Source organism: Thalassophryne amazonica, chromosome 16 (assembly GCF_902500255.1).
Source record: "Thalassophryne amazonica chromosome 16, fThaAma1.1, whole genome shotgun sequence".
Classification (NCBI taxonomy): domain Eukaryota; kingdom Metazoa; phylum Chordata; class Actinopteri; order Batrachoidiformes; family Batrachoididae; genus Thalassophryne; species Thalassophryne amazonica.
In genome coordinates this window covers 16915424-16987512 of record NC_047118.1, presented here as the reverse complement: position 1 = coordinate 16987512, position 72089 = coordinate 16915424, and the positions used below count along the sequence as shown (strand labels likewise).

The 72089-nt window shown below is 41.5% G+C and overlaps 1 protein-coding gene across 2 annotated transcripts; it reads left to right on the top strand.

Moving 5' to 3' along the window:
* Window positions 1–23947: 23947 nt before the first annotated feature.
* On the top strand, window positions 23948–69934 carry shisa9b (shisa family member 9b). Of its 2 annotated transcripts, none has more exons than XM_034190996.1 (4): window positions 23948–24610; window positions 25624–25733; window positions 59337–59447; window positions 69544–69934. In XM_034190996.1, the coding sequence occupies exons 1-4, from the start codon at window positions 24105–24107 to the stop codon at window positions 69930–69932; spliced, it is 1116 nt and encodes a 371-aa protein (XP_034046887.1). In that variant the 5' UTR covers window positions 23948–24104; the 3' UTR covers window positions 69933–69934. The 2 variants fall into 2 exon arrangements, with proteins under 2 accessions (XP_034046887.1, XP_034046886.1); XM_034190995.1 differs by having other exon boundaries at window positions 23950–24610; window positions 59337–59474.
* Window positions 69935–72089: the final 2155 nt, after the last annotated feature.

Genomic DNA, 72089 nt, shown 5'->3' with positions numbered 1-72089 from the left:
GCAAATGAACGGACAATGGAGTAAGCCAAAATAACAACGCTTTACTGTTGTGAATGTGCACAACGAATACAACCAATTACAGAAATGGACAACAGTCAATTCACAAAAGTGTCGTGTGGGCAGGCTCGAAGATAGGAGACGCCTCTCCAAGGTAAGACCGGAACCACACGGCTTCCTCCGCCACAGGACCCCGGGAATACTGGAGCCGCCAAGTCCCGAACTCCCAGGTGGCCACTGCCTCCGCGTGTCGGACCTGGTACTGCTGGCGAGGAACAAAGAACAGTTAGATGGGGGCGCGTTTGCACCCAGAACTCCGAACGGCAGGAAAGGTACCTCCACCTCTCGTTGGAACAGTAATCCAATAAACTAGCTCAGTCAAACAATATGTACTCTGTTTGCTTCGATATGTTACCTCTCCGGTAGAAACGATATCTCGGCGATGAGGTGGAGATGCCGTCCTGCTGATATACCCACTGATGATTGCTGTCAGCTGTCTCAGGTGATGGGTGACAGCTGTCACCTTGGCTGCTCCTGTGAGGCGGCGGCGCCCTCTGGTGCCTGGAGCCCGCACTCCAGGCAGGGCTCCCTCTGGTGGTGGTGGGCCAGCAGTACCTCCTCTTCAGCGGCCCACACAACAAAGTCTTCTATTTCCATACCATAAGTCAGAACAAGATCTAAGATATGATTAAAGTGGTGGGTGGACTCATTTACTTTTTGAGCAAAGCCAATAGAGTCTAATAATAGATTAAATGCAGTGTTAAGGCTGTCATTCTCAGCATCTGTGTGGATGTTAAAATCGCCCACTATAATTATCTTATCTGAGCTAAGCACTAAGTCAGACAAAAGGTCTGAAAATTCACAGAGAAACTCACAGTAACGACCAGGTGGACGATAGATAATAACAAATAAAACTGGTTTTTGGGACTTCCAATTTGGATGGACAAGACTAAGAGACAAGCTTTCAAATGAATTAAAGCTCTGTCTGGGTTTTTGATTAATTAATAAGCTGGAATGGAAGATTGCTGCTAATCCTCCGCCCCGGCCCGTGCTACGAGCATTCTGACAGTTAGTGTGACTCGGGGGTGTTGACTCATTTAAACTAACATATTCATCCTGCTGTAACCAGGTTTCTGTTAGGCAGAATAAATCAATATGTTGATCAATTATTATATCATTTACCAACAGGGACTTAGAAGAGAGAGACCTAATGTTTAATAGACCACATTTAACTGTTTTAGTCTGTGGTGCAGTTGAAGGTGCTATATTATTTTTTCTTTTTGAATTTTTATGCTTAAATAGATTTTTGCTGGTTATTGGTAGTCTGGGAGCAGGCACCGTCTCTACGGGGATGGGGTAATGAGGGGATGGCAGGGGGAGAGAAGCTGCAGAGAGGTGTGTAAGACTACAACTCTGCTTCCTGGTCCCAACCCTGGATAGTCACGGTTTGGAGGATTTAAGAAAATTGGCCAGATTTCTAGAAATGAGAGCTGCTCCATCCAAAGTGGGATGGATGCCGTCTCTCCTAACAAGACCAGGTTTTCCCCTGAAGCTTTGCCAATTATCTATGAAGCCCACCTCATTTTTTGGACACCACTCAGACAGCCAGCAATTCAAGGAGAACATGCGGCTAAACATGTCACTCCCGGTCTGATTGGGGAGGGGCCCAGAGAAAACTACAGAGTCCGACATTGTTTTTGCAAAGTTACACACCGATTTAATGTTAATTTTAGTGACCTCCGATTGGCGTAACCGGGTGTCATTACTGCCGACGTGAATTACAATCTTACCAAATTTACGCTTAGCCTTAGCCAGCAGTTTCAAATTTCTTTCAATGTCGCCTGCTGTGGCCCCCAGAAGACAATTGACTATGGTTGCTGGTGTCGCTAACTTCACATTTCTCAAAACAGAGTCGCCAATAACCAGAGTTTGATCCTCGGCGGGTGTGTCGTCGAGTGGAGAAAAACGGTTAGAGATGTGAACGGGTTGGCGGTATACACGGGGCTTCTGTTTAGGGCTACGCTTCCTCCTCACAGTCACCCAGTCGGCCTGCTTTCCCGGCTGCTCGGGATCTGCCAGGGGGTAACTAACGGCGGCTAAGCTACCTTGGTCCGCACCGACTACAGGGGCCTGGCTAGCTGTAGAATTTTCCACGGTGCGGAGCCGAGTCTCCAATTCGCCCAGCCTGGCCTCCAAACTACGAATAAGCTACACTTATTACAAGTACCATTACTGCTAAAGGAGGCCGAGGAATAACTAAACATTTCACACCCAGAGCAGAAAAGTGCGGGAGAGACAGGAGAAGCCGCCATGTTAAATCGGCTAAGAGCTAGTAGCTACGCTAAGCTAGCGGATTCCTAAAAACATGCAAAGTGAATAATGTGTAAATAATTTAGAGGTGATTCAGCAGAAGGAGTGCTTTAGTTAAGGCACGTAAAGATTACACTGGGAAACAAATCGTAATCTAGATAACTAGATCAATCTAACTGCGCAGATTAAACAGCTAACAGATACAGAAAAACACCGCTGTGCTCCGGAACAGGAAGTGATACAATACCGCAGTGAGAGGCCTTGTGACCAGAGAATTCTTTTGAGCTGTTGGGCGTGAGGTTTACTAACTACATATGCACAGCGACACCTGCTGGCCTCCGTTACATAAACTCAATTAAAATGAGTGAATGGAATGCACTGGAAATACATCACCAACACTTAAATGTCCCAAAACTTTAAATGCACTTAAAGGAACTGAGTTGTTATGACAACAATTCATTTTGAGTTAGTTTAATTAACGGAAATAAGTGACTATAACTTTTTTCAAAGTTTGAGTTACGTTAACTTAATTATTGTATTAAAATGGAGTGTTCGGTTTAACAGTGTACTGCTGTTACCCTATCAACTACACGTATAGTTGATGTTACAAGTGCAGTGGCTTGAAATAATAGAATAAAATGCGCTTTACTGTCATTATACAAAATGTACGAGATCGTAGAGAGCTTCTCCTTTTTTAGTTTCTCAGTTTTCGTTGTTTTCCATGTCTGGAAATCACTGACAAAATTTAATATATTGTATGCCTCACCCTCACCCAATACATTGACAACCTACTACATTTGAGGTTTTACTCCATATATTATAAAACAAATATACTCCATTCAAATATACTTTCTTTTTGGGACTATAACTTTTAAAATCATGAACAAATAACATTACGCACAATTTATATCCAGTGAATTCATGAGTTTACATGAATCATACGGTATAGGGATACATATGAGGAAGAAAACAGACCTGCCTGTGACACACAGACAAACTGGAGCAGCCAGACAAATGTTTACTCCCAGTGGTCAGCAGGCTCATTATCTCCTGTGAAGCTCACATCGTTAGAGGTGAAGTGAACTCTCATCCTGTGATAATGAGCCTGGCAGCCCACTCGAGACACTGGCATGGAGCCGCTGCAGCCATCCTGTTGCTCTGCAGCAGACACTTTGATGGAATCCTGAATGGACCATGAGGACCTCGTTCTCTGACCTCACTTAAACCTCACATAGTGTCTCTTCGAGGGGCGTTTTCTCATTTTGACAGATGTAGAGTCATTATTCAATCACGGCATTTGTTAGAACAAAATGAGACGGCTGTTAGAATTTGCTTTGCTTCTTCTTTGTCCTTCTCACCCTTCAGATACATTCATCATTAATACATTTAAGTGTTACTTCAAATGGATCTTTAGACCAGATCAAATCAGATTCACATTGTTGTGGAGACTATTTTTAATCTCTTTTTTATGTTGGAGAAGGAACCATACAATAACTGTTAAATCTTTGCGAATACTTATTGTAGTATTGTATTATTATTAATATTGGCCTCAGAGCCTCTCCATTGTGGATTGTGGATTGAGCTTTCTACTACATCTTTTATTCAAATCCGTTATCCTTTGGTCCCATCATACGTCCCATCAAATACACCTTTATTTGTGTAGATGAACTGTTTTGGTCATTTTAAACGGGTTCACAAGAGTCTTTGGGTCACAAAAGTAATGTAATATATGCTTTTCTTTTGGAACAATGTATAATGAATGTCCAAAACAAAAATCTGTAATTTCATGTAAGGAGTGGAAATGCTGTTGTCACTCTAAATTGTCAAATGCTTGAGTGATTTAGATAAAATTACACTAAATAAAGAGTGCAAACTACATATCAAGTTACACTGGAAGTGGAAAAAATGAAAAATGAGCATTGCAACATTACAAAATTACTACAACTACTTTACATGTTTGGGAAGAACAGCTTGTAGCCAGAAGATGACTATTTATATTCATCGCCAATGTTCACTTTTATATGAGGCTGGAACTAATGTCTTCAAACCACGCCCTGAGAGAGGTATAACTCCATGTTGGGTGGAAAATGTCAGAAAGAAAATTATTTATAGCAGCTGAACATTCTGGAATTCCGCAACTTAATGCCAAAATCCTTCTCTTTGGCAAAGTCAGCAAAAGATAGGCACGTGGTGAAGATAGTGTGGACTGGCCTTCAGGACCCGTATTTATTGCTGATATTTTTGGGGCTGCTGGGATACAAATCTGTCCCTGATATCCAGTAACTGGACAACTACAACTATCTTGTCAGGCATGCAAATATTGCGAGGTCCGTGAATGAGGCTAACTAAACAGCCTTACAAAGCTTCGACGGGCTTAAAGCAAACGGTTTCATTCACGATGTTTATCTATTTGAGTCTAAAACCGTTTGATTCGTGTTGTCACAGTGTGGACTGTCCCGTCATCCACCTTGTGACATCTGACAATGCAGTTTACGGACAAGCGAACGTGGTTAGCTGTTGCTTTTTTTACCATCCAGCATGGCGGTGTACTGGTGGCTTCTGGGTTTGATGACATCACGTGCATACCCTCTATATCGGAAAGAAGTAATGGACAGGGATTTATGTCATTTGGAAATAGTAAAAGTAATGTACAGTCAGTTTTGTCAAACAAACAAACAAATACTGATAAATAGATCTGTTGTTCCATGTGAGCGCTCACATTATGTCCATTTGGATCAGGGTGTATATTACAAAGGAACATGTTTGTATTAAAAAAAAACACTTACCATAGTCAGTCGGATGTCTTCTATTTTCATGTAACTCCTTATTGTATGAATAAAACCTCGTATAGTCTGAAACTCCATCGTCCACATTGAAAAAAAATGAAAGTGTCTTCAAGTTGGTGTGTCGGTTCTTTTTGATTTTCTGAGTGTTTATTGATGTGTTCCACTGTGAATCCCAGACTGACACATCCTTCAGCCACTTGTAGACACAGAGTGACACTGATATTGCACGACCATGTGAGATTCTTGGGTTTCTAGGATTCACCCGATTGACATATCTCATAATCCCCTGTGCGCCAGAGAAGCACTGCAATCAAAACAACATGGACAAAACCACATGACGACAATTGCAAATGAACATTATATGACCAAAATGTAAATTTTGTTTGCCTTACATAACATTTATAAGAGAGTGTATGGATAAGTCCCCTGAATACTTGCTAAAACTTGAGTTATACATCGTTTATGCCTGAAAGTTGTTCATTTTAAAATATGTAAGATGTACAGTTGTTTACAATGCTTGTTTTTTCACTTTCAGGTGAAGAAAAGGTACAGTGGTGCATTTTGCACTGCTCAAGGATGTAAAGGACAAGAGTGAAGAGGAACTTCACTTTCCCTCACAATGACAAGAACTGGATGAGATCATGGCTTAAGGCAATTTCCATTGTAAATAACGGTGAAATCGCTTGAGAATCCCATATGTTTTCGTAATACAAACACAATAATAATGTCTAAAAACCTAGAAAATATGTTCACAAGAGTTTTAGGCACAATATGAAGAGAATTACTTTGCGATGTTGATGCCATTGCCCACGTGCAGCGAGTTATCAAAGCATCCTGTAGCAGTTACCCATGTTGACATCTCACAGGGCTGCCACCTCTCTGGGATTTTGCAAGATTAGCATGAGAATTTAAATGTCAATAGGGCGAATTGGCCGTTAGCAATGGATCATCTCGAGATAAGAAGAGTGACATTGTATTGTTGAGTTAACAAAAAAATAATCAAGAGTTGATATGGATGCACCATCTACCCCAGACGGTACTTTCCCCAATTTAATTTTTGCCTTCTTTTGAGATAATTATGATGTATTACCCTCACAAAAAACAACTCTTGTGATTTGAGAAAACATTTAAGAAAGTTACTGTCTTTCATGATTTAATATGTAAAAATGTAAAGTATTTTGGCTTCTCCCTTTTGCTAGGAGTCGCCACAGCACATCCAGATTTTGTTTCCAATGCAACCCCTACATTACATGCAGAACGGAACCCGGAACTTTTCATTTTGGAATGAAGTGCACAGACCACTTGGCCACCACCTGATCTCTAACGTGTATTTTGCTAATTACTAACTAATAACTTGGAGGCTAGTTAATAGTAATTAATTAATTAATTAATTGGCTAATTAATAACTTGGTGTCAAATAAAGTAGTAGATAAGGTACGGTCAAACAAGGAACCTGTTCAACACAATGCCCAAGTAATCACATTTCTTGAAATACTTGGCGAGTGGTTTAATCAGGTGAAATTGCAAAAATATGAAGCACTTGACAGTATATTATGCCTTGACCTATGACCCAGAAGTGTTTGGAAGCACTAGTGACATGAACACAATGACAAAACACCCCAAGTCTGGGGAGCAATGTGAGCGGATGCAGTGAGTTCGCCTCACGCTCAGGTGATTCCTCCGCCATCCCCAAAGAACTGGATCATCTGCTTACATTGCTCCCCAGACAAGGGGTGTTATGTTTTTATACCTCAGCCGTGACTGTGTTTTTACCAAAGCGATACGTTAAACAAGATTATTAGTTTTCGAAAAGCCGGAGGCTAAGGTGATCCGTCCGTATCTGTCCAACGTCCACATCCATCCTTTATCCCCAACAAAGTAGATTGGGTCATATTGTGCATTTTGTCTTTTAATACTTCAGAAATGATATATAAAACAAGATTAGAAATCATCATTTTCATGCGGTGTCTCGGAGGTTGACAAGTCTGACATTTTGTTTGTTTTGGTGTGAATAGACGACATATTCATATTACGCACCAACCGAAACAAAGATGGTAGAAAGAAAATAGTTCCACTATATCTGTTCTGGGGGGTCTGGATCTACTCGTAAACCCAAGGATCCACATCCGGCTGAGGTATAATAAAAAGGGGAAAGGGAACTGTTGTGCATTTCTTCAAGTAGATGATGCCTAATAAAGTGCTGACCTCGAGGCTCACACTCCTGCCGTACAGCTTCTTTTCCTCTAAATCTAACATCCTGCAGCTGTAGTATCAGGTCATAAAATACTTTGCACAGCCATCAAGACTTTCTCACACATGCGGTCATCGAAGCTTTTTTTGTCGGTTGCCATGACAACTTTTCTCTGCACTCCTCTGCCTCTTGATTGTGTCGAAATGAACCAAAAGACAAAAGGAAAAATGTCAGTCTTAATAGAGCAGCAGCAGTGAAACACAGCTGAACAGTTCCCGCTGACTGGCCTATAAATTATTTAACGTCTCACGATGTGTATTAGCACACTAAACGGGTCAAGTCAAAAAACAGTAGTTACTTAGGATGAATAAATGAGGAGTGGGACAGAACCAACCCTTACAGTACACTGTGTTTCACTGCTGTCGATTTTCTCTTATTTTCATACTGTATGTTCTGTTAACACTGATTTGATCATAAATGCTACCTGTTAACCAGACAAACAAAAGTGGAATTGATGTGGCGCTTCAGCCAGTCACATAACCATTTTGGCACCATGAGCTCATCGGAGAAAATAAATTGGATCACAAGCACAGTCATACCGTTGCACTTTATGATGATGAGCGGTCACACAAGAATACAGCAGATGAGATGAAATGTCTCTTCTTAATTTTAATGCCCCATGTTTGTGACAAGAAAGGTCTTGTCTCAGAGTGATGCTGAAAAACTAATTCATGCATTTGTTTCCTCTAGGCTGGACTATTGTAATTCATTATTATCAGGTTGTCCTAAAAGTTCCCTAAAAAGCCTTCAGTTGGTTCAGAATGCTGCAGCTAGAGTACTGACGGGGACTAGCAGGAGAGAGCATATCTCACCCGTGTTGGCCTCCCTTCATTGGCTTCCTGTTAATGCTAGAATAGAATTTTAAATTCTATTCTTACTTATAAGGTTTTGAATAATCAGGTCCCATCTTATCTTAGGGACCTCGTAGTACCATATTACCCCATTAGAGCGCTTCGCTCTCAGACTGCGGGCTTACTTGTAGTTCCTAGGGTTTGTAAGAGTAGAATGGGAGGCAGAGCCTTCAGCTTTCAGGCTCCTCTCCTGTGGAACCAGCTCCCAATTCAGATCAGGGAGACAGATACCCTCTCTACTTTTAAGATTAGGCTTAAACTTTCCTTTTCGCTAAGGCTTATAGTTAGGGCTGGATCGGGTGACCCTGGACCATCCCTTGGTTATGTTGCTTTAGAGCTTAGACTGTGTTTCATAATTATTGTATGGCCTTGCCTTGCAATGTGGAGCGCCTTGGGGCAACTGTTTGTTGTGATTTGGCGCTATACAAGAAAAAGTTGATTGATTGACTATAACAAACATTTAGCAAAACAAACATTTAGCCAAAGATGGGGTGAATGACTGATTCCTTTATTCCAAAATGCCCAGCTGCTGTTTTACATGCTTTTCTTTTCTGGACAGCATTCTCCAAAATCTCAGTTTTGGCCTATTTAATGTGGAGATTAATGTGACTGATTGGAGTAAATCAATGCCAAGTGTCAAGTCACCTTCAGGATGAAATAGGAACATCCAAGAGTACATCAAGAAACTGGCCCCCAAGGCAACAAATCATTAAGTAGTTTTGACAGCAGAGGACAGAGGTGAGGAGAAAGATGAGAGATCGTGGTAGACCAACCCCTCCATGAGACGTACCACTGGCACATGGAAGGGGTGGCTGCCATCAACAAATCCTACCAATGGCAAGCAAAAACTAGGGTGATGGATAGCTCCCAAATTCTGACCACAGCAGCACAAGATTACACCCTGAGCATTGGGTCCATCGATGCAGGGGTCTACAATACCACACAGGTCCTAAGGTGCCTTCTCTACAAGGATGCCCATGAGACATTCCAGCACACAATGGCAGGGTGAGAGAAGCAAACTTGCACAGAGTACTCTGAGAAGTACAAAACAAGAAGCTAGAAGAGTCTACAAAATATAAAAGCTTAAGTGGGGAACACCACCAAAGGTGGTTGAAGGCAGCAGAGCAAATTCCAGACAGACAAACAGGTGCTGACCAACCAATCAGACATCATGTTGACAATTAATAGAAATGGGCAGTAGTAGATGTGGCAATTTATAAAGATCTTAAGGAAAGAGCCTAAGAAGGTGGACAAGTACTTGGGGCTAATAGAAGAAGGAAGGTGAAGACCACAGTGGTCATAGACATAATCCCCGGAGACAATCCCAGAGAACACCTGGAGCTGCAACTCCCCAACTGGAAGAATGGCAGATTCCACCTGCAACATCAGACGTCTCTGTTCAGAATGTGCAGTCGTAGGAAGATATGGCAAAGAACACTCAAATTCCAGGCCTCTGGAAAGAGGGTCTGAGTTTGCAAAAACGCACACACCAACACAATGTCAGAAAGGAGAATGTGACTGAGAAAGGGATGCACACACACGCACGCACACGCACACGAGTACCCATCCATTCCTTTCTATACTTGTTTACGCCATTCAAGGGTCACGGGGGGCTGGAGCCTATGCCAGCAGTCATAGGGCATAAGGCAGGGTCCACGCTGGACTCAAAAGTGCAACCTGCAACTTTTGTCTGTTGCATCACCACCCACAGTGTTGGAGTGGAGCAGAGAAGGATTTTCATACAACCAAACTTGCATCTATGTCTTCAGGGTTGTCTGACAGCTTTCCTCACTAGTCTTGTTCTTGCATGGTTGCTCAGTTTTTGAGAACTGCCTCCTTCAGACAGATTTACCATACGGTACAATACATCTGAAAGAATGCAAATTAAAGTGTAAATGAAGGCTCAGACATATTCAGTGACTTAGAAATGTTCGTGTTTCCATCCTCTGACTTGTATGAAGAAAACTGGCTGGAAAACTGATGCTTAAAAGTGTATAGTGCATTATTTAGAAGTTAAATATAATAATTGTTTTTATATTTGATGTCATTACAAATTTCAGATGTGTAACAGTTCAAGTTTCAAGCACCACTGTAGTTATACAATAGTGTGAAAAGGTTTAGGTACAAGTAAAATGACAAAAAGCTGTGAATAGATAAAACATAAAAAAAAACAATAAATAAAATATGTGACCACGTTTCACCTTTTAAAAAAAATTGCTTTCAGGTGGACTCTTGCAATTTCTAACATCAAATTCTCTTTAATTAGATTTCTGCAATAATTTCATTGTTGCATAATACAGCTACAATTAATTTTTACTTTTTTCTAGAAAATCAACTGTTTCGCTTAATTTGTCTTTAATGAAGTAGCGATCAATCAAGGTAGATATATGCACATCACCAGGTGCAAGGCTAGTGCAGTGAACATAGAACAAAATAATAAAAACAGGCTGCTCTTACAAAGAAAGCGCTTCCACATTTACACATTACAAACTTTGCCTTATGGCCTTAACCAGGATTATGATATTAAGCACTTTCTGTAATTGTACTGTATACTATCTTTTATGTTTTTAATTGTCCTATTTGTTTTTTTTTGTTTTTTTTGTGGAGATAAGATGTATAAAACATTTTATAATGGTCAGGTTTGACCATTGATATGTGTATTTATGTGTGACAAACTCCTTGTGCCACCTGGGGGATGGGCCAACTAATCACGAAGCAGATGTTATATATGGGAGGGGCATAGTCAGTGAAAGTTTGACCAGAGGAAGATCCAGTGGGATCGAAACATTGCCACATTAAAGGAAGTAACCAAGGAGTAAGTGTGCAGGCTTTTTATTATTTTGTTCTTTAATGAAGTAGGGAAAAACAGAAAAGTGATTTTTGTTGCAATAGGAATGTACAAATTTCAAATTTGATTTTCCGCTTCTGTTCTTTGTTGAAGTTAAAATAAACTAACCAGTGGGGATCCATGGGGTCTAGATTGGGTAGTGTTTACACAATCGGTAGCTGACATTATTTCAAGAGTGGTAATAAATTATGCAAAGTTTCCGTAATGATTTGGAATGGTGTGTGAGTCCAGAATGTAATTATCAACATCCATTGTTCACTGTTATTAGCTAAAATCTGTAGTTTCTCCAAAAATATTAGCCCTATCAACATTTCGTTTTGGCGGCATTCATCCTTGACCCAAATTACATAAGCATACTGTTAGATATATTTCTGTGTTCAATTATGGTTTTCTTTATTTGTTTTCTGTACTTGTTTTGGTATTAAGGTAGTTATTTCATTTAGGGTTATACTTTTATTTCATTCTTAGTCTCATTTCCCTTTCTTCTCTCTTGGTATGTGCATGTAGAACTGGATTTAACCAATTTGTACCACTTAGGATAAAGAGGGTTAGGTTACAATTATAAATCATATGTCTCCCATTATTGCGCAGGCCTGGGGCAGGGGGATGGACCTCCCTTGAATGCCCACGGGGGCCAGTAAGAGAAGGACTTTGCGAAATAAGGTCTGCCTCTGTCACGCATATGTAATCCTGTATAAAAACTGCTTGTATCCATTGTTCTGGGTTCTGTAAGAGCAGATCTTGTTTGTAAGAGAAGTTCTTGCAGGGCCCAGGCCTGATTATTTTTGCTGTGACTTTGATTACATTTAAAAATGTGGAATAGTTTGAGTTTGTACTTTGTAAGGGGCAGTGTTACAGAAAGAACTGGGGGAAGAAATAACAATACCAAATGGCAAATGTCAGTTCTCCTCAGTTTCACTGTGATCAAAGCAATACACACACACACACCCATGCACGCATACACAGACACAGAGGCCACTTGGCTTTATATATATATATATATATATATATATATATATATATATATATATATATAAACTAAATAAATATTTATTACAACACTACTGTTATGCAAACTATAGCATGACTAAATTGTTGTGCACAGTACAGTATATAAACACAATTTAAAAAAGGTCCCAATTTTAAAATGTCATTTCACATGTAAATTTGAAGCAGTAATTTGCTTCAGTGTACTGACCTGTAGTCTACAACAGAACAATTATGGATTTCTAAAATCACATGCAAACAAAATCTTTTCAAATGTCATTTTTTCCCCCCAGATTTACAATAAAAAAAGATAACTTAAATTTAAATTTACAAGAATTAAATAATCTATTGCCTTGAATTTACATTACGAGTCATGATAACTGTAAGTGTCCTCATGATCGAACAAAGACCAGCTCGTGCCATCAGAACATAAGGATGAAAAGTAACCATCAGAAGGTCGTGCACACGTGACTGTGTGCGTGAGGCTTTGAAACAAAAGCTTCAGGCTGTGGCATCATGAATAACTCACAGAGCTGTGAACAGAACAACGCTTTGGTCACGAGACATCACGCTGCATCACACCTACTGATCTGTAGCGGCTCCATTTATTCAAGCTGTCAGTTCATGCAGGAAATGCAGAATTTGTGTTAAAGTTTAGCGAACGTGCAAGAGAAGCAAACCAGAGCACAAAACTCTCCTTTGTCATCAAGTGCTCTCCACACAGCTTTCCAAAACCAGGGACAATGGAACATGATGCAGCAAAGAAGAGCGATGTCGCAAAGAGAAAGTTCACCAAACATGTGGTGCACACGACGATTGGTTAAATTTAAAGTGGAGACTTTTTTATTGTTGCTGTTAAACAGTACTGCATTGCTGACACAAACCTCAAACTTGTGAAAGACCCCAGCAAGGTTTAAATGGCAGCAGCAAGCTTCATCACAGTTCACGAAGCCCTTGGGAGTTATTGTGATTCTTCAGAGACTTGACCCCCTGGTGACCACAGTTCAAAAATAAAATACACCCAATCTCAAACTTCTCCAAGGTCTTACAGAAAGGTGATCTTGTGTACCAGGTTTTCCATTGATACACAGTTTTTTCCAAGATATTGCATGCACAGGTTTCAGATACTCTTAATTAAAATTGAAACATACCCAATATTGATTGCCAGGTGATCTTATGTGCCGTGTTTCAACTTAAAACACAAATTTTGTCAAGATACAGCTTAATTCTCAAAAATGTACTAAGATGAAACGCACTCATTTTCCTTTTTTTTTTTTTAAAGGGAAACATTAAAAACACAGAAAGTACAGCTGAATAAAAACTATTTGATTGCAAACAACAATTGCAAGAATTTATTTTAGCTCTCAGTTCGAAAGATGAAGGGTTACTGGGATTTCACTGGAGTGTACCACTATTTATACCAGACATGATGTTCACATGCTACATTTGATGACTGACGGGCTGTAACCTGTTCAAGAAAATGCTAATTGCCTTTAGCATTCGTATATGCTTTCACAAAGTTATTATTAGTAACTGCAGCTACACTAACAAGCAATTTGGAATAAGTATTCGAAACACTACCCTGTAACATTACTTAAAACAATTAGGTTTTTTTCCTTTCTAGTATCTACCAATATGCTAGCAGTTAATGCTAACTATGATAGATGAGGTTAGATATATGTGTGTTTACTTTTTATTATGTTTTATGTTTTACTATATCAAGTATTTGCTATGCTTAAATGGTTATATATATTTTTAGTGAGTTTTAGTTATTTGTTTGAGTATGCATGTCAAGTGGCACTGGTTTCATCTGATCAGAAAGTTCAGCATACAAAGGAGTTAAGGTTCCACTGGGGACCAGACAACTGCGGGCTGAAGACAAAGGGCGGGGTTTCCCCTCTGTCTGCGTGAGCCAATAAGGTTAGGTGTTGCGGGAATAAAACCCACCCACTGTACCGCCTACATTGCCTTTTATAAAAATAGCCCGACAATCAGTCCGCGAATTTGCGAAACGTAGGATGGTAGGAGAAGGTTCCACCCTTTTCGCCTCTGATTAGCTAGAAGGTGAGCAGCAGTAGAAGTCTGTATTTACTTCCATATTTTGAAGTAAATATGGAGAACTGATCAAGGACAAACTATTCAAAACATCTGTGGTTGAAATATGTTAAAATACCGAGGACTACACAGAGAAATGTGTCAACTGCCCATGGAAAACCCTGATAATACATTATTCCACTGGTCACTATTGCCTCTGCACGTCCAGACTGCTTGGGGTTTTTAATGGAAATACATTGTGATCGGACGGGACATTTATCTGATGTGAACGAGATATATGTAACGGATTAGTTACAGGAAGCACCTAACATCTATGGGAATCCTGCATCGGGACATGCGCCTCATTAATGACAAGATCAAAATTTCCTCTCAATTTCAATTTATTTTTCAATTTATTTTCCTTTATATAGTGCCAAATCACAACAGAGTTGCCTCAATGCGTTTTACACAGGTAAGGTCTAACCTTACCAACCCCCAGAGCAACAGTGGTAAGGAAAAACTCCCTCTGAGGAAGAAACCTCAAGCAGACCAGACTCAAAGGGGTGACCCTCTGCTTGGGCCATGCTACAAACACAAAATTACAGAAATAATTCACAGACGAATATACAAGAATTGCTGTTGGTACACAGGACAGGAGGGTCGCCAACACAAACACAACTCCCATCTCTGGATGGAGCTGCACCTTAAACAGAGAAAAAACAGAATCAGGCATCAGAAAGAAAAAATACTGTATAATTTGCCAGCATTATCAACAAGAAAACAGAAGAAATACTAAGGTGATCGCTGGCCGCTAGCCCTAAGCATCACTAAAAGACCCAGAATTTAGGTGAAGTTGAGGCTGCGGCCTGAATTAAAAGAGTAAAAAGCATAAAACAAAACTGTACTAGTATGCTAGCCATATGAAAGGATTATTTACATAAGTGCGTCTTAAGTCTGGACTTGAAAGTCTCCACAGAATCTGATTGTTTTATTGATGCAGGGAGACCATTCCACAGAACAGGGGCACAATAAGAGAAAGCTCTGTGACCCGCAGACTTCTTATTCTCCCTAGGGACACAAAGTAGTCCTGCACCCTGAGAATGTAAAGCCCGGGCCGGTACGTAAGGTTTAATTAGGTCAGCTAGGTAGGGAGGTGCTAGTCCATGAATAATTTTATAGGTTAGTACCAGAACCTTAAAATCTGATCTCACTGGGACAGGAAGCCAGTGAAGAGACACCAAAATGGGTGTAATGTGGTCGAACTTTCTGCTTTGTGTCAAAAGTCTGGCTGCAGCATTTTGAACCAACTGGAGAGCCCTAATGCTAGACTGTGGTAAACCAGAAAATAGAACATTGCAGCAGTCCAATATAGAAGAGATGAATGCATGGATCAGGGTCTCAGCATCAGCCATAGACAGGATGGGATGAATCTTCGCTATATTTCGCAGGTGGAAGAAAGCAGGCCTCATAATATTTCTAATGTGAAGGTCAAAGGACAATGTAGGGTCAGAAATTACCCCAGGGTTCCTCACTTTGTCAGTGTGATGTATGACACACAAACCTAGGCTGAGTGTTAACTGGTCAAATTGATGTCGATGTCTCACTGGACCAAGAACCATCATTTCAGTCTTTTCAGAGTTTAAAAGTAGGAAGTTTCTAGACATCCAACTTCTCACTGCTGCAAGGCAATCTTCTAAGGATTTTATGTGAACGAGATTACCAGCAGTTATCAGCATGTATAACTGAGTATCATCTGCATAGCAGTGAAAGGTAATCCCAAAACGCCGCAATATGTGCCCAAGTGGTGCTATATAAAGGGAGAAAAGCAGGGGGCCTAAGACAGACCCCTGAGGAACCCAAAATTTCATGTCACTAAGGTTAGAGGTAGTGCTACTGTACAAAACACAGTGAGAACGACTGGTCAAGTATGACATCAGCCATGCAAGGGCACTCCCAGTAATCCCAAAATGATTTTCCAGCCTATCAAGTAGAATATGATGATCCACAGTATCAAATGCAGCACTGAGATCTAACAGCAACAGAACCATAGTGATGTCCGAATCCATTGTAAGCAGAAGATCATTCACCACTTTAGTGAGAGTCGTCTCTGTTGGAATGATATTTCTGAAAGCAGACTGCAGTGGCTCAAAGAGATTATTCTCAATAAGTAAGATAGTCTACGAGCTGCTGTGACACCATTTTTTCCAGAATTTTAGAGCAAAATGACAGATTTGATATCGGCCGATAGTTTGTCAATACACTAGGGTCAAGATTAGGTTTCTTAAGTAATGGTTTAATCACTGCAGATTTGAAACATTTAGGAACAGATCCAGAAGTTAAAGAAAGATTACGTAATAATTTCCATCACAGTCGGCCAAAGAGTGGGCCACAGGTCCCTAAACAGTTTTGTTGGTATAGGATCAAATAAACAGGTTGTCCTCTGAATTTTTTTTTCTGCCAAATGTATTATCAAAATGTTATCTGCGTGCGCACTGTAAAAACTATTAAAATATGATGAGAGACAAAGGATTGAAAGCAGCAAAGTGTCAAATCACAGCCTTTTGCTGTGTGTGAGGATTTAACAGGTGCACGTCAGGCTGCAGCTACGAATGTGGAAAAAAATAAACGGTCAGACTTTTAGTAACGTAAATGTCTCCCATCCCACATGTGAGGGGTTTAATGGAAATACATTGCGATCGGACGTGACATTTTATTGAATGTGAGCAAAAAATTTGCTGTACAAAATCAGTTATATACGATGTTCATTACATGGATAACAACATCTATCCAACTACACGTTTGTGTAAACATTGTGTGTGTTGAGTGACATACACTCGTTCACATAGCGCATATTTGAATCTGTATTGTTTCTATGCATTCTTCAAAACAACGTGGTCATTAATCATTCATCCACACAGTTTATCATGGAGGTGTTACACTGTGGACATACCACTAAGAAGGACTAATAAGAAAACAAAAATGGCACAAAGTTTTTTTAATTTTCCTAAGAGAAACTCCTTGCGTTTGTTCACATTCATGTCATCATACATCTCTGCTGGGACTAACATTGTATGTCAGATAAGATAAAGTGAGATCCAAACAGGCAAAGAAGATACTCTTCTGTCAACCACAGATGATTCAGTGATAATCTGCTCCATGGTATATGCATTTTTAAAAATCCATATACTCATGCAATAACAAAATATACAGAGTCATCTGTCTTTTGTAAAAATGTTATTTCTTCAGGGGATTAACATAGATTGTTTTTATTGCAGTAATACACTGGTGTTTCATTTTGTATTTGAATATTTTATGGCCCTCTTCAGTAAACAAGTTTATTACGGTAATCGTGCTCACACAGATGGTGTATGGGTTGCATTAAGAGAGGATGGATGCACATCTGGAACTGCAAACTGGCCTTTCTGTTTACAATTTCAGGACTGGTCCAACTTGATGAGAGTATATTTCCTCACTCTGTGAAAGAAGCAGCATTACAGCACACTCATCTGCCCATCCCCCCCCCCATGAATGATTTCAACCACTATTGCTTTTTCTTTCTTTTTGCAAGATATAATAAAAACCACAAGGAAAGAATAAATATTGAAATGTATGTTTGTGCACACTTTGTGACAGTTGTGGAAACAGGTTTACTGCACAAATATGTCACCTGCTCATGACATACCCCACTGTAGCAACATGACTCATACATCTTTCATTATGCTATTTCTATTGGTGCAGCATCCAACTTTGCACATTTTTTTAATACTCAAATATATGTATGTTTGCAAGGTTAAACTTTGCACTATAATTCTACAGACACTACAAATGCATTCCACAGTTTTATTTAAATATATACATTGACCCTCCCAAAACACCATCCAAACAAACTTAATGCTGCATTCACATGTCGGTGTCAGAAAAACCATCACAGCGGTTGTTATACCAGAATTTCTGTTATTTGCAGGGCCACACTGCAGGTGACTACATGAGGGAGGGATTTTTTTTTATGATAACAACACAGACAATAATTTACTTAATTAAAAGCCACAACAGAGTTTTAAGCCCCTGTCACACATTGCAAGAATGTGCAGGAACCATGCCCGACACGGCAAATATTGCCATAATCCGATGCATTCGGGAGGAAAAGAGGCGTAGTCAGCCGCGTCAGAACGCATCCAGATTACCCCATCCACACCTGCATGATGGCATTCAAAGCGCATGTAGACAACAGGTAGATGACACAAACTGCTGTCAGACAGCCATAAAAGGTGCTGCAGACTGCCCAATGTCCAATGTCTACTGTATATAATGTGTCTGTTCAAGTCTTACTCTTTTCTGTCAGGTGACATTAGGTTTCCCAGTGTTTCAAAGCACCCATTCCCACTGTTTTAAGGCACCCGCCTACATGGAAATTAACACTTGGGGCGGACCTACCATCATTTCACGGAAGATACACCGACAAGCCCACTTGGTAAAAGGTAACAAATAAATAAAATAACTGACCACAAGTGCAGATTCCTCAAAATTAGTTTAACTGGTCCGATTAACCAGCCACCTTATTAACTGCTCCACAACTTACAGCTTTTGATTTTGTATTATGTAGGTTGACTGTATGAAATTTTCCAAATGTGACATTATCAAGTTTAATTTAACTTCTCGACATGATGCCTGATAATATAGAGGAGAGTGAATCATCACTCACATATGCAGGGTGTCAGCGACACCAAACAGCTCCGCAGTGAGAAAACCAACTGGTGTAGATATAAACAGCAACAACACTGCAATGTGTTGTTCCAGTTTAATTAGGCATTTGTTGTTTTACATCTTGCAATTGATCTTTTAAATTAGATTTTAAGCCGCTGGATCCCAAAGAAGCTGCAGTGTTTTTCTTTAAAGAAACCTTGAAGCATCATCCTTGGGGATTATGAAAAGTATTTACAGAGAACTTTAAAGCTGCAAAGAGATGCATAGGTCAGACAGGTAGAAAGTCCACTGACAATCAGTTGTACACAGGCGAAGATGAATTAATATCAAACAAACAAAAAAGACTGAGATTCTTGATCGGCAGACAGTAAGCATCCTTTCACGAATCAAAACAGCAGACAAACAGGTTTTCCACCTATTGTAGGTTTCAGGAACATATCTCAGCAAGTAAAAAAAAAATATAATAATGCTAAAATACCCTTGGGCATATGAGAATTGTGTTCTTCATAATTTGCAGTTGTTTAATTAATTATTAAGATCCTATTGTTTTATGTAAAGCCCCTCTATCACTCAATCAATCAATTAAAAGCAATATTTAAGTAAGTAAGTAAGTAAGTAAGTAAGCTTTATTTATAAAGCGCCTTTCACAGACCAGGGTCACAAAGCGCTGCACATGGCATACAAAAATAATCTAAAAATAACATACGAAAACAATAAAATACAATATTAGGCTAAAAAGCTAACTTAAAGAAATGCGTCTTTAGTTGCCTTCTAAAAGTATCTATACAATCCAGAGAACAAAGGGCACAGGGAAGCTCATTCCAGAGGCTAGGCGCCACCGCTTTAAAAGATCTGTCCCCGCGAGTTTTAAAACGGGTCTGAGGAACCATCAACAGATTCTGATTGGACGACCTGAGGCTCCTGGAGGAAGCATAAGGCTCGATCAGGTCCCTGATGTACTCCGGTGCCTGTCCATGCAGAGCTCTAAAAGTCAATACCAGGATTTTGTAATGAATCCTGTAGGAGACAGGCAGCCAATGCAAAGTATTAAGAATAGGAGTAATATGGCCCTCCTGTGGGTGCGGGTAAGCAGGCGCACAGCAGAATTTTGCACAACCTGCAGGCGGGCCAACTCCTTCTTATTCAGACAGGTGAAGAGACTGTTACAATAATCCAAACGCGATGAGACGAACGCATGAACAGTCATCTCAAGCTCTTTAAAGTCACCATCTTACGGAGCTTAGAGATGTTCCGAATTTGGAAAAAACAGTTCTTAACCAGGTAATTTGTGTGCTGCTCCAAAGACATTCCTCCATCCAAAATGACACCCAGGTTATGCAGGCTGCTTTTGACCGTACAGCTTAGGCTACCGAGATGCTGCTTAATTCCAGTTACAGCACTATCTAGTGCTACAATCAGAGTCTCAGTCTTATTGGAATTTAACTGCAGACTGTTCTCAGTGAGCCATTCCTTAATTTTGGCCAAACAATTTGTGAGAGAGCAGAGTTTCTGTGGCTCAGTTGTCTTAAAAGAGCAGTACAGCTGCAGATCATCGGCATACAAATGATAGGATACATCATTGAACTGCTGGATCAGCTTGCTGAGAGGAAGGAGATACAACGAGAACAAAACATTTAAGTATTAACAGCGACTGCATGAGGCCATGTGTGTGTGTGTGTGTGTGTGTGTGTGTACGAGCTATTGACAAGCGAAAGTTGTGCAAATCAAGGAATATTTGTAGATCATCCTCTGTGCATTTTCAGGTATTGAGACAAATTTAACTCCATAGGAAGTTAGCTTTGAGCTAGCAAATGTTAGCATGCATGCTAACATCTGCAATTTTGCTACAGAGGTGTTATTAGGTTCTAGAAACAGCATTTTCAGTTTTAGAAGTGTTTATTTCTCGGTAGCATTTACATAATAAAAAAACAAAGCAGTTATATTACCCAGCTAAACCAGCCTGTGATGTCATCACGCTAATGTTGACAAAATGTCTTCTAAATCACTGAGGTGTTACTAACAGCAGCTTCAGTTTTAGAAGTGTTTTTTCACCCTGTGTTCCCAGGGTGAAGAAGAAGTCAGCAGGTCAAAGAGCCTTTTCGTATCATGCACCCACCCTGTGGAACAGTCTTCCTGCAACTGTGAGGCAGTCTGAGTCTGTGGACATTTTTAAGTCAAGACTCAAAACCTATTTTTATTCTCTTTCTTATGGATAGTTTTTATTTTTATTAGTTTTATTCTTTTACTTCTGTTTTTATTTATGTATTTGAATTTTTTATTCATTTTTAATTATTTATTCAATTTTATGTTGACTTGTTTTATGTAAGGCGCCTTGAGATGTCTTTTTGCTGTGATTTGGGGCATTATAAGCTAATTAAATTAAATTAAATTAAATTAATTAATTTATTTCTCACTAGCTTTTTCATAATATATGAAAAACATGTTATGTAAATAGATAGTGATTTGTTTGTGGGTTTTGTTGTGATTTGGCACTACAGAAATGAAATAAATTGAAATTGAAATAGATAGACCTGCCACTGGTCACGGTGCAGCTCTACTCTGATTGGCTGTCACCCCCGCTACACAAGCACAAACAAACAAACAAACAAACAAGCAAACAGACAAACAAACCAAAAACAGAACAGATTGAAAGAGAATGTGGCTTTTTAACCTCTTAAAATAGGTCAAGGTTAGCCATCTTTGAACTTGTCCAAGGTCTTTGTCCCAAGAATGTTCCAAGTGAATTTGAAGACTGTGGCAGTAATAGGACTGGACTTGTGCTGAGCACGGACGGGCGGATGCAAAGCCTTCGCAATACCCAATGGCCATATTTGATGGCCTCGGGTAATAAATAAATATGTTGAGGATGCATGTCTGCTGTATTAAATATTCATATGATTAATGTCTATTACATTACAATAACATGTCAAATGAAATTAAAATAAATGGGCTCTCACTCAACAATCTATACTGCAATCAAGAGAATCAAGAGTTTATTCACAAACTACATCAGTAAAATACTGTTTCAGTCAATGGGAAAGTTAATAGACTAGAGATACGTAAGTAAATGAAACAACAAATAACATATATATTTGACCTACACATATCAAATGAAAACAGTAACCAATGAATAAAACTGATCAAAATTCCAGGGATACGTTAAATGTTAGGCCTCACAAAGTTCAGTTCAAATATTAAAAGATAGGGTGAACATGAAAATGATATATTAGAAAACTATGAACAGTGCAACATTCAAGAGAGAATTACTTATCTTTTTATAGCTACCAATTATGTACTGGACACAGTTTTGAATTTAGTAACAGTTGGTTGAGATCTTATTTTTTTCTGGTAGATTATTCCACAGTTTAGTTCCATAGAATTTTAAAGGTTTAGCTGTGTTTTTAGTTGTTTGTTGTAAGCTTTGTAAGACACATTTGATTTGTTGTATTTAATTATGTACTAATGAGCACATGGTCATGAACGCTATTTTCCATTTCTGCGAATAGACACCCCTAAATATTACATACTGCAACTTTAATTAATTGTGGATATATTTTGGGCTGAACCCCATGCTGAGGGTCATCTATCATTGCCTTTAAGAGGTGTATGCACGTGAAACTGGTGCATTGCTATTTAGAAGGTGGACTCAGTTGGTGACAGAAGTGAGAGGTTTTCTGGGGAAGAAACAAACTGTATAACAATATGGGTGTGCAGACAGGCGCAGTTCCAGTTGCAAACAGAAGTGCTTGGAGTGTGTGGTTGAGATAATGACCACAAATGATGCACAAATTACAGCTTGACAAATAAATAAATAAATAATACATACATAAAAATAAAAACGTTTCACTACTATACATGTTGAGAAAATAGTGTCTCACTAATGTCACACTGAATTTGTATAGTATGCACAACGCTTCACTTTTCCCACATTTTATGTTAGAGCCTTATTTTTGTTTTGTAGATTTTTTTCAAATTTATTAAAAATAAAAAAAAATTAAGAAATCTCATGTACAGAATAACTCACAGTCTTTGCCATGAAGCTCAAAATTGAACTCAGGTGTTTGTTTCCACTGATCATCCTTGAGATGTTTCTACAGCTTAATTGGAGTCCACCTGGGGTAAATTCAGTTGATTGGACATGATTTGGAAAAGCACACACCTGTCTACATATAAGGTCCCACAGTTGACAGTACATGTTAGAGCGCAAACAAAGCATGAAGTCAAAGGAATTGTCTTGAGACCTCTGAGACAGGATTGTCTCGAGGCACAAATCTCCCCATCCAGGCTTATGGAGTTTTGGAGGTGCTGCAAAGAAGAATGGGCAAAACTGCCCAAAGATAAGTGTACCAAGCTTATGGCATCATATTCAAGAAGAATTGAGGCTGTAATTGCTGTCAAAGGTGCATCAACAAATTATTGAGCAAAGGGTGTGAATACTTATGTACATGTGATTTCTTTTTTAAATTTTTAATAGATTTGTCAAAAAAAAAAACTTTTTTCATGTTGTCATTATGGGGTGTTGTGAGTACAATTTAGAGGGGGAAAACTGAATTTACTCCATTTTGGAAAAAAGCTGTAACAAAAAATGTGGAAAAAGTGAAGCACAGTCAATACTTTGTGGATACACCATATGCATATTGGATGCATGCTGTAATTTTTGCTGGCTGATTCATCCTTCCTTTATTTGGGTCATGGACCGCGGCTTTAAGTAAGAAGCAAGTTCGATATCAGGTTGGATTCTGTCACGTGAAGTTGCTAATACTCTTCCTGGACAGGACACTAGAACATTAAAGGTTACTTCTCCAGGCACGGCTGGTACCCATGCAGCTGGGTGGACTGGGACGATGCTGGTCCAAGTACGCAAACAGGCAGACTTGGCCTTGCTACCAGTCAAATCCACAAGCTTTTCCCAGGAGTCTCAATGATGTCACTGCGGAGATAAATGATTCTCTCTGCAAATTCCCCACTGCCACCTCACACAGATCAACAGTCCGGAAAATCACATAAAGCCTGGATCTTAGTCTTGATCCAGGATAATCAAAAATTCAGACTCTCTCTCTCTCTCTCTCTCTCTCTCTCTCTCTCTCTCTCTCTCTCTCTCTCTCTCTCTCTCTCTCCCCCCCCCTTTGCAGGCTGCACTTTTGAACTGCACTCCCGCCCCCCAGGAAAGAAAACAAGAGGCGCAAACACGAGGCGCACTCCGCTTTTACGCGCGGATGTTGGTTCAAAGAGCCAAACCACATTTACGCATGGCGTTGTCGACGGTTTCAAGGAGGCGCGTCCTGGCCGAGGAGAGCTTGTCAGCGCGTGAAGAGCGGGATAAAAAGTGAGGAACGATGCGGGGCACGGATCTGCTGCTCGCGTACTTTCTGGTGAAAGTTCTGGTGTGCGATGCGGGAGGCGAGCCGGGCCAGCGCGTGGAAGACTTCACGGTCACCGGCTTTAACGAGTCCAAAGAAGAGCAGAGAGGAGTCACGGAGAGCCTGCACACGGAGGATAAGTGCCGTGGGTACTACGACGTGATGGGCCAGTGGGACCCGCCGTTCGTGTGCAGGACGGGCAGCTACCTGTACTGCTGCGGCACCTGTGGCTTCAGGTTCTGCTGCGCCTTCAGGAGCTCCCGGCTCGACCAGACCACCTGCAAGAACTACGACACCCCGCCGTGGATGATGACCGGCAGACCCCCACCCAAAGTGGACGTGGCTGTGGACACAGCCAAGGATAAAAGCAACCTCATCGTGTATGTCATCTGTGGGGTCGTGGCGATCATGGCACTGGTGGGGATTTTCACCAAGCTCGGTTTGGAAAAGACGCAGCGGCCGCACAGAGAGAACATGTCCAGGTAGGTGAAACTTTTCCGCAGGGGATTATTGGGAGGATTTTGGTAATTGACCATGATATCAGGCGAGTTTCTTTCTGATGTTCCACTTCAAATAGGGGAGAGTGGATTAAGTTGTAACGTACTCCAGCGCTGACGCCTCAATTTCCTTCAATCAGAGATCATTTTGAGTGATGCTGCTCAGCATCCTCACCCTGAGATTCATGCACACAAGAAATCACACATACGAACACATGCAGACAAACATTTCTTAAAACTGTATTTGTGGATCATTTTTGGGCCGCTCTTGAAGTTTTTGTCACATTAATCTGACAGCTGCTTGCCAAACAAGCCATCCTCACACTTAATTCTGGCATTTATCAGGGATGTGTTCTTGCACCTGCACTGCTCTGTTCAAAGACTGCATAGACTGGGTGTTGGGTATTTGTGGACTCCAAAACCTGGTTGCCTTTGCTAGTGAAGAAATGTCTTCCTCTGCTTCTGGATCAAGTTATTTTGAAATGTAGATTTTGGTAAATCTGCCTAGAGCAGACTGTGCACAAAAAGCCGAGGGACTATGCATGACGGATACACCACTGAAAGCATTTTGGTGGCTGTGAATGGGGAAACTTTCTTCTGTAAATTGCATGAAATCTTGGTTTTGAATTTGCTTGCAGGAGACTCAAGTTTTCTTTTTAATGATTGAAATAAACGCTCCAACAGTGTGCTGTCAAACACCTCAGCAGCAAATTGTACTGTAATCATTGATGTGTCAAAACTGGGGACAACACATAAGAGGAGCTGAAATTCCTCTGATTTGGATGAAATTACCATCAAATTAAAGCATTTCACAGTACGAGCTCATGATTATCATTTGTTTAAAACTTTTAATTGACTGTGATTGACAACGAAAATAACTTTGTCAATGTGAAAATAATTCTGAACCTTTACGCTGGCTGCAGTAGATCTCAGCACACTGTTGCATTCAGTGTTCTGCGTCTGTGCTTATTATCTGATATACATGATTGTACCATCAGGGCTATTGCACACGTGATCCGCCATCCCGCTTCGGAACACGGCGACGACATTGGACTGCGTGATCAGCACTATGAGAACATACAGAGCAGGGCAACAGCTAACAGTCTCTGTAAGTACCATCTGTCAATGTACACGGCTGTTTTGAATGCAGTTTGAAAGTTTGCCTGTAGCTTTATGACCACTGTTCAAGACTGTAAGGCAAGTCATAAAAAAGAGTCATACATTGTTGTGATTATATTTATATTCATTACAATATTTGCGTAAGCAACAAATGTTGGCTTTGTCTCTTTTTTTAAGAAAACAACACAATGAAACTATGAAAAACCAACAGTCCTGTGTTTGTCTGCATTTAACTAAGTTGCATTCTCACGTAGAGGCAGTATAAGTTATTTTTCTGCTATGAGATGCTGCATGAGCTCCACATTTTAGGACCAAAACAAAGCTTCCCTTCTTGGCCACTCCTCCCCAACCATCCCACAGCCACAGTATTTAGAAGTGTTAAATCTAGGATTTGGTTAAAGATACACATGGTTAGAATGAAACAGCCTCAAAACGTCTTAATTCCCCCTTGTACCTCGATTCCTGTGTTTAACCCCTTAACACCTGAATTTATATAGCTGTATATATAAAAAAATGTTTTGTGTGTGTTTTTACCTTTAAGTAGATGGTAAATAATGTTGAGATTATTAATTTCACTTTTGCACAACAAATAAATAGTAATTTTGGTATTTTGGTAATGACTTTATGTTATAATGTTATAATAATAATAATAGTATGTTGCAAATTTGTGACAACAGGCATACTGGTCAATTTGGTATGTTGCATATTTGAGTCAAATATTGTAGCATATATGCGACAATAGGCGTTAAGGGGTTAAGGCCTGCAACACATTACAAAAAAAAAGTTAAGATGTTAATGCTGCTATCACAGAAGTGTAAATTACCTTTAAGGGTACAAATATAATCTATACCATGACAGGCCCTGGCTTCTGGACTTGTTGCTGATAGTAGTCTGGATGGTTCTTTTTGTCTTTGGTCCAGAAAACATGGTGCCCATTTCTTAAAAAAAAAAGAAAAAAAAGTGTAAATAGAGAGAGCAACAAAGGGTATTGATTCAGGAATGGAGCAACTATTAGTCACCTCCTCTACATGGATGACATCAAGTGGGTTAAGGACCTTGACCTCGGGACCTTAGTGGTTGTCTGGTCTGCCTGTGTTTGAACCAAGGATCCTCTGGTCTCAAGCCCAACATTTAAGCACTGGACCATCACCTCCCTGGTGATGGTTGGGAACGTGCATCAATGTGCATGCACTCTGTTAGAACTTTGTATGTTGGGAACTCACTTTGTTGAATCGTGAGGTGTCGTGGTCCGAGGTCCGTCTGTGATGAGGTGGGTGGAAATCTCATACCTTAATGGCTGATCTGGCATCGCTACACTCACTCACTTACGCGGTCTGTTTCACTGGGACTTTAACCTACAACTTGTTGCTATTTTCATTTATCCTGCCATTATGAACAATGATTTAAATTTTTTTTTTTTTTTTTTTTTGCAAATCAACAGCCCTGTTATTGACTGTTCTCTCAATCTTATATTGTCTTGATTCTGTAACAATTTCCATAGCAGATGGCACCCAGACTGTCTGGTCTGCTTGAGGTTTCATCCTATAAAATTAAAAAAGCAGAGAGAGTTCATCCTTATCATTGTTGCCAATGTGCTTGGGATGGGTGAGGTGTAGACCTTACTTGTGTACGAGGGCTGTCCGTAAAGTATAGGTCCTTTTTATTTTTTTCAAAAACTATATGGATTTCATTCATATGTTTTTACGTCAGACATGCTTGCACCCTCGTGCGCATGCGTGAGTTTTTCCATGCCTGTCGGTGACGTCATTCGCCTGTGAGCACTCCTTGTGGGAGGAGTCGTCCAGCCCCTCGTCGGAATTCCTTTGTCTGAGAAGTTGCTGAGAGACTGGCGCTTTGTTGATCAAAATTTTTTCTAAACCTGTGAGACACATCGAAGTGGACATGGTTCGAAAAATTAAGCTGGTTTTCAGTGAAAATTTTAACAGCTGATGAGAGATTTTGAGGTGATTCTGTCGCTTTAAGGACTTTTCACGGTGCGAGACGTCACGCAGCGCTCTCAGGCAGCGTCATCAGCCTGTTTCAAGCTTAAAACCTCCACATTTCAGGCTCTATTGATCCAGGACGTCGTGAGAGAACAGAGAAGTTTCAGAAGAAGTCGGTTTCAGCATTTTATCCGGATATTCCACTGTTAAAGGAGATTTTTTTAATGAAAGACGTGCGGACGGGTCCGCGCGTCGGGACGCAGCCGACGCGGCGCGGCGGCACAGGAAAAACACCTCCGTGTTGATAACCATTTGTAAAATCCAGGCGGCTTTTGATGGCTTTCAGTGGAGTGAGTATATGAGAAATTGTTTATCAGCTGGAGATGTTCCAACTTGTCCTCAAGGCTTCCAACAGAGGTGTTTTTCCTGTGGCGGAGCATCGCGGCGGCTGCGAGCCGACGCTGCAATCCGCCTGCACGTCTTTCATTAAAAAAATCTCCTTTAACAGTGGAATATCCGGATAAAATGCTGAAACCGACTTCTTCTGAACTTCTCTGTTCTCTCACGACGTCCTGGATCAATAAAGCCTGAAATGTGGAGGTTTTAAGCTTGAAACAGGCTGATGACGCCGCCTGAGAGCGCTGCGCGACGTCTCGCACCGTGAAAAGTCCTTAAAGCGACAGAATCACCTCAAAATCTCTCATCAGCTGTTAAAATTTTCACTGAAGACCAGCTTAATTTTTCGAACCATGTCCACTTCGATGTGTCTCACAGGTTTAGAAAAAATTTTGATCAAACAAAGCGCCAGTCTCTCAGCAACTTCTCAGACAAAGGAATTCCGACGAGGGGCTGGACGACTCCTCCTACAAGGAGTGCTCACAGGCGAATGACGTCACCGACAGGCGTGGAAAAACTCACGCATGCGCATGAGGGTTCAAGCATGTCTGACGTAAAAACATATGAATGAAATCCATATAGTTTTAGAAAAAAATAAAAAGGACCTATACTTTACGGACAGACCTCGTATATCACCTTGATGTAACTTACTTATCAATTGGTGCTGTATAAATAAACTGAATTCTGTGTTAACATTTTTTGCAAGTCCACCAGTCATATATTTATGATGACGTATCTATAACATAGCTTTTGCTAATGCCTCACTCAATAGGACTCTTTTCCTCATCATGGCCATACAGTAACTTTATGAATACCTACACATGTTCCTACATGCACACAGTACTTCTCAAAAACGCTGTTATGAATTGCTTCTTTTGTTTCTCATCAATGCTTGTCAAGATATTTTGGTTGCCGCGGCTGCAAATAACAATTAGGCATGACTAACCATGTGCTGGGTTCAGGTTTTAATTACTGCTGAAGACTACACCAGGTGACTTTACTGAGAAGTTTGGAAGGTTTGCTCATTAGTGAAACCACCTGGTGCAATCAAAGGTTTGGAACGAAAACATGCCAATTCAAAATGATTTCATCCTACATAGTACGTGTTATCTGCACAAATGTTTGTCATTTCAGTCGGGAAAAATGCCTGTAAATGTATCATTCATTTGCCAGTTGGAATACATGCATTTATAGCAAATCAATAAAATGACGGACATGCAGGTGTCTTCCTCGACTGAAGTGCCAAAAATGCATGAGCGCAGGCTGGTTTATAAAAATAAAGAGGAAAGAGTTAAAGCATTATATGCACTAAAGCACAACTCCAATTTAGTAACAGTCCACGTGGGGTATTGGGCTACAAACATGTAATGAGGGTTTAGTGCAGCAGATAAGATAATATTTGCAGAGGAATCCTTCAAGTGGTGATGCAAGCACCAAATTTAGCACAAATACTCCTTAGACATTACCGTTTTGAAAAAGCAGGGTCTCCACTTAAATTTTCACTAGGCGGCCAGGTAGGGGTCAATTGAAGAATTACACATGGGCCAAAATTTAAAAAATGGTCCAATCATATTGAAAGGTATTCCATATTATTTTCTGATCATAATGATTTCAAAAAGATATAGTTTGGACTATCTATGACTGAATTCTATGGAGTTATGGGGTAAAAAAATGGTAAAAATGGTGAGAAAGGTCAATTTCAGTTTGTACAGGGGTCAAAAGTTAAAGTTGGTAAAAAGTAATGCATATTATTGGTTCAGCTAACAGGATTAATAAATGGAATAGTTTTGACTGTGTTGAGTGCTTGGTCTGCAAAATAAAGGTTAAACAATGTTGACGTCCATTAGATTCTGTGACATGTTACCCGTAACATGATAACTAAGCATGGCACATGTTGCAAACTATTCCTTTTTAAAACCCTATTAACTCAACCAATAATTTGTATTTTTTTCCCCAAAATTAGAGCAGCTTTAACTTTGGCCTCCTATACAAACTGAAATTGACCTTTGTCCACATTCTTGCTGTTTTATCCCATAACATTCAGTCACAGACAGGTAAAACTATGCCTATTTGGAATCTATGCGATCAGACAAATAATGTAGTATAGCTTTCATTATGATTGGAGCATCTTTTCATTTTAACTCCTGTGTAATTCTTCGATTGACCCCTACCTGGCTACCTATTGAAAATTCAAGTGGACACCCTGCCTTTTCAAACGGGGAATGTCTAAGGAGTATTTGCTCCAAATTTGGTTCTTCCATCTTCATTTGAAGGATTTTTTTCAGTTATCCGCTGCACTAGTTGTTATGTAGACAACATTATTATTTTGGTATGCTGTATTTTCTGGAGTATACGTCACATTTTTTTAACAAGTTTGGGAGGTCCTTATACTCCGGTGCAACTTACATACCGCAAAAAAATCACACATTCCTTATTAATAAGCCTAATTATTATAATGACTTTTTATATAGACCTTTCAGAGGAATCAAAGCACATAACAAAATAGACTAATAATAAAAGAACAAATGTCAAATAAATATGACACTTGAACAATGCACACAAATCACAAATAAAAGAGTTTTTGATACAGAAAAAAGGTCTGACTTATATATGTCAGACATAAGTGTGACTTATATGTGGGGTTTTCCTCCTTGAGAGGCATTGTATAACTGGTGCGACTTATAATCTGGGAAATACAGTAAATGTTTTTCAAGTGAGAGGATGATTGTTGTTCTGTATAATTGTGTTTCTGCAACATAAAAATATTGGTATTTTTGCAGAAATAAGAATAATAAAATCATCTAATTTCTGTTGAATTTGTTTCTTGAGTTTGTATGTGCTGCACCTCTTGCTGGAGGCAGGTTATCTGTGCTGAATAAAAGCAAAGTCTTAACCAGATGAATGTGCAGGTCAGGGTGAAACAGACATGTACACGAGGTCAGACAAACGAGAAGTTTGCACACAAACCCAAGACCAACATCTGCCCCACTGACCCAACACGGTTCGCTTTATTTATGAAAATAAGCTGCACTGGCCCTTGACCTGTGCCAAAAGCAGTCATGTGATACTGTGACAGAAGCAGAAAAGACTAAAGTTCTGCTTAGGGGTCACAAAGAGAGAATACTAAAACAAAAACAGTCACTTAAGCCTGTTTCTGAACAAAACACACATTTCTGTGCACTGAGTATTAATAATAATTTATATAATATCTGACTCAGTCAACATGCATATTTACCATTTATAATAAAACAAAAGCATAAATTAAACAGTGAAATAATGATAAATGTGGTAAACGTCAGGATATGTAGTCAGATTAATGTAACATCTGCTAACCACAAAACAAACTTTAACCTTTATGTTAGATGTACAACTGTGCTAAAAAGTTTACATACCCTGGCAGAATTTTTCTTTTTTTTTTTGGCCGTTACAGAGAATATGAATGATAACACAAAGTTTTTTTTTTACTCATGGTTAGTGGTTGGGTGAAGTCATTTATTGTCAAACAACTATGTTTACACTTTTTAAATCATAATGACAACAGAAACTACCCAAATGACCATGATCAAAAGTTTACATACCCCAGTAGTTAATACAGTGTATTGCTCCCTTTAACATCAATGACAGCTTGGAGTCTTTTGTGGTAGTTGTGGATGAGGCTCTTTATTTACTCTGATGGTGAAGCTGTCCATTTTTCTTGGGAAAAAAGCCTCCAGTTCTTGCAAATTCCTGGGCTGTCTTGCATGAACTGCACGTTTGTGATCTCCCCAGAGTGGCTCAATGATACTGAGGTCAGGAGACTGAGATGGCCACTCCAGAACCTTCACTTTATTCTGCTGTAGCCAATGACAGAATGACTTGGCCTAACTTTTTGGATCCTTGTCATGTTGGAACATCCAAGTACGTCCCATGCGCAGCTTTTGGGCTGATAAATACAAATTTTCCTCCAGTGTTTTCTGATAACATGATGCATTCATCCTGTCATCAGTTTTGACCTAGTTTCCTGTGCTTTTGTAGCTCACACATCCCCAAAACATCAGCGATCCACCTCTGTGCTTAACAGTAGGAAGGATGTACTTTTCATCATAGGCTTTGTTGACTCCTCTTCAAATGTAATATTTATGGTTGTGGCCAAAAAGTTACACTTTGGTCTCATTACTCCAAATGAGTTGTTCTCTGTGCTGTTTGGCTTATTATAAGTGAGATACTTTGTGGCATTTGCATAGTAATGGGTTTCTTCTAAGGACTCAACCATGCAGCCTATTTTTTTTCAAGTGCCTCCTTATTGTGCATCTTGAAACAGCCACATCACTTTTTTCAGAGAGTCCTATATTTCAGCTGAAGTTGTTTGTGGGTTTTTCATTGCATCCTGAACAATTTTCCTGGCAGTTGTTGCTGAAATTTTTGTTGGTATCCCTGACCGTGGTTTGCTTCCAACAGAAACCCTCATTTTCCACTTCTTAATTAGAGTGTGAACACTGCTGATTGGCATTCTCAGTCTCTTGGATATCTTTTTAATATCCCTTTCCTGTTTTATATAGTTCAATTTGTTGTGTGGGCCACCAGAAGAGGAGGTACTGCTGGCCCACCACCAGAGGGCGCCCTGCCTGAAGTGCGGGCTTCATGCACGAGAGGGCGCTGCCGCCACGGACACAGCCGGGGTTGACAGCTGTCACTCATCAACTCTTGACAGCTGTCACCCATCTCCACTTCATCAATCCACTCCATAAAAGCCGGACGTCATCTCCACCTCACTGCCGAGATATCATTTACCTGTGAAGGTAATTTCTCTGCTGACTTAAAACTAAATAATAGTCTGAACTCTTTTGCAGCCGTTTTCCTGTGGTGTGCCTTATCTGCTGGATTGGCGTTTGGTGTGAACAGCGACGGCTTCGCTTCACACTCAAACCAGATAAGTGGTTTAACAGGAGCTGCACGAGTGTGTGATTAGAGGTGGAGGTGACTTTCCACCTTCTGACTGTTTTTGTTACTGGGTGTGCACACACCCACATCTCACTGTTTGTGCTCCTCGCCAGCAGTACCAGATCCGACAGTCGGGGACGGTGATCACCTGGGAATTCGGGACTTGGCGGCTCCAGTATTCACCAGGTTCTGTGGCGGTGGAAATCATGTGGTTCCGGCTCTTCTCAGGACAGACGTCTTCTATCCTCGAGCCTGCCCACACATCACCTTTGTGTATTGACTGCTATCAGATTCTGTGATTGTCTGTATAATCGTTGTGCACATTCACAACATTAAATTGTTACCTTTTGGCTCATCTATTGACCGTTCATTTGCGCCCCCTGTTGTGGGTCTGTGTCACTACACTTTCCCCAAACAGGATATCTCGGCCAATGTCATGGATCCCGAGGGGCGTCAACCACCTCCTGCCAACCCGGTGCCGAATACAGACATTCCACTGGTCATTCAACGACCCCCCCCCCCCCCCCCACCATCCCCTGAAGCATACATAAGCCCCCCAGAGCCGTACGGAGGTTGTGTGGAGACGTGCGCGGACTTTCTTATGCAGTGTTCGCTTGTCTTTGCACAGCGCCCCGTGATGTACGCGTCTGACGCCAGTAAGGTGGCTTATGTGATTAATTTGCTTCGAGGTAAGGCACGCGCTTGGGCTACAGCGCTTTGGGAACAAAGTTCACGGCTCCTTGCCTCTTATACTGGGTTTGTGAGGGAGCTCAGAACTGTTTTTGATCACCCTAACAGAGGCGAAACCGCGTCTACCGTGCTGCTGTCAATGAGACAGGGGCGCCGGAGCGCAGCCGAATATGCAGTCGACATCCGCATCACGGCTGCGAGATCCGGCTGGAATATGACTGCGCTCCGCGCCGCCTTCATAAACGGACTGTCGTCGGTCCTGAAGGAGCATCTGGTGGCTAAGGAGGAACCGCGGAATTTGGCTGAGCTTATCGATTTGGTTATACGATTGGACAGTCGGTTAGAAGAACGCTGACGGGAGCAAGGCGAAGGGCATGGTCAGGCACAAGCCGTCCCTCTTCCTCCCGGGTCCGAAAGGGAGCCTCCTTCCCCACGCTCCACAGCCACAGCGCTCCGTGTGGCTACAGCTCCCCCTGCTGACGATGCTAGGGACACGAGCAGGGCCACATTCAGACAGCGGAGGTTGGTCAGCGGGGAGTGCTTTGTCTGCGGCTCGAGTGAGCATCAGCAGAGAGACTGCCTCAAACTGTCAAAACACAAACGCCCACCCTTAGAGACTGGGCTGAGGGGGGGTCAAAACATTCACGTGGGTCATACACATCTTTCAACACGACTCCCAGTTACAATCCTGAGCGGGGATTTAACCCTTCAAGCCCCAGCACTGGTGGACACGGGGTCAGAAGGGAATCTGCTGGATAGCAGATGGGCAAGGGAGGTAGGGCTCCCTCTGGTGGCGCTTTCTTCGCCAGTGAAGGTGCGAGCACTAGATGGCACTCTTCTCCCTTTTATCACACACAAGACACTACCTGTAACCCTGGTAGTGTCTGGGAATCACTGGGAGGTGATTGAGTTTTTTATTACTCCTTCTACCTCCCGCGTGATTTTGGGCTTCCCATGGATGATTAAACACAATCCCCGGATTGACTGGCCGTCTGGGGTTGTGGCTCAGTGGAGCGAAACCTGCCACCGGAATTGTTTAGGATCCTCGGTTCCTCCCAGTGTAAATGCTAATGAGGAGGTTAAAGTCCCTCCCAATCTGACGGCGGTGCCGGTTGAGTACCACGATCTTGCTGACGTCTTCAGCAAGGATCTGGCGCTCACCCTTCCCCCGCACCGTCCGTACGATTGTGCCATTGATTTGGTCCCGGGGGTTGAGTTCCCGTCCAGCAGGCTGTACAATCTCTCACGTCCCGAGCGCGAATCAATGGAGACCTACATCTGGGACTCATTAGCTGCCGGGCTGATCCGGAATTCCACCTCCCCGATGGGTGCAGGTTTCTTTTTGTGGGCAAGAAAGATGGCGGACTCCGTCCATGCATTGATTACAGGGGGCTAAACGACATAACGGTTCGTAATCGATACCCTTTACCCCTGTTGGATTCAGTGTTCACGCCCCTGCATGGAGCCCAAATTTTCACCAAACTGGACCTTAGGAATGTGTACCACCTGGTTCGGATCTGGAAGGGAGGCGAATGGAAGACGGCATTTAACACCCCATTAGGTCATTTTGAGTACCTGGTCATGCCGTTCTGCCTCACTAATGCCCCCGTGACGTTCCAAGCATTGGTAAACGACGTCTTGCGGGACTTCCTGCACCGATTCGTCTTCGTATATCTGGATGACATACTCATCTTTTCCCCGGACCCTGAGACTCATGTCCAGCATGTACGTCAGGTCCTGCAGCGGTTGTTGGAGAACCGGCTGTTTGTGAAGGGTGAGAAGTGTGAGTTTCACCGCACCTCTTTGTCCTTCCTGGGGTTCATCATCTCCAACTCTGTCACCCCTGATCTGGCCAAAGTTGTGGCGGTGAGAGATTGGCCCAAACCAACAAGCCGTAGGAAGCTGCAACAGTTCCTCGGCTTTGCAAATTTCTACAGGAGGTTCATTAAGGGCTACAGTCAGGTAGTTAGCCCCCTGACAGCCCTGACCTCTCCAAAGGTCCCCTTCACCTGGTCGGATCGGTGCGAAGCCGCGTTCAAGGAGTTGAAATGCCGGTTCTCATCTGCACCAGTTCTGGTGCAGCCCGACCCTAGCCGCCAGTTTGTGGTTGAAGTGGACGCCTCTGACTCAGGGATAGGAGCTGTGCTATCCCAGAGCGGAGAGACCGATAAGGTTCTTCACCCGTGTGCCTACTTTTCTCGCAGGTTGACCCCAGCTGAACGGAACTATGAAGTCGGCAATCGAGAACTCCTTGCGGTGAAAGAGGCTCTGAAGGAGTGGAGACACCTGTTGGAGGGAGCGTCTGTGCCGTTCACGGTTTTCACTGACCATCGGAACCTGGAGTATATCAGGACCGCCAAGCGGCTGAACCCCAGGCAAGCCCGCTGGTCACTGTTCTTTGGGCGTTTTGACTTCCGGATCACCTATCGCCCCGGGACCAAGAACCAGAGATCGGATGCCTTGTCCCGGGTACACGAAGATGAAGTCAAGACGGAGCTGTCGGATCCACCGGAGTCCATCATTCCTGAGTCCACTATCGTGGCCACCCTCACCTGGGACGTGGAGAAGACCATCCAGGAGGCCCTGGCACGGAGCCCGGACCCAGGAACCGGTCCGAAGAACCGTTTATACGTCCTACCAGAGGCCAGAGCTGCAGTCTTGGACTTCTGTCAGGGTTCCAAGCTCTCCTGTCATCCGGGGGTGCGAAGGACCGTGGCAGTTGTCCGGCAGCGCTTCTGGTGGGCGTCTATGGAGGCTGACGTCTGGGAGTATGTCCAGGCCTGTACCACCTGTGCCAGGGGCAAGGCAGACCACACGAAGACACAAGGACTTCTGCAGCCTCTACCGGTGCCTCGTCGCCCCTGGTCCCACATTGGCCTGGACTTTGTCACGGGTCTCCCACCGTCCTAGGGCATGACGACCATCTTCACGATAGTGGACTGATTCTCCAAGGCGGCCCACTTCGTGGCCCTCCCGAAGCTCCCAACGGCCCAGGAGACAGCAGACCTCCTGGTCCGCCACGTTGTGCGTCTGCATGGGATACCAGCGGACATCGTCTCGGACCGTGGTCCTCAGTTCTCCTCCCAGGTGTGGAGGAGTTTCTACAGGGAACTGGAGGCCAGCGTGAGCCTCTCGTCTGGGTATCATCCTCAGACGAACGGACAGGCAGAGCGTGCCAACCAAGAACTTGAACAGGCTCTCCGCTGCGTCATGTCCGCGCACCCGTTGGCCTGGAGTGACCACCTGGCCTGGATCGAGTACGCCCATAACAGCCAGGTGTCCTCTGCCACTGGCCTCTCCCCGTTCGAAGTGTGTCTGGGGTATCAGCCCCCACTGTTCCCCATGGTGGAGGGAGAGGTCGGTGTGCCCTTGGTCCAGGCCCACCTGCGAAGATGCCGACGGGTGTGGCGCACCGCCCGCTCTGCCTTGTTGAAGGCCCGGACGAGGGCTAAGGCCCATGTAGACCGCCGGCATGCCCCGGCCCCTGCTTACCAGCCCGGGCAGGAGGTCCCGCTGCCTGTCATCACTCTGTCTAACGTCCGCTCGGTAAGCAATAAACTCAATAAACTTGTGCTGAGAGTAATCTTGTGTGTTTGACGGAAACATGGCTTAAAGATCATCACGATACACCGAGCCTGTCAGGCTACACCGCTGTCAGAGCGGACAGTGACGCGCGCACTGCACACAAATCCATCGGAGGGGGTCTGTGTTTGTTTGTGGATAACAGCTGGGCCACTCAATACAGCATACGAGAGCAAGTATGCACACCTGACTATGAGATACTGACTGTATCTTTTAGACCCTTTTATCTTCCGCGGGAGTTCGGACAGATCACTGTCATTCTCGTATATGTGCCCGGTCCAGATGACGACGCAGCAGGAGAGAGAATAGCAGAGCTATAATAATGCACTCACCTGCTCTGCTGACCAGCCCGTTTTCATTCTGGGTGACTTTAACTCCTGCAGTCTGTCTGACCACCTGTCCACTCTACAGCAATATGTAGACTGTCCTACATGTCTGCATCGCACGCTTGACCGTTGCTATGGCAACATCCCAGAGGCTTATAAAGTGGTATGCAGACCGCCTCTTGGAAAATCTGACCACAATGTGATTCATCTTTTGCCTAAATACAAAGCTGTGGTCAAAAGAATTAAAACAGTTAATAAGCAGATACAGGTGTGGTCCGAGGAAAGCAAAGAGCAACTCAGAGACTGTTTTGATGAAACAAACTGGGACATTTTCTTTGAATCCTGTCTGGATGGAGACGAACTCACTGACACCATCACATCTTATATTAAGTTCTGTGAGGATAACGTGTCAGAGACTAAAACTGTGAAAATATTCCCAAATAACAAACCCTGGGTGTCCAAACAATTGAAAATCTGTCTTAATGAAAAGAAGGCAGCCTTCTGCTCTGGTAATGTGCAATTAATGCAGGAAAAAAGGAGACAGCTGAGAGGGAATATATTTAAGGCAAAAATTGAGTACAAGAATAAAGTAGAAAGTACATTTTTCAGTGGCAATATAAAACAAGCCTGGGAAGGTCTAAATACACTGATGGGCAAATCCAGTAAGAAATGTGATGCTCTTACAACCATTAATCAATGTTTTGTTGATGAGTTAAACCTTTTCTTCTGTAGATTTGATAAAGTGGATGATAAACAGGAATGTGATGAGATCTGTAAAAATCTTCCAGCAGGAGCCCCCACAGCCATCACTGAGGATGACGTGGCTAAAAGTCTTTCTAAACTGAAGCCAAACAAGGCCACTGGCCCAGATGGCCTGAAAGCCCGTCTACTCAAAGACTGTGCTCCTCAATTAAAAGGAGTCTTTTCCAGATTGTTTAATTCCTTTCTTGTCACAGGAGTGCCCAAATCTTGGAAATTCTCCATAATAAGGCCTATACCAAAAAAGCCAGGGGCAAGCAAACCTGAAGATTTTCGGCCCATTGCCATAACCTCCATATTATGTAAAACTATGGAGAGAGTTTTAGTTGACGTCCTGACCACCACAGTGGTCAGTGAACTAGACCCTCTGCAGTTTGCCTATAAGAGGGACAGAGGTACTGATGATGCCGGATTGATCTTGCTGGACATGATCTCAAAGCAGCTTTCACTTGCTAAAGCATATGCTCAGGTTTTGTTTGTAGACTTCAGTGCAGCTTTTAATTCTATGAAATTACATATTCTTCTGAAAAGGCTGGCTGATTTAAATGTTGAAAAGGGCCTGATGCTCTGGATCAGAGACTTTCTGTCTTGTCGCCCTCAAAGAGTTTGTGCTAACAACATTCTGTCAGGAGAGCTCATCATAAGCACTGGCTGCCCACAGGGTAGTGTTCTTTCACCTCTGCTCTTCTCTCTTTTTACAAACGAATTTGCAGTTAATGACACAAACTTTAAACTGATTAAATACGCGGATGACATGGCCCTGGTCGGCCTGCTACAGAAGTGTGACTCCTCTGGTGAAGCCTCCTATCTCGCTCACATTAAGGCTCTTGAAGCTTGGTGTCTCGACAGCCAGCTGGAAATCAATGTGTCTAAAACAAAGGAGCTTGTTTTCACACAAAGCAAGAACTGACCGTGCAGCCAGTTTCACTCGATGGCCAGTTTGTTGAAACGGTTGAAACTTTTAAATATCTTGGTACAGTTCTTGATAGTCACTTGAGCTTCTTTGAAAACACTGATTTTATCTTTAAGAAATGTTCACAGCGACTCAGTCTTCTCAGAAGATTGAGTTGTCTTGGTGTTAATCTGCAGATTTTAGAGCTTGTGTATTCTGCACATATTGAGAGGATTTTAACATTTCATCTTTGTGTTTGGTTTGGTCACTTGAGTTGTAAATGTAAGGACAAATTAAATAGAATTGTAAAAATGGCGATGAAAATTGTGGGAAAACCCCAGAAGACTCTGGCCCACAGTTACACTGACAGGATGAGAAGGAAAGCTGAGAGAGTCCTGGCAGACAGCTCTCATCCTCTGTCCTGTCAGTTTGAGCTCTTGAAGTCTGGGAGGCGCTACAGAGCTCCTCTGGCCAAAGGTTCTTTCAAAAAATCTTTTATACCAAATGCCGTCACCATAATGAACTCAAAAAAGTGACCACTCCACAAATTACACCTGAACTGCTTTACTTCTGTTTTATTTGATTTTATTAGATCTTACTGTACGTTTTATTTATCTTACTAGGTCTTATTCTATTTCTTCTTTTACTTCCATGTATTTTATGTATCTTATTTTTGTTTCATTCGTGTGTTTGTATGAATGTTTTATGACTGTTTTTTTTGTCTTTTTTGTGCTGGTGAGCCAAAGACAATTTTCCACATCGGTGGACAATAAAGAATTATTCTATTCTATGGCTATCAACGAAGGACATCCCCTTACAAGTGGACTCCCCTAAGCTGAAGGAACGTTACATTGGACCATTCCAGATCCTCAAAGTCCTCAGTCCGGCCACAGTGAAGCTCCTGCCCGGATCATCGACGGGGAGCCTGCATGGACAGTGCACAGGCTCCTGGACGTCTGTCGTAAGGGCTGGGGGTTTCAGTATTTGGTGGACTGGGAGGGGTATGGACCAGAGGAACGCTCCTGGGTGAAGAGGAGCTTCATCCTGGACCCGGCCCTCCTGGCCAACTTCTACCAATGTCACCCGAACAAGCCTGGTCAGGCGCCAGGAGGCGCCCGTTGGGGGGGGGGTCCTGTTGTGTGGGCCACCAGAAGAGGAGGTACTGCTGGCCCACCACCAGAGGGTGCCCTGGCTGAAGTGCGGGCTTCAGGCACGAGAGGGCGCTGCCGCCACGGACACAGCCGGGGTTGACAACTGTCACCCATCTCCACTTCATCAATCCACTCCATAAAAGCCGGACGTCATCTCCACCTCGCTGCCGAGATATCATCTACCTGTGAAGGTAATTTCTCTGCTGACTTAAAACTAAATAATAGTCTGAACTCTTTTGCAGCCATTTTCCTGTGGTGTGCCTTATCTGCTGGATTGGCGTTTGTTGTGAACAGCGACGGCTTCGTTTCACACCCGAACCAGATAAGTGGTTTAACAGGAGCTGCACGAGTGTGTGATTAGAGGTGGAGGTGACTTTCCACCTTCTGACTGTTTTTGTTACTGGGTGTGCACACACCCACATCTCACTGTTTGTGCTCCTCGCCAGCAGTACCAGATCCGACAGTCGGGGACGGTGATCACCTGGGAATTCGGGACTTGGCGGCTCCAGTATTCACCAGGTTCTGTGGCGGTGGAAATCATGTGGTTCCGGCTCTTCTCAGGACAGACGTCTTCTATCCTCGAGCCTGCCCACACATCACCTTTGTGTATTGACTGCTATCAGATTCTGTGATTGTCTGTATAATCGTTGTGCACATTCACAACATTAAATTGTTACCTTTTGGCTCATCTATTGACCGTTCATTTGCGCCCCCTGTTGTGGGTCTGTGTCACTACACTTTCCCCAACACAATTACCTTTTCTTTGACAGTTTTGTTGCTTTCCCTATGAATCAGAAACCAGAAACATCAGTGCTCCATTGGATGAAAGATGCAAGGGTCTGTCAGGAGTCCAGAAACTCACTGACCTTTTATACACACACACTGATTACAAGAAAACAGATCACAGGTAAAGATGGTTACCTTTTGTAGCCACTCAAACCCATTTGTGTCAACTTGTGTGCATGTTATCAGGCCAAAATCACCAGGGTATGTAAACTTTTGATCAGAGTCATTTGGTTAGATTCTGTTGTCATTATGGTTTAAAAAGAGTAAACACAGTTGTTTGACAAGAAATGGCTTGACACAACCACTGACCATGAGTGGGAAAAAACCCAAAACAAAACGTTTTTGTGTTATCATTCATATTGTCTGAAAAAGGGACAAAAAAAAATCTAAAACTCTGCCAGCATATGTAAACATTTGAGCACAACTGTATTGCAGCATAGAAAAAGTTTGGTTGTTCGCTATGGTTAGCATCCCACATTAACATGTTCATCAGAATCTAAAAGCAGAAGTAATTCATGCTTTTAATTTGGCTTCCCACTAGATTGCTAGGTAATGCAAACTTAAAATGTATCAGGGTCGACAGTTAAAGTGGGCTGGATGCAAATGCAGGATGCAAGTACACAGCTCAGTGGAGTAAAAGCATTTACTGAGTTAACAGGCTGTGGTTGGTACAGAGAGGCAGTCAAGACAGAGCAGCATCAGAAGCATCAGGCAAAAGGCATGGTCGAGGTACACAGGCAGGTACTCAAAAAACACAAGGCAATCAGAGCAAGGCAAAAAATACAAGAACTGAGCCTGAAAGAGGTACTAAGCACATCGATCTGGCGAGGGACAAAGGCAAACTGTGAGGCTTATAAAGCACTCAGGTGATTAACTGCAAACTTCTACTTTTTTTTCCTAATAGCCCAATTTCATAGCCTTAAGAGTGTGCATATCATGAACAGTGTTGCCACAGTTACTTTGAAAAATTAATCCAATTACTGATTACTCCTTGAAAAAGTAACTTAGTTACTTTACTGATTACTCAATTGGAAAAGTAACTAAGTTAGATTACTAGTTACTTTTTTAGTTACTTTTCCCAGCTGCCGACAACAACCCTCTGCCACCTCAACATGCTCAAATGTGTGGCAAGGTGTTGAGTGTTTATATATATATATATATATATATATATATATATATATATATATATATATTTATGTGTGTGTGTGTATGTACGAGGTCTGTTAGAAAAGTATCCGACCTTTTTATTTTTTTCAAAAACCTGATGGATTTGAATCACGTGTGCTTGCATGAGCCAACCTTGAACCTTTGTGAGCATGCGTGAATTTTTTCACGCCTGTCGGTTGCGTCATTTGCTTGTAAGCAGCCTTTGTGTGAGGATGGGTGGAGTCTCTCGTCGTTTTTTTCTTTGGAAGGAAATGGCGTGGCGGAACGACTGGAGCAGCGCGACTGCATCAAATTTTGCCAGAAACGGGGCGACAGCCAGGTGGAAACCATTCGGATTATTCAGATGGCTTTCGGTGACGATGCTATGGGCATCACACAGATTAAGGAGCGGTACAACCGGTTTAAAGACGGCCGCACAACGGTGGAGAGCGCGCGCGCTCCGGGCGGCCATCAACATGCTGAAATGACCGGATCATTCCAAAGTGAACTCTGTGGTGATGTGGGACCGTTGTGTGACTATCCGAGAAATTGCGGAAGAGGTGGACATCAGCAGTTTTTTGGCACATTCCACTGTGACAGAAGATTTTGCCATGAAAAGAGGTGCAGCGAAATTCATCGGCACGAAGCTGATGGCACAGCAGAAGTGCCTCCGTGATGAAGTCTCACAGGACAGGTTGTGACATGCTCAGCTCGTCCACAATTTCTCGGATAGTCACACGACTGAAAAGCCACCGAAAGGCGTCTGAATATTCCGAATGGTGGAAGATTCAGACGCTGAATCTTCAGATTCAAAGATTCAGATTTTCTAACAGACCTTGTATACCGGCATGCAGAGCTTTGACCTCCCAGTATTAATGTGTAAAAATTTAAATTTTGAGATTTTTACCATTCTTGAGTTTTAAGATGCGCAAGCTTGCTGGAAGGACGTATGGAAGGACAGAATTTCTCCTGGCAAGCACAACTTACAGTTGTGAATATATACATCACTAACACATATATGTGAACCTAAAATGTATTATTCATTTACATGAATAAGTTATTTCAACTCTATAATGATGGTAAAGTACATAAAGGCCCTAACATCATGTCTGTTGGATCATCATTATCAGTGTAGAAGTAGGGTGCCTATAAATGAGAGTGTCCTCCTTCTTACACCATTTATTTCAGGCATACACCTCCCAAAATACTCTTTTAAATCTTTTATGAGATCTGGAGAGGTGCCTGTAGCATTAATGTGCTTATTTCCCACAACAACTGTAGAGTCTTTAACCTTACAAGTCTTCATGAAATGGCCTATTTTCTACAAGCTTCTGTTCTAAAAGCTACAATGTTGACAACAAATGGAAACAAATGACACACAATCAACACAAAGGCAGAAAAATGAAAGACGCTATTAATAAAATATTAGTCATTCAGTTTTAAAGATACAGCGTGTAGGATTTAGGGGTATTTAGGGAACCTAGGATCCGGACCCAGCACCACGAGGGGGCGTTTGGGGGCGACGCCCCCTCACGTCATCAACCTCGCCCCCTCGGATGTGAGAGTTATCAAAAATAAAAATAAAAAAGAAAGAAAAAGAAATACTGGAAAATATAGCACCTCGCAGTTTTGCGGATTTTTTTAGTCCAATTTTGCATGCTTTTTTTTTTTTTTTTTACAGCGCATTGTGCTCTGTGTCCTCATCAAGCAAGCCAGTGTTCTGTCGAGATGACGGGAAACCTGTTGCGGCACCGCAAAGGGAGAGTACGCGCATTGTGTTCTGCGTGTCTATTTATAAGAATCTTCTTGCCCATAAGAAAAAAGCATGCCAACAACTACCCATAACTGTGTTCTTCACAGAAGAACACAAAAAGACACCTGCAGTGAGGTGTGAGTGGAAAAAGGCGCGACAGCGGAGCGGCGCCACGACGAAGAGGCGCGATCAGAGGAACTGTGAAATACTGGTCAGTCACTATTAATAATTTCTTATGTGTCCAACCTCGTAGGTTGATCGTTAAAATTAAATTTGTTAGTTCTAAAAGCCATGATAATTATTTATAGGAAAACATTCTATTTTTATTTCTCAAACAAATGCTTGGGCCTGAAAACAGGTTGGTCTTATTTTTCTACTAAGGTTTGAACTTTGAGAGTGTTTACCTACAAGAGAAAAGTGAGAAAATGTTAATGCCTGTTTGAGAAAAGTGTATAAAGTGTGTAGTGAGGGGTTTTACAGCCTTAAAACGTCTATAATAATTGTAAAAAATAACGCTGACTATTTTGCGGATTTCGCCTATTGTGGGCTATTTTTAGAACATAACTCCCGTGATAAACGAGGGCCCACTGTATATCTACATGAAAGGTTTATCTTTGACCCGTTGTGTGACTGTCATGCCAATTGCGATGTGTTTGCGCTTGTGATGGAGGGCTGTATGTGGGGTTAATCTACTGTCTCGTGTTGTTTCTCAGATCAGTTGTTGGTTTGGTTTTGTGGTATGCAGGAGATCACTTGACCGAGGGTCTATACGTTCAAATAATAATTAAAAAATACTGTCATCACTCTTTACTCTCAGTCAGTCTCTTACAACGGTGTAGTCTAAATACACGAGCTTTCGAGGAGCGCACCCAATTCATTACGCACGCTCAGAGGCAGGTACCCTCCGGTGTGCACTTTTTTTGGGGGGGGGCAACCCCGCCCCCTGTGATAAACTCATCGCCCCGTTAATATTTTTTTTCTGGTGCCGGGCCTGCTAGGATCCATAACCATCTATTTATTAGTGTATAATTACCAACAACGACAAATCAGTGTGTTTTTATAAGCTTATAATGAGCCCTACATGTGAGTGCGCCCCCTCATGGAGACCTCCATGTTGCCTTACCATGTTAATACAGTGGCCCAAAAAGGACATTGTTACTCCACCTTTTGCATTTTGCAGTGCAGCCAGAAGATTGAATAAACATGGAAGAGAAATAATAATAATAATAATATAATTAAGGATTAAATGGGGTGTCCGTAAGAGCCTGCCTGCAGAATCAGTGCTTTCTGTCTTTAAGGGCAAAAAATAAATAGACGCCAAGGCAACGTGAGCAAAATTTTGGCTCGACACAAGTGAAGTTGCTCCTTAGGAACAGTCTGAAAAACTCACAGCACCATTAGAATCTATACAAAAAAAACCATACATCTATCTATTAAGCAATAATTTCACAAATGGGTTGCACTTACAAGTAAAACTATGCTTGGGCTACTCTTGGTTAAAAACACTTTCAATACACCTATAAAGTACAGATGTTCCATCCCCCATCATTTCAAAACTTCAGTGTCCCCATAAATCATCTATGGACTCAAATGACTTATTTCAATTTATCTAATTACCCCCACACAGGAAACATTAACAGGAGTGTGTTGCTGTCAAGCTGAGATATAGGAACAACTATCAACATTCATGTAACAGCATTGATAATTTCAGACTTTCCAAATTAATTAGTGCAGTAATAGAGTTTCTTAACTGACCAGTGGGGAATGACAGCCTAATTAACCTATTTCTGTATAAATTATGTTTTTTTTTTTTTTACTAGACATTCAACACCAAGGACTACTGGGGTCTCAAAAATGTTCAAAAAATTTATCTTTTGAGACTAGCAATAAAATATTATTACACACACCTTAGGCATTAGTGCTAATTCAGTATGTTATTAATACAGTATCCACACACCAGACAAATGTAAAGTTCCAACCAATGTACTGTATCTTGCACAAGCAAAGTTTTTAGATACTTACAAAAATACTTGGTAAAGTGAGAATACTTTTAGCATTGCACTGCTTTAATGATTTGATTGCATTATGTGTAATAAGACTTTGAAATTAACAATCTTGTTCTGTCTTGACAGTGATACAGAAAACCAGTATTATTGCAATTTAATCAATATTTAAATACATGTATTGTTCACAGTCTGTATTGCTTATTGTTGATCGTAACTTTGCTGGTGGTGACATTCTGCAGCGACGCTGACTGATGGCTAGGTGATAATTCAGTAATCCTGTTTACAGTTTCAGAAAAAAAAATGTATTGCTATCATATTCTAATTTACATATTACCTTGTATAAAGTGCATTTAACATTTTGCTAATTTTTGTGAACAAAAGGCAAAGTCGACTGCAGGGTTTCCCAGAATTGCCCACAATACATTGCATGACTAATGAAGTTGATACATGTGGCTGCATGCATCTCTTTCAGGATGACTCCAGTCCATATAAGTCGGCCCAGAGTATAAGTCGCACTGGAGCAGAAGTCGCACTTTTTTCTCTATTATCAGGTCATTAATTTGGGATTTTTGTGCTTTACTGTAGTGCACTACTTATTATTGGTATTATTGTTTTATTATTGGAGTTTATTTTGTTGAGTGCTTTGATTCCTGGGAAAGTCCCATACAAATAGTTACTATAATTATTATTATGAATAACAAATGCATGATTTTTCGGAATCTAAACCCTGGGGGTTGGTAAGTTTAGACCTTACTTGCGTGAAGTGCCTTGAGGCAACTTGGTTGTTATTTGGCGCTATATAAATGAAATAAATTAAATAAATTATAAGTCGTACCTGAGTATAAGTTATAAGACCTCTCAAATTAAAACAAAACAAAATGCAACTTATACTCTGGAAAATATGGCACTTCTATGTCCAAAATGTCAGTGGCTATTAGTTATATCTAAATTTATAAAATTCTGCTGAACTAAAATATGAAATATGCTTAAAAAGTGATCAATAATTAGTTATAAATTGTAAAACACTAATATCCTAAGCTCACAATCTTAATTTGTTATGGGCTACCAGGGGCGGTCCTGGAGGCGGCCGACTGGGCAGCTGCCCGGGGTGGCATCGCAGGGGGTGGGGGTGGGGGGGGGGGGGGAGAGGTGGTGGCCACGTTAGTGTGCGTGGGGGGGGGCATGCAGGGGGTTTCGCCCGGGGAGTAAATCACTCTAGGACCGCCACTGTGGGCTACTTACTGGCCACACTAGGCTGCAAGGCATCTAATTTAAATTTTAACCCCTTAACGTCTATTGTCGCATATATGCTACAATATTTGACTCAAATATGCAACATACCAAATTGACCAGTATGCCTGTTGTCGCAAATTTGCAACATACCATTATTATTATTATAACATTATAACATAAATTATTACCAAAATACCAAAATTACTATTTATTTTTTGTGCAAAAGTGAAATTAATAATCTCAACATTATTTACCATCTACTTAAAGGCAAAAACACACAAAACATTTTTTTATATACAGCTATATAAATTCAGGCGTTAAGGGGTTAAAATGTGCCTGTCTGACGTATCGTATGTCAGCATCGGTCTGTCTTGTGAGGCAGTGGAGTCAGCCCCTCGTTGTGTCTATTCATGTGTTGTACTGCAATGGCTGATTAGGCTGATTCTTCAGCGGCAGGTCATGCTGCAGGTATCGCTGCTCGCTGTCATCTGCGTGTTCTTGTTCCTGTCTGATGTACAAAAGGCTTGAAGAAAGACAGACTGCTATAACTTGCAGTGATTCTTACAAGTAACAATGCTGGACAGGACACTTCTTTAGTGTATCCAAAGGGAATAGAGTACCAAGAGACAGCACTCTGGTGCACTTTAGTCAATAGCCACTGGCAGTGCTGTGGAAGTGCTGCCGCCATCTTGGACTGCCGATGACAACAACAACATTCACGACAGTGTAATTTAACATACTTTTTTGTCTTGATGGATCATTACTGGGGCTTATTTTCATCGCAAACAGAATACTGAAGATACAATGAACAGCCGTGGTGAATTCTGAGGCCGTCATGACTCATAAAATAATTACAGAAAAGACTATCAGCTCTTAAAATAAGTGATTTATTTTCTGCTTGTTGGCGGCTGAGAAATGCACCCGGAACGCTGAAGGACTTTAAAAATACTGCGGTTACTCACACACAATTCCATGATAAGAAATTAAACCACTTCAAGCTATATTATGTGGATAGGTTTTCAACAAATTTCATTTTTGTTCATTTAAAAAAAAAAATACAGGATCCAGCAGCAACTCTCCGTTTACTGGCCGTGGATTTGTTCAGAATGGAACTAGAGACATTAACAGTGTTATGTCCGAACAGAAATATGAACTGCAGTTAAAAAAACCCGCACTCTAATAACCGAAGTGAAGATAAGAGTAAAACTAATCCAACATCAGCTTTGATTTCTGAGGAAGAGTCACAATGCTGTCAATACATCAGCTCATCGTTTTATGGATGTGTACAGTTTGCATGAACAATTTGGTTTGATTGTGGTGTATTTTCAGTTATCTGTAATATGCTTTATATTGGTGATGTCAAACAGTGGATCTGGAAAGTATTCACAGCGCTTCACTTTTTCCACATTTTGTTATGTTACAGCCACATCCCAAAATAGATGAAATTTCTTTTTTCTTCAAAATTCTACACACAATACCCCATAATGACAATGGAAAAAAGTTTTTTTTAGGTTTTTACTAATTTATTAAAAATTAAAAAACAACAACAACAACAACAACAACAAACAAATATACATAAGGATTCACAGCCTTTGCCATGAAGCTCAAAACTGAGCTCAGGTGCATCCTGTTTCCACTGATCATCATTGAGATGATTCTACAGCTTAATTGGAGGTAAATTTACCTGGGGTAAATTCAATTGACTGGACATAATTTGGAAAAGCACACACCTGTCTACATATAAGATCGAACAGGTGACAGTGCATGTCAGAGCACAAACCAAGCATAAAGTCAAAGGAATTGTCTGAAAACCTCCAAGACAGGATTGTCTCAAGACACCAATCTGGAGAAGGGTACAAAAACATTTATGCTGTTTTGAAAGTCCCAATTAGCACAGTGGCCTCAATCATCTGTAAATGGAAGAAGTTCAGATCCACCAGGACTTTTCGTAGAGCTGGCTGCCCGTCTAAACTGAGTGATCAGAGGAGAAGGACCTTAGTCAGGGAAGTGACCAAGAACCTGATGGTCACTCTGTTAAAGCTCCAGCATTCCTCTGTGGAGAGAGGAGAACCTTCCAGAAGGACAACCATCTCTGCAGCAAACCACCAATCAGGCCTGTATGGTAGAGTGGCCAGATGGAAACCACTCCTCAGTAAAAGGCACGTGGCAGCCCACCTGGAGTTTTGCAAAAGACACCTAAAGGACTCTCAGACCATGAGAAACAAAATTGTCAGGTCAGATTCAGATGAGACAAAGATTGAACTCTTTGGAGGAAGCCAGGCACCATCCCTACAGTGAAGCATCCCTGGCGAATCTGACTTCTTTCCTTTGTTGCATGGTGCAGAAATTACAGTGCGTCTTTCGGCTTTTGGCCTACTCTCCAAGCACTCATTGAAGTGGGCAGACTGTGGCAGGCCAACACTTTATTGGCCGGGGGCTGCCCAGCTTGAGGCGGGTGGTAACTAGCCAGTAGGACATGATGATCCCTCCCACCATCAGAAGACAACCCGTAGTGACTGTGAGTTTACGCCAATCTGCTCTGGGCTTAAAATTCGTAACTGCTGTCCTCCTGTGTTGTTGCTGCCGCTGGCGGCAGCACTGGAGTAACCTCTCCAGGACGCAGGCATGGGCGATGATATGGAGATTCTGGGATGCCCAGTTGTCAGGATCCTCCTCTAGGCATTGCTGGCCATCTCCAGTGGAAAGGACGAGCTGATACGGTTGGCTCCAGCGCTGCTGCAGGAGTTTCCAGAAGTTGACACAGTGTGTTGACAAACCACCTTTGGGACTCCACTCTTTCCTTCAGGATTTACTCCCTTGGCCTTTGTCACTCCCATGACACCACAAGGCAGGGGTACTATTTGCCCATAGCTGGGGGCTTGGGTTTTGTGCAGCAGGGGGTTGAGCCACAAACTGGTGGGCCTGTAAACTGCACATTCAGGGAGAAGCCCCCTTCCTCCCCTCGTCCTTGCAGTTCAGCCAGTGAGAGGTCACTTTTACCGGGCATCGCCGTCGAGGAGGCACTGGCATAGGACTTGCTGGTGAGAAGCTAAACACTTACAGGGCAAGACTTGCACACCTGGTTCGCCTTTTCGGGGTGCTGCAAAACAGCATTGCTAGTCAGCAGTGGAGGCTGGAAGTAAGACGTGACAAGCACGTGTACTTCACCAACACACTGATGCACTGTATTTATTCCCATACATCAGATTTGACACCATAAGTGAAAGTGACTGTTCGGCTGAAGTGTTGGGTCATTACATGTTATGAAGGTGTGAGGCTACTTGTGTATTAATGCACTTATTTTACTTATTCAAAGTATCAAAGTATGTGGAAAAGACAAAATAATGTTCACCTCTGCAACAGCTGTAGTGATCTTGGCTTCTTTTGCCAGCCACCTGATGTGGTCTGACCACAGACTGTATGGGTCTGATTGGTTTTAAACAGTCCAACATGGCGGCAGCAGAACAACGCCATGGGGGAATCTGTTGCTATGGGGCGTTCTATTGAGTGTCGTTTCTTGGTACTATATTCTTTTTGGTGTAACTGCAATTTTAGTATCTGGCTAATGGCTGTGCTATCTATGGGAAATCAGTCTCATCTCATCACTCCCCCCCTCTTCAAAATGCATAGAACACTGCCATCTACTGGATGGCAGTGTGAAAAGTGGTCAACATGCGGTGTCACACTTCACAGTTTTTAGTTTTGCAAATGTTTTTTTTTTTACAAATGGAAAAAAAAAATATGTATTTACAAATAAATCAAAATCAAATCAGTTTTATTTATATAGCACCAAATCACAACAAACAGTTGCCCCAAGGCGCCTTATATTGTAAGGCAAGGCCATACAATAATTACGGAAAAACCCCAACGGTCAAAACGACCCCCTGTGAGCAAGCACTTGGCAACAGTGGGAAGGAAAAACTCCCTTTTAACAGGAAGAAACCTCCAGCAGAACCAGGCTCAGGGAGGGGCAGTCTTCTGCTGGGACTGGTTGGGGCTGAGGGAGAGAACCAGGAAAAAGACATGCTGTGGAGGGGAGCAGAGATCGATCACTAATGATTAAATGCAGAGTGGTGCATACAGAGCAAAAAGAGAAAGACACACTCAGTGCATCATGGGAACCCCCTAGCAGTCTAAGTCTATAGCAGCATAACTAAGGGATGGTTCAGGTTCACCTGATCCAGCCCTAACTATAAGCTTTAGCAAAAAGGAAAGTTTTAAGCCTAATCTTAAAAGTAGAGAGGGTGTCTGTCTCCCTGATCTGAATTGGGAGCTGGTTCCATAGGAGAGGAGCCTGAAAGCTGAAGGCTCTGCCTCCCATTCTACTCTTACAAACCCTAGGAACTAGTCTGCAGTCTGAGAGCGAAGCTCTGTATTGGGGTGATATGGTACTATGAGGTCCCTAAGATAAGATGGGACCTGATTATTCAAAACCTTATAAGTAAGAAGAAGAATTTTAAATTCTATTCTAGAATTAACAGGAACCAATGAAGAGAGGCCAATATGGGTGAGATATGCTCTCTCCTTCTACAATATACATATACACATCTGTTTGTAAAAACCAACACACACGTTACAAATTGGAAATTTGTGTTTGTGGATCACATCACATGTGTGCAAATCAAGGACTATTTCTAGATCGCCCTCTGTGCATTTGCAGGTATTAACGAGACAAACTTAACTCCATAAAAAAGGTGTATTTTCACTTAAAAAGTAAAGGTTTGCATGTACATGCTGTCTTTCTAGAAGACACACTGTTGATCATAATGCATTGCGGCAATGCATTATGGGAGTACTGGGTTTGTTTTTGTTTGTTTTTTTAATTATTATTATTGTAGTACATATTTGTTTAGCAGTGTTGTTAGTGTTATAGATTTGTTGTGTTTTTATAGTTCAAGGAATGTAGTTACTTTGGTGAAGAGTTATGTTGTGACCATGAGTGAAAACGATGTTGCAATTTACCTCTTCTGCCACTGTCTGAGCTGCTGTATGTTGAAAGTACATTACGTTTTATTTTTCCAGCCGCAGCAGACAGCTGGCCCGCTCCCTTCTACCGGGGGATGGCTGAGTTCCTTATGGCAGCCTGTGTTGCAAAACATGCAACAGACAGGAATGAATATTTGGTTTTAGGATTTTCAAATGTTTTTGACTGTTTGGTCTTATGCCAACAAAGAAATGCTAGTGGACTGAAAGTTAGCGGAACTAAATTTAGCGGAAGCTAATTAATCCGCTGATGGTTTTCAAAATTCTCTGAAAAGCTAATCCGCTAACGAAAAAGTAAGCTTCACTAATTAGCGGATTAATGGAACTGTGCCCAGTACTGGTTTTCCTGTGTAATTTCATTAATGCTTTTTGGAGATTTGGTAGACTATACACTTTTAGAAAGCTTATGGAATGAGTAATAATAATAATAATAATAATAAAAAAAACAGTTTCAACTTTTTCAAATGTCATGTTCGCCATCTTGGATTTACAAGTATGTATGTATTTAACAAATAACAGCACCATTCTTGGTTTAAGAGTTCATAACTTTTATTACAAATTCCAACAAGGATTGAATTTTAGAAATCCTAGCTGGCAGTCATAACAACCTTTGCAAAAAAGAATACCTTGTTTTTTTTATTCCTTATTTCTTATGCTTTCTAAAAACAGTTTTCTAAATCTCAAAAAATTGCAACAAACCTATTTTGAATCATTTTTTCAGGAACCAGATGGAATTTTTCCTTACCACTGTCGCCTATGTGTTTGCTCAGGGGGTTTGGTAAAGTTAGACTTTATCAATATAATAAGGTGTGATGTGATTTGGCACCATATAAATACATTTAATTGAATTGCAACCTGACTACAAATGAGTAGGCCAGCAGACAGGTAGATTTTGAAAATTTTGAAACTACTGGGAATTCTTGAACCCACCTCCATATGTTTGCCAAGTCTGGTGCAACTCAGAGTGAAAAAATAAAGTTTTGCCCTTTAATCCCAATGACCTCAATCTTTGTCAAAACAATCCTTTATAGGGCGATTCTGGGTTTGGCCATCATCTACATCTCAGGTTTAGTGGAATTTGCTCAAAAGACTGGGGAGGAGTAGGGGAACAAACAGATATCAGGGCTGTGAAAACTCCGCGGATCCGTCAGACTCCGCGGATTTCATCATGGGGAGGGGGGCGGGGGTGTTAGTGTTGTACTCTTTAATCGTGATCGTTACTGAGTTTTTAAAATGCTTATCGCAAAGCGTTCTTTTTTTACGACATCATGCAAGTTTTATAAGTCCGCGGACACTGATCTGTGTGTTACAGATACAAATCAGTTTCCTCGGATCCGCGGAGTTTCGGGGAGAATAAATGCCACTCAAAGCGTAGCTGTTGCGACAGTTGTCGTAAAGCAGGACTGGTTGGTTGCTGCAGTGATGCTGTGTGGTTCCTGTGCGAAGCTTAGCTAAATGTAGCATGTGGACATCGCAAACTTTTAGAACTTTCAAGTTTTTAAAAGACGAATTTTGCAGCATGTCTGTGTCACGGAGCGACATCAGACAGAGCAAAGATGGCGAGAAAGACGGTTTGAAAAAGTCTGATAAGGACAAGAATCCGTGGAATTGTTGCTGGCTTCATGAACACATCTGAATGATAAACGGGAAAAGCGAACTGGTAAGAATTTTTTTTCTCTCTGGAAAATAAACATTGTGCTGTTAAAACAGAATTTCAGAACAGATTATGTGCCTTTTTTTCTTTCATTAATCTAGACTTTCTTTCATTGAAAAAAAAAGACTGTGGCTTTGAATGAATTTAGGCTACATGAATTTACACAACAATGTAAAATTAGTTTTTATTAATGTAGAATTTTTTCATGGGAAAAAAAGACATTGTGGCTTTGAGTGGATTTACAGGAATTTACACAAGAATGTGTGGCTTTTTACAATAAAGTATGTTATTGATATTTTACCCTAATTTTTAAAATATTCTACAAGCTTTAGCTGTGGTTTTTGAAATACTTTAACAATCTTTTCAATTTTCATGAATTTCATGTAGTTTAATTGTTCTGAGTTAATGCATAATTTGGTTTACAATTAAAAGGAAAATCATACCACGTCCTACTTCCACATCATGTTCTGTTATTTCAACATGATCATTGACGGTTAAAATGAAAGGTTGAATGTAGGATCATTTAAATATGCACTAATTTCGAGATTTGTTCTTCCGGGAGATGTTTAAAATGTATCAGTAGATGAAAATATAATTTGGTTTCTGGGGCCCCACAATGTCCTAGACCCCGGCTCCTCGGGGGGGGGGGGGGGGTCACCCCCCCAGACCCCATGCGAATTTTCCTCGGATTTCACAATTTTCATTTCACAGCCCTGGATATATGTTTCTCAAACTACAGTATGACGTGTTATAATCTCTTATCAAAGTCTTTGTAATCCAAAAAAGAGCCAGTGGTCATTAACTGATCTTCCCAACACTTTACCCATTTTCACTGCTGTGAAAATTCTATTGAATTATATCATGTAAATGGTCCTTCGAGGTCATGGTGAGAGTATTTCTATGACACACCCATAGAGACAGCTCGACATTGATTTGAATGTCCTGTGAGCACTGGAGTGCTCCCTCATTCTATGGTGTGTAATGGACTCTTTTGTTGTTGCTGCTGCTGATTTTAAGCCAGGTTTCCTTTATCTGAGTGTGTGATTTTCATCATGACAAATAACACAGAGTGGGTGTTGATTCAACACATCATGACATTTGAAATGACCGTTGTTGCATTCTGTGATGGATGAAGCTCAACAACAAAAAGCAGAAGAAGCCAAAACTATCTACATAGAGGGACTGAGTCATCAAGGCAGTTTAAAATCAGAATATTTCAGCATAAAAACTATGCAGTATGACGGTTACTGGCAGCAGCATCTGCCACCTGTGAGTTGGTACATTCCACTAACCTCCTCTATCCTCAACAGTAAGAGATGCTCCAAACATGTGTTTGTGCCGCCGTGCCAGCAGGGAGGAGAGCGGTCTACTTGCTGAGCACCCTGTAATTTACCAGATGTCTACTATAAGATTAGCACAGTTTTGCAAAGAACAGTCATGACTCTCCAGCTGGGTCTCCAGAAAGGTCTACCAACAAGTTCAAGAAATAGTCCATTTTTATTCACTTCACTCATCATTTGCAGTTATTTTCTCACAGAAATTATTAAATGACAATAGAAGAAAGTAAATAACTCTAGTAAATTGCACAAAAATAACATTACAAGGTCTGTTAGAAAAGTATCGGACCTTTTTATTTTTTGCAAAAATTATATGGATTTGAATCATGTGCGCTTGCATCAGCCAAGCTTGAACCTTCGTGCGCATGCGTGAGTTTTTTCACGCCTGTCGGTTGCGTCATTCACCTGTGGGCAGGCTTTGAGTGAGCACTGGTCCACCCCTCTCATCAGATTTTCATTGTCAGGAAAATGTCTGAACAGCTGGAGCAGCGCTGCATCAGATGTTTCAAGAAACTGTGTGAGACAGCCAGGTGGAACCATTCGGAAAATTCAGATGGCTTTCGGTGAAAATCCTATGGGCATCACACAGATTAAGGAGCATTACAACCGGATTAAAGAGCGGCCATCGACAGGCTGAAACGACCAGATCATTTCCAAAGTGAAGGCTGTGTTGATCCGGGACATCGTGTGACTACCAGAGAAATGGCAGAAAAGGTGGACATCAGCCATTTTTCATCAGATTCCACTGTTACAGGAGATTTTGTAATGAAAGACGTGCGGAGGCATTCGCGCGTCGGGACAAAGCCGCAATGGCGTTAGGTCTTCCACCATTCAGAAGATTCAGACGGCTTTCGGTGGGTTTTTAGTCAAGTGAGTATCCGAGAAATTGTGGAGAGCTGGGCATGTCATAACATGTCCCGTGAGACTTCCAACATGGACATGCTTTTGTTCTCCGCCAATGTGCAAAATTGAAATAAAGACCATTTTAGGCCATTTGATGCCAATGTCTTTACAAAAAAGTTCATTTAAAGCTTAAGAATTCTTCAAACTTGACTTTTTTTTTTTTTATACTAACTGCCATTAATTTTCCTCAGTTATTTCTCAACTAACTGGACTTTAACTTTACTCAACATTTAGTTCTTTGGGGATGTTTTCTGGCTCCTACACTGTTCAGTGTCTACATGAACTGGGTGTTGGGTTGTACTGTAGAAACCAGCAAAGTACACTACTAGTCAAAGGTTTGACACACTTCCCCATTCAGTTGAATGGCAAAGCTTTCCTACAATTCAGCACCAAGTGGAACTGATGAGCCAAATAAAAAATGTGTTTATTTAATTTAACTTTTCTGCATAACTAAAGTGTAGCAGTATATTTTTGTTTGTTTTGAAAGCACTATCTAAGCTTGAGTATACAGTAACTGGGTGTGTTTTGGGTTCTAGTGCTAAAATCAGTTTCGTTAGGTAAGCCATAAATGTAAAAAAGATTAAGGCTCTTGAGCTTAGTTGTCTTATCAAACAAACATGTAGGCTGTGATGTCAGTGTGGGATAAAAGCAAAGAAAAGATGACAATAGGTTTAAAAAACAATAATTCAACACACAATAAGCAGTAAAGTATTAAAAAGCTGAGTTGCACAACAATGCCACACACTAGTGGTTAAAAATATGCATGTCACTGCAATGCATTCTGGGAAAAAGGTTGCGATGGCCCGCTATAGCCGCGTCACTCTACAGTTTTGTTTATCTGGTGTGTGGTTAATGTGATTTACTGGTGTTAATGGTTCTCAGACAGTGTGGTTTTCCTCTTTGAAGCTGGACAATGTGCATCACATACAAGCAAACTGAAAAAGCTGGACGTTATTGTTTATGTTCAGATTCCACATGGTCAAACTCCCCAAGATCCTCATGTCTGCCCTCTGCTTGTTCTATAGATGCTAATAACTCTTTCATGTTTTTGTAGCATGCATTTCGTCCTCTCCCAGACAGAATTTCTTGCAGTTGTTTCCTGGTTAAGTATGATAGCAATATATCGGAAGCCATGTTGGATTTTGTGTGTCAACAAGTTGCCTGGAGGAGTTGCAAATTTTTACCCACTAGGCAGCAGCACACGTAACTCGGGCAGCCTCAATTTATGCATCGACTGAAATAAAATTTATATAAGCGGTATTAAGCACATACATGTATCCCTATGATGATATATACCGAGTATCAAATATCCATTGAAACGATACACAACCCAAAGGGGACAACTGGATGTCTTTCATACTAGGGGCCTCATTTAGTAGCCGTTCGTACGCACAAATTTGTTCTTCAACCATGCGTTTGAACATTTATACACAAAGTATGGAATTTATCAACTTGGACTTGGAAAAGTGTCTAAATATATGTACAGCTCTGATCTTGGACATGCACAGCATCTAGTGGTAGAACAGGGAAAGTGCAAGAGCATTCAACTTCATCCACAAACGCTCTTTATTTCCTCATACTAATAAGTACACATTTAGTAATTATGTTTGATTAGAAACAGACGTGTTGCCTCGTGGGTGACTAAAGACCCCGTGAGAACTAGCAACAAGCACCTTGAGCTCCACCTGTTGCTATAAGGCATAAAGAAAACGGCTTCCCTCCTGTAATACTATATTAAATATGGGGCCATGTTTTTGCTGCTCAGATTTCATTAATTTAATTTATTTCATTTATATAACGCAAAGTTGCCTCAAGGTGCTTCACACAAGTAAGGTCTAACCGTACCAACCCCTAGAGCAAGCACACAGGCGACCGAGGTAAGGAAAAAAACTCCCTCTGATGATTTGAGGAAGAAACCTCAAGCAGACCAGACTCAAAGGGGTGACCCTCTGCTTGGGCCATGCTACCGACACAAATGATAATACAAATATACAGGAAATTTTGGGAGTCCATGCTGGTGCACAGGATGGGAGGTCTGCAGAAGAAGACACCCACTCCCATCTCTGGATGGAGCCACTCCTCAAACAGAGAGAAAAAACAGAATCAGGCAGCAGAAAGACTACAAATACAGTATAATTTGTTGGCATTAAGCAACAAGAAAAACAGAACTACTACTAAGGTGATCGCTGGCCACTAGCCCTAAGCTTCACTAAAAGACCCAGACTTTAGATAAAGTTGAGGCCGCAGCACGCACCGTTTACTAATAAAATGAATTTAAAAGGGTAGAACGTATAGTAGCATACTATACCAGTATGCTAGCCATACGAAAGGGAAAATAAATGCGTCTTAAGTTTGTACTTCAAAGTCTCTACAGACTGCTTTATTGATGCAGGGAGATCATTCTGAAGGATTTTATCTTAATAAAGATGGCAGCTGGTGACATTACAGAAATGCAAAGAATTCTGAGAGAAAAAAAATGTAACAATAAATGTCTACTCATTCAATTAACGGCAAGGTTTTATGCCACATGTAGTGAGCATTTTGATGTCTCTTACAGCTTTTTAAAATTATGTCCATAAGTGATTTTATAGTCTAAGTTATAAGACAAAGTGACACTGATGTGTGATGTAATTTTTTGAGGTGCATCTTATAAATTTCCCTCGACTTTACACTGGTTTTTCCTCAACACCAGCTGACCTCTTCTTGATTGCCCCTCAAGCATTCCACGTTTCTTCCTAATCAGATCAAAAATCTTTAAGACATAAGAACAGACAGACACGCAGGACTGAAAATAATACTCCTGCGTACATGTGTGTTATAGTACTGTATGTGGATTTAATAGTTTCAAATCAATAACAAGTTCACACAATATGAAAAACGTTCAGAATCCAATGCATTTTGAAAAAACAAACTATATTGCTTATAATTTAGTCATGCAAATGTTTTATGTGTTTGTGTAATTTGTGTTTTATAGCAGTCTTTGGTTGTTTATCGACACTTACTTAATTAAAAATAGGTTTAGTCATACTTATGAGCAGAAAGAAGTGCACAACCTCTGACAAATGCATGTTTAATACTGTTCATAGGTTTAGTAATTAAAAACATGAATTATTCTTGTTTTTCCCCATGAAGATGGCAGCCAGATGAACAACGCGTCTCAAGGATCACCTCTAACGCAGCCTTACCCGGCTGTGGAGCAGATCACCAGCCCCTACGACGAACTGAAGCCCGGTGAGGAGCTCAGTACGTACGCCACGCTCAAAGCCGTGGGTAAGAGAGCGCTGCACGCGAGTCGTTACAGTGTAACACGCCATGTCATTTCATATGATCAGCTCACATGTTGCAGGGCATCCAGAAAGTATTCACAGCACTTCACGTTTTCCACATTTTGTTATGTTACAGCTTTTGTACTCTGCATATTTGTTTTGGCTTGTTTTACGTCGGATGCCCTTCCTGACACAACCCTCCTCATTTATCTAGGCTTGGGACTGGCACTCAGAATGTACTGGCTGCACACCCCATGTGGCTGGGTTGTGTGAAATTCAGCGAGCAGGTGAGACAGGCACTGGATGGAGGGGAAGCAATTTTGGATAACTGGAAAAGTGCTGCATATGGGGTGAGGGAGACAGCTAGGAAGGTACTGGGTGTGACATCTGTTCAGCGGAAGGAAGACAAAGAGACTTGGTGATGGAACTATGATGTTCAGGAAAGCATAAGGAGAAAGAGGTTGGCGAAAAAGAATTGGGATAGTCGGAGGATGAAGAAAGCAGACGGGAGTACAAGGACATGCGGCGTAAGGCGAAAAGAGAAGTTGCAAAAGCTAAGGAAAAGGCACAGAGTGAGCTGTACATGAACGTGAACACGAAGAAAGCTGGAAAGGCTGTGCAGCAGATTAAGGTGGTAAAAGATGCAGATGGTCATGTGCTGACAAGTGAGGTGAGTGTGTTGAGAAGGCGAAGGGAATATTTTGAGGAGCTGATGAAGAAAATGAGATAGAGAAAAGGCTGGATGATGTGGAGAGAGTAAATCAGGAAGTGCAAAATATTAGTAAGGATGAATTGAGGGCAGCTATGAAGAGGATGAAGAGTGAAAAGGCAGTTGCCAAGCTTCTGGTATTATATTCATGAAGACCTGAAGCTGTAATTGCTACCAAAGGTGCATCAACAAAGTATTGAGCAAAGTGTGTGAATACTTATGAACATGTAATTTCTTAGTTTTTATTTTTAATAAATTTGCAAAAATGTAAAAAAAAAACAAAAAAAAAAACAAATGTCATTATGGGGTGTTGCGAATAGAAAAAAAATGAATTTACATTATTTTGGAATAAGGCTGTAACATAACAAAATGTGGAAAAAGTGAAGCACTCTTAAGACTTTCTCGATGCACTGTGTAACCTAGATTAATAAAACTATCATCAGATATCAGATTGCCACTACAAAGAATATCAAAGTGCAATTGATTTGTAATCTGAGCAGTTATGACATTGGTGAATCCAAAAGTGTATATGCAGAGTGGACGGGTTAAAATATTATACAAAAACGAGGCTTTGGAAGACTTTCAGTTTCTGTTTACACAACACAATTTTTTTTTTTCCCCCCACATGGGGTAATAGCTGGTCTTAATATTAAAATATGTATCAGTTACAATAGTGCAGCGGATAACTGAAAAAAATGCTTCAAATGGTGATGCAAGCACCAAATTTGGCACACATACTCCTTAGACATTACTCTTTTAAAAATGCCGGGTACCCACGTGAACTTTCAAGAAGGGGTCAATTGAAGTATTACACAGGGGTCAAAATTTAAAAATGCTCCAATCATATTGAAAGGTATTCCATATTATTTGTCTGATCATAAAGATTCCAAAAAGGTATAGTTTGGACTATCTGTGAATGAATGGTCTGGAGTTATGGAGTAAAAACAGCAAGAACACTGAGAAAGGTCAATTTCAGTTTGTACAGGGGTCAAAAGTTAAAGTTGCTCCAATTTTGGTAAAAAGTGGTGCAAATTACTGGTTGAGCTAATAGGATTAATAAATGGAATAGTTTTGACTGTGTTGCATGCTTGGTTTGCAAAGTAAAGATTAAACAATATCAGCATCCATTGGATTCTATGACATGTGACATATGTTACCCTCTAGCATGATAACTAAGCATGATACATGATGCAAACTATTCCTTTTTAAAACCGTATTCACCCAACTAATAATTTGCATCACTTTTTACCAAAATTGGAGCAACTTTAACTTTTGACCCCTGTACAAATTGAAATTGACCTTTGTCACTGTTCTTGCTGTTTCTACCCCATAACTCCGGAACATTCATTGTTGAAGCAGTGGGAAGCAATGAAAACATTTTTTTGGCCAATAACTGATTAGTGCCAGTCTGTCAAAGTGTACAGTGGAAAGTGGCCAAAGCTCCCTGAGGTGAAGCAGTGCAGCAAGAAGGTGAGGTTTTTATGCCTTCCTCTGGGAAGGAGGGCATATAGTGATCCTCTTACCTTTACCACACATATTAGAGAGTACAGGAAACTCCTCTGTTTGCTGGTATAGAGCTGGTGGTTATGGCAACTGGTCAAGCTAACACTTATGCATAAAGAACAGAGAACTATTGACAGTCACTTTAGTAGAGTTTAAAACAATCATTGCTCAAACTCCCTGTTGCAATTTAGAGTAAACTGGAGTTGGGTGTAAAAAAGGCAATTATGTAGGATGGAAACTACCAATGTCACGTGCATTGGGCTTTGCGCTGAATGTACAATAGAGGTCTAAGAGGGGGTTTTTTTTGTCTTTGTTTGTTGTAGGTATTCAGCACATTAACAGGAAACTACCGCATTTTCCAGAGTATAAGTCACACCATAATATAAGTTGCACATGTCCAAAAATTGACTCTTGAAGAGGAAAAAAACACATAAGTCGCACTGGACTATAAACTGCACATTTTTCTGTGTTATAAGCACTTTAATTTGGGATTGTTGTGCATTGTTGTAGTGTAATTTTCATTTGTGACATTTCTTTTTTTTATTATTGGAGTTTGTTTTGTTTATAGTAGAGAAGCTTGAATCTTCGACTGGACTGGGTTGCTTGACTGGGTTGCAGTCGAAGATTCAAGCTTCTCTACTATGGAAACCACCTGGACAACTGAGAGCCTACACAGAAACTTTGTTTTGTTTAATGCTTTAATTCTTGGGAAAGTTCTATATAAATAGTCATTATAATTACAATTATTAATAACAAATGTGAATTTTTGGTGTATACGTTTGTTACAAATAGCCATGTTTTTATTTGTTTTTATTTACATACGTGTAAATAGGTGTTTGTAGTCAGGTATCAAATGGCTTGTGTTTTTTTAACAGCGTGATTTTAATTATTCATTTTTTTCATGCTGTTGATTCAGCGTTTTGAACCAATTACTGGAGGTTTCAGCAAAATAGGCTGTCATAACTCATCTTGTCGGTCTGTCCCCAAAAGAATTTAGTGTGATGCCCTGGATTTGCTCTCTTCTCCTCCTTTCCTGTCAGCAACGACACAATTTTTGTATGAGGTTCTTCACTTCGTGAATCAGAAATTGCCTCACACATTGCATTTAAGTTGTTGCTACTGGCTATAATACTAATAATAATAATAATAATAATAAAAAAAAAAACATTTCACTGGAAATAAATAAATAAAAATGTAACTGAAATTAACCTACATACATTATGTCATACATTATCTCATTGTAGCAGGGGTGGTGGCCAAGTGGTTAATGCGCTTGGTTTCAGTTCAGAAGGCTCCGGGTTCAAATCCCACCCCTGCCGCATTCCTCTATGTAATGTGGAGTTGCGTCAGGAAGGGCATCCGGCGTTAAACCTGTGCCAGTTCAACATGCAGATCCTCCTTAGATTTGCTGTGGCAACCCCGAGTGCAAACAAGGGAGCAGCCGAAGGGACTCACTCACATTATCTCATAGAAGATTCAGACTCTTGGACTTGACAACACACAGTGTTTTTCATATTTTCTAAACATTTAAAACTATTTGCTATTTGACTTGTCCAGCAAAATATAAATAAATAAATAATTGCATTATTTGGATTTTTAGCTAATAACATGGCTAATTAAAAAAATATTATCTGCTGATGATGGCAGCTATTAATTTCACGTGTGAGAGCTGCACATTTAAAAGATTTGTTTATTTGGTTCAACTCATTTACAGCTCCTTCTGTTTATCATTTATTGTAGTGTTCGGCTCCTCGGAGCACTTCATTTAATCATTTATTATGACTTTCTGCTTGTCGTCCAGTTCATTGTTATGTACAGTTTATGCACAGAGCTACCACAACTCGTTAAAAACAACCGAACAAAAATATAGACGCAATACTTTTGTTTTTGTTCCAGTTTTTCATGAGCTGAACACAAACTATTTCTCTCAAATATTGTTCACAAATCTGTCTAAATCTGTGTTGCTGAGCATTTCTCCTTTGCAGAGATAACCCATCCCTCACAGTTGTGGCATATCAAGATGCTGATTAGACAGCATGATTATTGCACAGGTGTGCCTTAGGCTGGCCAAAATAAAAGGCCATTCTGAAATGTTTGGTTTTGCTTAATTGGGGGGGTATGGGGGTCAGAAAACCAGTCATTTGCCTCACGCAGTGCAACACATCTCCTTCGCATAGAGTTGATCAGCAGTCAGATGCCATTGAATGTGAGCGTTTTCCCACTTAAGTCTGTTACAACGAGAAACTGCAATCAGGTTGAGACCCAGTGAGAATGACGAGTATGCAGATGACCTTCTCTGAGAGGGTTCCTGACAGTTTGTGCAGAAATTCTTTGGTTCTCCACAGCAATTGTTGCAGCAGCTGTCCGGGTGGCTGGTCTCAGATGATCTTGGAGGTGAACATGCTGGATGTGGAGGCCCTGGGATAGTGTGATTACACATGGTCTGCGGTTGTGAGGCCTCTGAAACGTTCTCTGAAACGCCTTTGAAGATGGCTTATGGTAGAGAAATTAACATTCAATTCAGGGCAACAGCTGGTGGACATTCCTGCAGTCAGCACACCAATTCCATGCTCCCTCAAAACTTGTGACATCTGTGACATTGTGCTGTGTGACAAAACGGAACATTTCAGAGTGGCCTTTTATTGTGGCCAGCTGAAGTGTGTTGTGCCTAAGGGTGTTGAATCTTTTCTTTTGAGAAGGCCAGCTGAAAACAACTTGCAAATAAAAAAAGTGAGCAAAACAAATGAATTTTGGACAGCAGAAATTTGGATAATTTTGTTCATTTAAAATGTCCATTCTTCTCAAGTAATTCCAATTAAACAGCTCATTGTGCACTTAATTACCATCTGTTTGTTGGTTGCATCCATTTTTAGTAAGATTGCAAAAACACAATTAAAACAGTAGTCACAAAATTTTGTGAAAAGGTGTAGATGTGGAAGAAAGCTTTTTTTGGAGGGTGTTTTGTGATATGGAGGCTTTTGCTCTAATAAGTTCCCATCTGGTTAATATTGTGATTTACTGGGGTTTCAGTGTTGTCATGAGAGGATTTCAATTTTACCTCCACATTTGACTCATAAGAAAAAAAAAAATCTTTCAAAGTATGACAAGCAGATGATGTAGAAGTAAGGAGTAAAGACGGTTTTAGATCTGCACTCGATGCCACTGAGCCGAGTAAAGCAGGAGTCTTTTTATAGACCCGAATCAGTTTGATGCGTTTGACAGACTTGACAACGTTCGCCTCGGTGGGTTAAGTCACATAAAGTGTCTCTCTTTGTGATGCGCATACAAAGCGCTGTCAAACACACCAACCGTTTGGGAAAATAAACAGGACAGGAAACAATCAACACACAAATGAGTCTGGCTTTGGTAATGGGAAACAACCAAACTGTGCACGGTGAGTCTCTGCATCCCCGGCATACGCATTAATCTACTGGCACTGATGTGGGTTTTAGTAGAAGTAGTTTGTAGAAAGAAAAATTAATTTATCTTCACTGCATATTTTTCTTCATTCCTGAAAGTGTGATGTAACCGCTGATAAGCAAAATCTATTAAAGAGGAACCAATTCAAGGTTATGTAAAAGGTATACGTCTGTTTCAGTACTATATTATTAGGTCTGAAAGTATGTTTGTAGATTAAAAAAAAAAGTACAGGTTCCTTTCAGGTATTAATTTGCAGTTATTTGTACCAGGAAATTAATAATATAAATACGGACATTATCATCTACACATCTACTGTACTGTTTTACATAAAACCATGTATGAATAATGTCAGTAACAGAAACCACATGTGTTTTCCCCCAATACTATACAAACAGTGAATCTTTATGAGTTCAATGGTATAAATATTTTATGAGGTGGAAGTTGGAACATCCCATTCAACTCGGCTTCACCTCATTGAATGGTATGTGATCAAGGTCCGTCATGTTAACTTGATTGACAACCGGAGCCGGCGATTGTAATGGAAGCTCCTTATATTTGATGACGCACTGGGGCAAACTTTCACAGCGAAAGCAGAGCGAAAGCAGAAAGAAAAATGCAGCCACTGTGTTGTGTGGGCCGCTGAAGAGGAGGTACTGCTGACCCACCACCACCAGATGGCGCCCTGCTTGAAGTGCGGGCTTCAAGCACTAGAGGGCGTCGGAGCAACCGGGAGTGACAGCTGTCACTCATCATCAGCACCAGCTGTCACTCATCCACAGTTCATCACCACCACCATAAAGGCCGGACTACAAATCCACCTCCCCGCCGAGAAATCAGCCACTAGAGAGGTAATTTCTCTGCTACACTTAACTCTGACTTAGAGTCTGAACATCTTTGCAGCCGTTTTCCTGTGGTGTGCCTTATCTGAGGGATTGGCGTTTGGTGTGATCAGCGATGGCTTCGCTTCACACTCCAACTAGATAAGTGGTTAGACAGGAGCTGCACGAGTGTGTGATTGGAGGTGCTCCCTCCCAAAAGAACACAGACTGTGGGATTACTGAGTGTGCGAACTCACACTCATCAATACTGTTTCTGTTCTCTGCCAGCAGTACCAGGTCTGACAGCTGGAAACGGTGGCCACCTGGGGATCCAGGACTTGGTGGCTCCGGTGTTCTTCAGATCCGTTGGCGGTGAAGGCCGTGTGGGATCCGGCTCGGTTCGGGACGGACGTCTCCTATCCTCAAGCCTGCCCACACGTCACGCTACATATAATTGTCTGTGGTACCAAAACTGTTTGTCTGTATTCCGCTGTGCACTTAACAACATTAAATTGTTACTGTTTGGCTTATCCATTGTCCGTTCATTTAACGCCCCCTGTTGTGGGTCCGTGTTCCTACACCTTCACAACACACTGCACTCTGCATTGTGTTGTTATGACTCCATTTGTTCCCCTCAGGACGCAAACTCATGATCCTCGGCATGGTAGTCGGACTCTAACCAGAAGGCTAAAACCCAGGGCTCTGGCCTTGTGACCAGAGAATCCTTTTGAGCTGTTGGGAGTGAGGTTTACTAACTACATCTGCACGGCGACACCTGCTGGCCTCCGTTACACTGGCCAAGTCCCAGGAATGCCCTTCAAGCGTCAAACGCAGCCTGCTTGTCTCTCTTGGCTTCTGTCGGTTGTGGGTACTGTGACCGTAGGGTAAGAGAGGTATCAGGGATATCATAGAAGTCTACAAGCAACAGGTTGAGAGTAACTCCTGCAGTTCAAACCCCCAACGTTCATGGCATGTAGTGATGCATGATACCAATTATGTTATTACCAATCTGACCACTTGCAGCAGTGCCTCACTGGTAGAGCAACTCATCCAAGTCTACAGAGAATCTCACGTGGTCAATGAAAATAAACTCGCTGTTTAGTGACTACTTTCTAAAGACACTCCAGAAAGTCAACCTGTCAGGTGTCATTCTTTTGCTGCTCCATTGAGAGTGTTCTGACACATGAGCTCTTACTGTTCTGGGGATAACAAGAAGGTGCTACACAGGGTCATCAACACAGCCCGAAAGATCACCAACACACACCTCTGCCTGGCCTGAAAGATATTTATAGCTTCTGCTGCCTGCAGATAGCATCCTGCATCTCAAAAGACCCATCTCATCCCATCCATCAATTCTTTACCCTTCTTCCTTCAAGGAAATGATGCACGTCCATCAAAGGACAAACTGCATGATTAATCCCAAAGCTGCTGTTCCACACAACTCTGCACTGAAAAAACAGAAACTCGTACATTTATTAGCCCTGTGAAGCACTTTCTGTGCAGTACTTGTACTGTATTGTACACTTTGTTCTTTATTTTACAAATATTACTGAATATTGGAATGGAACACAAGTGCATGTGTAAGAACAGTGTGTACAGTGAGGCAAATAAGTATATATATATATATATATATATATATATATATATATATATATATATATATATATATATATATATATATCAGAAAATCACATTGTATGGTTTTTAAATAATTAATTTGCATTTTATTGCATGAAATAAGTATTTGATACAATAGAAAAACAGACCTTAATATTTGGTACAGAAACATTTGTTTGCAATTACAGAGGTCAGATGTTTCCTGTAGTTCTTGACCAAGTTTGCACACTGCAGCAGGGATTTTGGTCCACTCCTCCAGATCTTTCAGGTTTTGAGTTTCAGCTCTCTCCAAAGATTTCTATTGGGTTCAGGTCTGCAGACTGGCTCGGCCACTCCAGGACCTTGAATTGCTTCTTACGGAGCCCCTCCTTAGTTGCCCTGGCTGTGTGTTTGGGGTCAGTGTCATGATGGAAGACACAGCCATGACCCATCTTCAATGCTCCTACTGAGGGAAGGAGGTTGTTTGCCAAAATCAAATGATACATGACCCCATCCATCCTCCCTTCAATACGGTGCAGTCGTCCTGTCCCCTTTGCAGAAGAGCACCCCCAGAGTAGGATGTTTCCACCTCCATGCTTCACAGTTGGGATGGTTTTCTTGGGGTTGTTCTCATCCTCCAAACATGGCAAGTGGAGTTGATACCCAAAAGCTCTATTTTGGTCTCATCTGACCACATGGCCTTCTCCTGTACCTCCTCTGGATCATCAAGATGGTCACTGGTGAACTTCAAACAGGCCTGGATATGTGCTGGCTTGAGCAGGGGGACCTTGCTGCCCTGCTGGATTTTAAACCATGATGGTGTCATGTGTTACGAATGTAATCTTTGTGACTGTGGTCCCAGCTCTCTTCAGGTCATTGACCAGGTTTGCATGGAATCCCAGACTGAAGAAGATTGAGTAATTTTGTGTTCCTTACATTTTCTAATAATTACCCCAACAGTTGTTGTCCTCTCACCAAGCTGCTTGCCTGTTGTCCTGTAGTCCAGCCCAGCCTTGTGCAGGTCTACAATTATGTCTTTGGTGTCTTGGCCATGGTGGACATGTGTCTTTATACAGGTAACAAATTCAAACAGGTGCCATTAATACAGGTAAAGAGTGCAGAATAGGAGGGCTTCTTAAAGAAAAACTAACAGGTCTGTGAGGGACAGAATTCTTGCTGGTTGGTCAGTGACCAAATACTTATTTCATCCAATAAAATGCATATTAATTATTTAAAAATCATACAATGTGATTATCTGATTTTTTTTTTTTTTTTTTTTTTTAGATTCTGTCTCTCACAGTTGAAGTGTACCTACAATAAAAATTACAGACCTCTCCATTCTTTGTAGATGGGAAAACATACAAAATTGACAGTTGATCAAATACTTATTTGCCTCAGTGTATATGTGCCAGGATGTGAATTTTTTAATGCATTGTGTATATACTCGTTATATAATATTATTATTAATTTTCTAGACATGCTTATTCCAATTAAGGGTCACGGGGAAGCTGGACGCTATCCCAGCAGTCATGTGCGAGAGGTGGTGTACACCCTGGACAGAATGCCAGTCTGTCAAAGGGCCATTATTCTTATCATATTGTGTATATTTATGAGCTACATAAAGTACAAAGACAGCAAATATATTCTATTTTATTCTCATATTATTAAATACGGCAGCATATAAGTGATTGTTTAATCATACATTGCAAAGAACTAAAATCTAATATTCATCTTATAAAACAGTTTTGCTGCTGCTGTTGTTCCGCTGCAGTGTTTGATTTGTTTTGTATGGTGACATTTACAATGTATTTAAGATGGCACAAATTAGAAATCTATTTTAAACATCGATCCAACAACATTTAGGTGATTTTATGGAAAGTTCTAAATTTTACTTTGATGAATACATTAACATGAGACCTGATAATGTCTTAGGTTTGAGTTATTTTGATGTTAACATTAGTTCTGTCTCTATAGCTTGTTCCACTGACAGTGCAATGGATGATTTATGTTTTTGGTTATTTCTTTAGCGGAGAAAGCTAACGATGGCTTCTACGGTAACCGCCGGCTCATGATGGAGATGTCGTCAAAGGGCAGCCTTCCTATGGAATCTTTGGATTTGGAGCCAGAGCCGAGTAATCCTTACAGCCCGCCCAGACAGCTCTCTTCAAAGCACGACGGATACAAGTACAAAAGCAGCAGAAGCCACAGTTCTCAGTTGCTGGATTACGGCTCTGGCTCCGACACTCCAGTCAGCCCAGCGGTGCTGAGATTCTGGGAGGCCAAGGACACACTGGGACTCAAACTGACCTATGGTGCAAAGAAACTGTGCATCATAGACAAGGAGCTGCACACCACTCGCTACGTGCTTCCACAACCATACTTTGTCACCAACAGTAAGACAGAAGTGACAGTATGAGGGTCAAACTTAAAAGTCTGCACTAACAATGTTGGAAGGAGGGTAGCTGCTAACTGGTGTAAGAAACCCACATGGACTATTTAGTGTGAGCAGTTGTGCATGTTCTTGGTAGCATTTAAGACGCTCTGATGGCGTATCATGTGTACCAATCACTGTGCCTGAGGAAGGCAGGGTGATCAATATGTTATAACATATGTATCAGTCATGTGAGTAATTACTGTCAGTAATTCACAAGGTATCCAAAGAAGTAAAAATGAAAGTATCTCACATGATTCTCAAAATTAGCTTTGGTTAAATGAAGAAACCTCCCATTTACCAGTCTAATCGAATGTAATGTAGTTGATGAAATATTTGTTAGGACAATTTATAGATATTATATTTAAATCTGCACTGCTTACAATCTAATGACTGTAAACGTAGGCAATAATCGATAAATTGTTGAATCAAAAGCAGTGTCCAAATTTTACTTTTGCTCACCACTTCAGGGACAATAAATGAATGAAAATGGCATGACTAAAGGCTCTGGGTGTGGAGAGGATGAGGATGTCTTGGATGAGACGTCTCTTCAACATTGCGTTGAGGTCTGGGACAGTGCCTAAGGAGTGGAAAATTGGGGTGGTGGTCCCCATATTTAAAAAAGGGGGAACAGAGAGTGTGTGCCAATTACAGGGGCATCACACTACTCAGCCTCCCTGGTAAAGTCTACTCCAGGGTGCTGGAAAGGAGGGCTCAGCCAATAGTCGAACCTCTAATTGAAGAGGAACAATCTGGGTTCCGTCCTGGTCGTGGAACAACCGACTAGCTCTTCACTCTCACAAGGATCCTGGAGGGTGCCTGGGAGTATGTCCATCCAGTCTACATGTGTTTTGTGGACTTGGAGAAGGCGTATGGTCGGGTACCCCGGGAGATACTGTGGGAGGTGCTGTGGGAGTATGAAGTGAGGGGGTCCCTTCTCAGGGCCATCCAATCTCTGTACTCACAAAGCGAGAGCTGTGTTCGAGTGCTCGGCAGTAAGTCTGACTTGTTTCCGGTGGGGATTGGCCTCTACCAGGGCAGCACCTTGTCACCAATCCTGTTTCATATTCATGGACAGGATATCGAGGCGTAGTCGGGGGTAGAAGGGTCTTCAGTTTGGTGGGCTCAGGGTCTCATCATTGCTTTTTGCAGATGATGTGGTCTTGTTGGTTTTATCGGCCTGTGGCCTCCAACACTCACTGGATCAGTTCGCAGTCAAGTGTGAAGCAGCTGGGATGAGGATCAGCACCCCTAAATCTGAGGCCATGGTTCTCAGCAGGAAACTGATGGCCTACTTCGGGTAGGGTTTGCGGTCTTGCCCCAAGTGAAGAAGTTCAAGTACCTTGGGTCTTGTTCATGAGTGAAAGGACAATGGACTGTGAGATTGGCCGGCGAATCAGTGTAGCAGGGGCGGTGTTGCATTCGCTCTACTGTACTGTTGTAATGAAAAGGGAGCTGAGCCAAAAGCCAAAGCTCTCGATCTACTGGTCAGTCTTTGTTCCTACTCTCATCTATGGTCATGAGGGTTAGGTCATGACTGAAAGAACTAGATTGCGGGTACAAGCGGCCAAAATGGGCTTCCTTAGGAGGGTGGCTGGTGTCTCCCTTAGAGATAGGGTGAGAAGTTCAGTCATCCGTGGGGAGCTCTGAGTAGAGCTGCTGCTCCTTCACGTTGAAAGGAGCCATTCAAGGTTGTTTGGGCATTTGGTAAGGATGCCCCCTGGGCACCTCCCTAGGGAGGTGTTCCTGGCACGTCCATCTGGGAGGAGACCCCAGGGAAGACCCAGGACTTGATGGAGAGATTATATCTCCACATTGGCCTGGGAACACCTCAGGATCCTCCAGTCAGAGGTGGTTAATGTGGCCCGGGAAAGGGAAGTCTGGGGTCCCCTGCTGGAGCTGTTGCCCCTGGGACCCAATAAGTGGTTGAAAATGATGTTGAGAAGATAATGGCATGACAAAATTCATCCATCCATCCATCCATCCATTTTCTTCCGCTTTATCCGGAGTCGGGTCACGGGGGCAGCAGCTCAAGCAAAGCCGGCCAGACCTCCCAATCCACACACACCTCCCCCAGCTCCTCCGGGGGAACCCCAAGGCGTTCCCAAACCAGCCGAGAGATGTAGTCCCTCCAGTGTGTCC

What these genes read in the sequence shown, in the direction of transcription:
- shisa9b (XM_034190995.1), top strand. Translation starts at nt 24,105, where the DNA reads ATGCGGGGCACGGATCTGCTGCTCGCGTACTTTCTGGTGAAAGTTCTG. An exon ending in GGCAACAGCTAACAGTCTCT is followed by an intron (nt 25,734 to 59,336) that starts GTAAGTACCATC and finishes TTCCCCATGAAG; the next exon opens with ATGGCAGCCAGATGAACAAC. An exon ending in CGCCACGCTCAAAGCCGTGG is followed by an intron (nt 59,475 to 69,543) that starts GTAAGAGAGCGC and finishes TTATTTCTTTAG; the next exon opens with CGGAGAAAGCTAACGATGGC.